The sequence below is a fragment of the Saccostrea echinata genome, unplaced genomic scaffold (assembly GCF_033153115.1).
Source record: "Saccostrea echinata isolate AGI-Se365-2 ecotype Australia unplaced genomic scaffold, CSIRO_AGI_Sech_v1 ptg000029l, whole genome shotgun sequence".
In the NCBI taxonomy this organism is placed as follows: domain Eukaryota; kingdom Metazoa; phylum Mollusca; class Bivalvia; order Ostreida; family Ostreidae; genus Saccostrea; species Saccostrea echinata.
This window is the reverse complement of record NW_026889778.1, coordinates 2,917,107-2,978,054: the sequence shown is the minus strand read 5'-3', so window position 1 is coordinate 2,978,054 and position 60,948 is coordinate 2,917,107. Positions and strand designations below refer to the sequence as shown.

General features: G+C 31.8%; 3 protein-coding genes across 6 annotated transcripts; all 3 read left to right on the top strand.

Annotated features, from left to right (window-relative positions):
- The first annotated feature begins 3,175 nt into the window (after positions 1–3,175).
- LOC133195473 (uncharacterized) lies at positions 3,176–13,095 on the top strand. Of its 2 annotated transcripts, none has more exons than XM_061331323.1 (7): positions 3,176–3,262; positions 5,524–5,662; positions 6,418–6,662; positions 9,054–9,213; positions 10,669–10,884; positions 11,209–11,353; positions 12,622–13,095. In XM_061331323.1, the coding sequence occupies exons 2-7, from the start codon at positions 5,593–5,595 to the stop codon at positions 12,893–12,895; spliced, it is 1,110 nt and encodes a 369-aa protein (XP_061187307.1). In that variant the 5' UTR covers positions 3,176–3,262; positions 5,524–5,592; the 3' UTR covers positions 12,896–13,095. The 2 variants fall into 2 exon arrangements, with proteins under 2 accessions (XP_061187307.1, XP_061187308.1); XM_061331324.1 differs by lacking the exon at positions 3,176–3,262 and adding an exon at positions 3,429–3,488.
- Positions 13,096–16,311: 3,216 nt separating this feature from the next.
- Positions 16,312–19,172, top strand: LOC133195475 (uncharacterized). 3 transcript variants are annotated; one of them, XM_061331325.1, is made up of 3 exons: positions 16,312–16,395; positions 17,317–17,549; positions 18,742–19,172. In XM_061331325.1, the coding sequence occupies exons 2-3, from the start codon at positions 17,338–17,340 to the stop codon at positions 18,929–18,931; spliced, it is 402 nt and encodes a 133-aa protein (XP_061187309.1). In that variant the 5' UTR covers positions 16,312–16,395; positions 17,317–17,337; the 3' UTR covers positions 18,932–19,172. The 3 variants fall into 3 exon arrangements, with proteins under 3 accessions (XP_061187309.1, XP_061187310.1, XP_061187311.1); XM_061331326.1 differs by having other exon boundaries at positions 16,336–16,395; positions 17,305–17,549; XM_061331327.1 differs by lacking the exon at positions 16,312–16,395 and adding an exon at positions 16,741–16,871.
- A 1,079-nt stretch (positions 19,173–20,251) lies between these two features.
- On the top strand, positions 20,252–41,973 carry LOC133195472 (ras-related protein Rab-43-like). The gene is made up of 4 exons (XM_061331322.1): positions 20,252–20,527; positions 23,016–23,199; positions 28,588–28,733; positions 38,292–41,973. Exons 1-4 carry the CDS (start codon positions 20,330–20,332, stop codon positions 38,400–38,402), a joined length of 639 nt encoding a protein of 212 aa, XP_061187306.1. The 5' UTR covers positions 20,252–20,329; the 3' UTR covers positions 38,403–41,973.
- Positions 41,974–60,948: the final 18,975 nt, after the last annotated feature.

Here is a 60,948-nt window from a genome sequence, read left to right as displayed (position 1 = left end):
CCAGAGGTGGGATCAGTGTCTAGGAGGAGTAAGCATCCCCTGTTGACCCGTCACACTCGCCGTGAGCCCTATGTCTGGATCAGGATGTTATGTCTACAAGCAGATGATGATTCCAGAACACCCCTTCCACCTCCCGTCATAACTCTGTCTCCAAAGAGTGGAATAACTAACTCAATTTGTTCTCATTTTTTTAAATACAATTTCAAAATGAGATTATTAGGACAAATTTTCAAAAGTAATAAATGAAACAAAGAAATAGATATTATCCTTTCCATCAGTCTTCTAAATTTATTTCAAATATAATGCATAACATTTTGCTCAGCATACCGGTTAAGTTGTGTTGTACAATCTCTCAAGTCCGAAACAATATGGGATCCTTGTCATCCTGAAAAAATAAGAAAAAAAGAAAGATGTGTCAAAGAGTAATGAATAACATCTAGTTTACATTTTTCAAGGAATATCTGATAAGGAATAGCAGATATACCTAATTTTTATGCTGTTATTTTTATTTTTCATTTTGACTCCGTCTGATTGCCACCACTGCTAAATTCTCTTAGATCCGTGCCTAACATATTTAAAGTATCAATACTGCATTAAGTAACGATGTTGTCAGCGTGTAATTTTAAATAAATGCTGAAGAAATATGCAGGATATAGTTTCCTTTACTATCAATGTCAAACAATCAATTTTACCAGTTTGGGGTCAGGATAGGGACCCACGGCCACACCAACCCCTCCCCCCCTCTCTAAATACAATGCAGTGCAATTCAAGTGAATAAAAAACTAAAATGCTGCATAAAAAATTGTCATGTTTTTCGAATGCCTGGATACCTGTAGTTTTTTTTTCTTCTAAAATTTGATTATTTCATTTTGAAAATACATATTTGGTGCTTTAATTTTTTTCTGAAAATACTAGTACAATGTATACATACATGTATGAGATCTGATGATTTTCCATATATAATATGCTTTTAAAATTATAATGATGAACTTTAAATTGAAGACAAAACGTGGGTAAAATTGTGATGTTGACAGTTTAAAGTGATTTCAAATAGGATTATATAGGAAACACCACCCTCTGGTATCTTTCACAAATGCCTGGTAAGGTACCTCAATTTTTTGTGAGGAAACTTGTTAAAGTTTTGCAGTACTTCACTGATAAATTCCTAGGGAAATTATATATTGTTATACGTTTAAAAAAATGGTTCTTATATAAATCTATACTAATATAAGTCTAAAATTTTCAATGTTTTACTGAGCGGTCATAAAAAATCGCTATTTGACCGCAGAGTGAGATATTGGACCTGTCAATGATTGAGATATTGGACCGCTTACGTCACACTGTGTGCGGGATCAGCTAAACCTTATTTGCATTCGTTGGTGTTCGACAGTGACAGGATTCATCACTGGCCGAGTTTTAGTGCAGGTAAAGGAAATTTACATGATGGAAGGCAACAAAAGATAAATTATGTCCAAAAAAATATATATATATATAAATAAATAAAAAAAAAATAAATAAAAGGAATTGAAAAAAAATCATTGACTGTGTTCTCGGGCAAAATGTCGACCACTCGAACCAAACTTTGCCTGCGACCTAACGGCCTCAAACAAACAGTTTAGTTCTTGGGTTTGACAAAACATGGGGAATGTGGCAATATTAATTAACGATTTGTTTCCCTTTCATGTGCACTACTGCGTGCATGGCTTGAAATTTTGTAAAAAAAAAAAAAAAATTCCCTTTAACATATGTATTTTCAACTAAACTGAGCATCGATTTCGTGTCTTTGACCAACCGTATCCCAGGGACTTCAATTTGAACAAACCTGAACCAACATAAAAAAACCAACATAAGAAAAAAACTGGATGATTGCATTGTTAAACATGCATTGCATTGTTAAACATTCATTGCATTGTTAAACATGCACTGCATTGTTAAACATGCATTGCATTGTTAAACATTCATTGCATTGTTAAATATGCATTGCATTGTTAAACATGCATTGCATTGTTAAACATTCATGCAGGTTGGTGTAGTTTGTGTATTCATCGTGCTGTTTTATGAAGATTTTCCACGCGCGGATCTAGGGTTGGTCGCGGGGAGGGGGATCCGAAATCTTCTCCTGGGATTTTTACAGTTATTAAATTTATATAGTAATTTAAGTACGCCCCCCCCCCCAAATATCTTAACACCCCCCCTCTCCCCGAAAAAATATGGACCCCGAGGAAAATGATAAGGAGATAAGGAGAGTCATCGCAAAAAAGGGAAAGCGACTTGTCCTATAACACGTACCCACCCCACCCCACCCATCCTACCCCTTACGAAATAGGGTGCTTAGGTTTGTAATTGATTATTTTTTTTTAATGACTTGAAAAATTTCTTGGGTCGGATTTTCAAACTTTTTTGGAATGGATATGTCCCCCCCCCCCTCCCCCCGAAAAAAATTCTTTGTTCCGCACACATGTATTCTTTTATTCTTAAAAAAAATTGAACAGTGTTAAACCCCCTCCTCTCCCGATCCCATTGTGATTTTAAAGGAGAATAAATAAAGAAGAAATTGAATACTTTTAGAGAAGTAAATATATTCACGTAAAGTAGTAAGCCATTTCAAGTTTTTTTCTCAGTCTGTTTAGCGTCCACCCATCTTTCAAAAACCTACCTACCTATTCGCTAAAAACAAACAAGCCCAAAATAATAATAATAATAATAATAATAATAATAATAATAATAATAATAATAATAATAATAATAATAATAATAATAATAATAATAATAATAATAATAAAATAATAATAATAATAATAAAACACAGACTTTATAGTCTTTATAAAGACGTAATTCAAAGCATTTGATTTCATTAATCTATTTTTTATGTATAGAAAGATCTATTCTTTAGCAAAATCAATGTTTTAAATGCTTAAGATATACCTAATATGACATATTGTAGGCAAATACTTTGAGATATTGACAGAATTTATTTAAGATTGTGACTAGAATAATCAATTTCAAGACTCCTGATTTTGTTTGTTTTTTTCTGATATGGGGTGTTAAAAACCAAGGCGCACACAGACGCTAAACGTAGAAAAATTTGGAATGGCCTATAGCAGAAAGAACGATAACTCTCTTTGAAAACATAGAGGGCGCGGCGATCTGTTGATGATGCAGGAAGTAGGTGAAGAAATGGAGAAAGTTGATCATGGTGATCAAAAAATAACTTTTGGCACTTTGAAACTTAAAGTTAGAAAACTGTGATGTTATTATTAAGGTAAAAGTTTCATTCTTGAAATTGATGCATCAAGAACCATTCAGGTTTACTTTTCAAAAGTATCTCATCACTGCTCATAGCGGCAGCCAAAACGATGCTCAGCAGGCTGTCTGTGTTTTTTGTGAGTCATTGTATGCGCCATACATTGTACCTAACCTGTTGAGATGTTTGGGCAGTGATCGTGAATGAAAAAACAGAATAATGCCAGATTTTGTCTTGCTTTGTTGTAAGTAAGCTTGATCCTTGCCATCAAATGAATTATTTGGTAATAAGTTAAAGTGAATAAGAAGGGGAAAAAAAATCGCTTTCAGTTTCATAAAAGTGTAACGTTACCTCTAGAATAATTAAGTGCACATTACCATGAAAGTTAGACACCTGTTTGCTTAATGTACATGCTTCAATAACATTGCAAAATACAATGTATTTTGTTTTATAAAATTTAGTTTGATTTAGAATGTTTAGTGAATATCAATATTAAGTTAGAATAATTAAACTTGAGGGAGCCGACTGGGGTTTTATTGTGTGAAAACTACTATAGAGAAACTCTTGAATTTTATACCATATGTACCTTACATTGACTTCAGTATATATGCCAAGTTCAGTGAAAATCTACCGTCTGGTTATTTTTTGGGACCATCTCAAAATTCAGGTACATTTCCTATACTAGGCTTATATAGGAAAATACAATTTTTTGCACTTCGGAGCAAATTGTACAAATGCTACTATAGACTTTTTGCTCAAATTATATTAATTATTTAATGGGTAATACTATATTGTACATTTTATGCAAGAAACACAAAATTCTACCGTCTGGTTTCCAGAGGGGGCGTCTCAAAATGTCAAAACTCATGATATTTTCCTGTTTTTATGGAGTACAACAAAACATGACAGATACCGCATATTTATGTTAAAAATAATAGAAATGATTGTGAGGTTCTCAATTTTCTATGTTTAAAATTTCAAGAGCATCTATTTTATACTTTTTATTTTATGACATAATTAATGACCCCGTTTAAAGAACTTCGTTTATTCATAACGTCAAAAATACAATTTACGACGTCTAACTACCCATCATTTGAAAAATCATTTAAAAATCAGTTATTTAAAAACGTAATTAGATTTTTTAACCTTTGATTTCCTAAATTTGTTAATTTTTATAAAATATATAAAACTAGTTGCTTTAAAAGAGTAAATACGCTTTATTTTACTGTGCTGCGCAAAGTATTGCGCAATGAAAACCCCAGTCGGCCCCCTTAAATGGAATGTTCTATCGTTAAAATTATAAATGTCCTACGGACCTGGTTTAGGGCCTGTCCCGAGACACAGTTAGATTATTTTAACTAAATTAAACTGTGTCTCTGGGCAGTATTTAGTATTTATAAACAAGATATAATTCAAGAATTTTGATTCTTTATTTTCAAAATCTTAAATGATATAAATATAGGCCGCAGATGAGATAAAAATTTTGCAAGCAGGTGGTCTCACATAATTTCAGAAAAAAAATAAAGTTTTCGTGAATAAAAAATCATGATTTACAGTAGACGCAATGTCACAAAAATGGAGCAGGTCAAATCTAGCACAATTATAAATATTATAAATAAAACTGCAAAAAAAAAATTAACCACCAAATTTTAAAATCATATTGTCCAACCTTTCTGAGATTACACGTGCCTTCCACCCCAAAATTTAATGCATGTACAGGAAAAACTTGTCACATTTTATCAATGCCTTTTCCTCGCTTCAAATTTATCCAACTTAACGACTTTCAGAGCTCTCTCTCTCTCTTAATTATTCATATGTATCGACTTTGATGAAAATTTTATACTTTGTTTAGTATGGTACATTTCTAACACATAGATTGAACCAATTCTATCATTAACTGGGTCTGTAGAACCATGTTATTTCAACAACGGGACATTCTATTTAATTCAGTTTTAAAGAAGGAAAGCCTGCCATGAGCCAGTAAAAATTTAAACTTTTTCTTCACTCTATCCATATTGACCAAAAAATAATTTCATATTATACAATTTTGGACTCTCTTGGTGGAGAATATGGTTTATTATTCACCAGAAAACTACTCAATATTGACCAAGGTAAAGACGAGGTCAATATTGATATTTTTCTGGTGAATAATGAACCATACAGCTGTATGCCATTGAAAGAGTCCATAATTTTTTGACTTTTATTGTATAGTCTGAATTTGAATAAATAATGCATATATACATGATATATAATAATATAATTTAATATATATTTTTTAGTGAACGGTGAACAGGATTATGTGTGTAGGGCTTGTAGAAGAAGTTTGAGTTGCTGCCAAGTGTTGAAGAATGATTGTGGCCCAGCTGATGGTTTTGGCCCTCTTCTCATCAGACTGTTTTGCTCAAACACAGCAGATTAGTAAGTATCGTAATTGTAGCAGTCAAACAGGTTATTTTAGCAGATTAGTAAGTACTTATATAGTTATTGTAGCAGTCAGACACCTTATTTTAGCAGAATAGCAAGTACAGTTATGATAGCAGTCAGATAGGATATTATCATTGTTGCCAGAGAGCTCAATTTGTATCAAGTTCAAATGGAATGGGAATGGTTCAAATTCAACTTCTTGTCACTATAGAAAATAAATTTAGCAAGTGCTTTTGAACTTTTGAACTCATCTTCCAAAAGTAATTATTAAATAGCAGTGAAGTGTTCATTGATTTTTTTTAACCAAAAAGTTATATTTTTATGGGAACTGTAGAATAATGCTCTTCAAAAATAGTCTGTTTTCAACTTACTTGATATTTTTCATACTTTTTTTTAGCATGCGTTACATCATTTTTATACATTGTCAAAAATCTGACATGATTCTAAATAATGCATTATAAACATGAACTTTTATCTTATTAAGTAATTAGTATGATTTCCAATTAAATCGGGTGTGTTAATCAACAATTGCAGAATGGCAGTAAAGCATAAACAATAACTTAATCACTGTTCAGCAAAATTAGGTCACTTTACTTGTATATGGACACTTTAATAGTATATATGGACACTGAAAATGGTTGTAGTTTTGTTACAAAATGAGAAAAGTTGCCTTTTTATGAAAATGGTGCCCTATATTTTATTTATTTATTCATTTAAACTAAAAATATTTTCTTGTTTTTTTCTTTCAGTTTTTACTCACAGAAGAAGTTGTCGGAGACCCCACTATTACCACGCCGAGAGTCACTACTTGATCCGGGCCAAGGGCCATCTACCGGGCAGGCACTGTAACATGACCTTCATCGAGTCGGACTCTGGGTGGACGTCACCTGATCATCAGTGCTTCTCACTCTGTGTCAGAATTGTCAATGCCTCCATGAGAAATTGTGATTTCAGAATCACGTATTATGATGGAATTGATGACCGTAATCCTAGGGTTTGTTACAGAATGTTATATAGAGTGTTATAATTATTATTAAAGACGTCTTTATGCATCCTTTAAACAGTCTTTAAACCATTTTTAAACCATCTTTAAGTTTCCTTTACGTTCACTTAGTCAAATCTTATGCATTTATTACTTTTATCTCACTAATTCTCACTTGTGGATGAGTATAAATGCAGGCACTTCTGCTCCTGCAATTTCCCTAGAAAAATTTGCTACCAAGAAAAAAAAATCAGTTTGTTTAAATGCATGTTTTTAAAGTATTCTTTTTTTTTTTTAATCTGTAAACACATGTTTTAATTTTTTTTTTACAAATTATTTCATGTATTTTCCTTTTGTGTGTGGAAAGCAGGTGTTTCAAATATGCTTCCACTAGGTATCTTTTATTTTTTGTAAAATTACCGCATGTTTCTAATCTTTTTGAAACCGTGGGAAAGCCGTGTTCTGCTCCTGAACTCATAATCCTTTTCTTCTTAAAAGTTAGATGAAGATTTAATATTCCATATATCAATTCTAGACATTAAATTTCACATACTCGGTTTAGACATAAATGCATACTATTATCTCTTTCAGTGGGATTAATTTTCTTACTGAACTGCAACTGCACTGGACTATTGTTCTAAAGAGTAAATTGCAGTAGATATCTTCAGTTTGATACACAAAGTATTTTAAGTTTTCTAAAAGTGGTAGTAAGCATATGAATATTACAGGCAGGATGTCATGCACTGAATTTTTAAACAGTTTTATAGAAATTTGCTAAAGACAGCTGTCATTTTCTGAATTCTCATATTTGATCCACTTTTTTTACATTATTGTAGCTCACCTGAGCTGAAGGCTCAAGTGAGCTTTTCTGATCACATTTTGTCTGTAGTCCGTCTGTCTGTCCGTCCGTCTGTAAACTTTTCACATTTTCGACTTCTTCTCAAGAACCACTGGGCCAATTTCAACCAAACTTGCCACAAAGTATCCTTGGGTGAAGGGGATTCAAGTTGGTTCAAATGAAGGGCCATGCCCTCTTTCAAGGGGAGATCATAAAGAATTAGTGAAAAATTAATGGCATCTTTTAAAAATCTTCTTCTCAAGAACCACAGAACCAGGGAAGATGAAACTCAAGTGGAAGCATCCTCAGGTAGTGTAGATTCAAATTTATTCAAATCATGACCCCTGGGGGTAGGGCGGGGCCACAATGGAGGATCAAATTTTACATAGAAATATATAGGAAAAATCTTTAAAAATCTTCTTCTCAAGAACAGCAAAGCCCTGATTGGTCATATTTATATGGAAGCATCATCAGGTAGTGTAGATTCAAGTTTGTTCAAATCATGACCCCTGGGGGTAGAGCGGGGCCACAATGGAGGATCAAAGTTTTACATAGGAATATATAGGAAAAATCTTTAAAAATCTTCTTCTCAAGAACAGCAAAGCCCTGATTGGTCATATTTATATGGAAGCATCCTCAGGTAGTGTAGATTCAAATTTATTCAAATCATGACCCGGGCGGGGCCACAATGGAGTATCAAAGTTTTACATAGAAATATATAGGAAATATTTTAAAAATCTTCTCAGGAACGGCAAAGCCCTGATTAATCATATTTATGTGGAAGTATCCTCAGGTAGTGTAAATTCAAGTTTGTTCAATTCATGACCCCCTGGGGTAGGGTGGGGCCACAATGGAGGATCAAAGTCTTAAATAGAAATATATAGGAAAATATATTCTGATGAAGAACAGCAAAGCCATGATTAGTCATTCTGATTTGGAAGCATCCTCAGGTAGTGTAGATTCAAGTTTTTTAAATGATGACCCCTGGGGATAGGGATGGGCCACAATGGGGGATCGAAAATTTTACATAGGAACATATGGGAAATTATCTTCTTCTCAAGAACTGAAAATCATGTTTAGTCATTTTGATATGGAAGCATCCTTAGATAGTGTAGATTCAAGTTTGTTCAAATGATGACCCTTGGGGGTAGGGTGGGGCCCAATGGGGGATTGAAAATTTTACATAAGAACATATAGAAAAAATATTTCTTCTGAAGAACTGCAAAGCTGTGTTTAGTCATATTGATATGGAAGCATCCTCAGGTAGTGTAGATTCAAGTTTGTTAAAATGATGACCTCTGGGATAGGGAGGAGCCACAGTGGGGGATCAAATTTTTACAAAGGAATATATGGGAAAACTTTCAAGTTCTTCTCAAGTACAACAAAGTCATTACAAAGCCATTTGTTATACTGACATGGAAGCATCATCAGGTAGTTTAAAATTCAAGCCCAAGCCCCCCTCCCCCCCCCCCCCCTAATCTTTTCAATACTGAACTGATTTGTGCTTTTGCCTTGCCAATGTGCTCAGGTGAGTGATGTGGCCCATGGGCCTCTTGTTTTTGCAGAGTTTTACTTGTAAGAGTTCTCCCCCTTCTCTGTGGTGCTCGAGCTACACTGAGATGACAGTAGAATTCCAGGAGATGGAGTCATATGACAGACGTAGTGGGGACGGGTATGATCTCACTCTAGAGATCAAACCTTACTGTCAGCAGCCAGCCAGCACAGGTATTAAATCCCTTCCCCCCCCCCCCCCACAATCTAACTAGAATTCTGGTAGATAGAGGCTTATGACAGACATAGTGGGGACGGGTATGACCTCACACTGGAGATGAAACTATACTGTCAGCAGCCAGCCAGCACAGGTATTAAATCCCCCCCCCCAATCTAATTAGAATTCTGGTAGATAGAGGCTTATGACAGACGTAGTGGGGGCGGGTATGACCTCACGCTGGAGATCAAACCTTACTGTCAGCAGCCAGCCAGCACAGGTATTAAGTACAAATGTAATCCCCCCTCACCCCCAACTAAACTAGAATTCCGGGAGTTAGAGATTTACGATAGACGTGGTGGACAGGGGTATGACCTCACGCTGGAGATCAAACCTTACTGTCAGCAGCCAGCCAGCACAGGTATTAAGTACAAATGTAATCCTCCCTCACCCTAAACTAACTAGAATTCCGGGAGGTGGAGACTTATGATAGACGTACTGGACAGGGGTATGACCTCACTCTGGAGATCAAACCTTGCTTTCATCAGCCAACCAGATCAATTACTAAATACCCAAACTAATCTAAACCTGTACCCCACTCCATCCCACCATCTGTAAAAGCTAATTGTAAACCTGTACCCTTACTCCACCCCACCATCTGTAAAAGCTAATGTAAACCTGTACCCTAGTCCCTTACTCCACCCCACTATCTGTAAAAGCTAATGTAAACCTGCACCCCACTCCATCCCACCATCTGTAAAAGCTAATGTAAACCTGCACCCCACTCCATCCCACCATCTGTAAAAGCTAATGTAAAGTTGCACCCCACTCCATCCCACCATCTGTAAAAGCTAATGTAAACCTGCACCTCACTCCACTTCACTATCTGTAAAAGCTAATGTGAACCTGCAACCCACTCCACCCCACTATCTGTAAAAGCTAATGTAAACCTAACCCCACTCCACCCCACTATCTGTGAAAGCTAATGTAAACCTGTACCCCACTCCACCCCACTATCTGTAAAAGCTAATGTAAACCTGTACCCTTACTCCACCCCACTATCTGTAAAAGCTAATGTAAACCTGCACCCCACTCCATCCCACCATCTGTAAAAGCTAATGTAAACCTGCACCCCAGTCCATCCCACTATCTGTGAAAGCTAATGTAAACCTGTACCCCACTCTACTATCTGTAAAAGCTAATGTAAACCTGCATCCCATTCCACCCCACTATCTGTAAAAGCTAATAGTGGAGACAGATATGATTACATTCAGAAGATTAAACCCTACTCTCATCAGCCAGTAAGCATAGGTATTCAAGTACTATTGTTAAACTCCCACCCCCTTTCACCCCCACCCTCCATCTAGAATGCTGGATTATGAAGTTTTTTGACAAAAATGTTCAAAAATGAGTAGGTTTAGATGTTGCAAAAATTTGAAAACTTTAGAATGTGGTATTTTTCTCTTTATCAGTGCCAGGTGATGCCTATCTAGATCACTATCTACGTAAGGAGAAGCGAGACAGAGACACGATAATTATTGCGGGGTCCCTGGTTAGCACAATCTGCTTCCTGTTCGTGATTTTCTGGCTTGTTTATTGCTGCTGGAAGAGAGAAGCTCCACAGGAGAGCCATCAAAGGCCCGCAACTCCAGTCTCCCATAGCAACAGCTTCAAGTCTTCTGGGTCAGGTAATCAGGGTCCAGAGAAATTCTCAAATAAAGTGGAAAGGATTTGCAATGCTACAAATCATTTAGTAAAATCCTTGCATGACTACAGTACATGTATTCTCATGTTATGTGTACAAAGGTCTTCAAAAGAGATCAGAGTTTTATGAGACATTTTACTCACCTATTTAATATGTAGATTTTCTTCATATTGATCAGCAATTTTTCACTGATTTTTTTTTAAGATAATTAAGTTGTATACTACCGCTAGTTAACTTCAAAGAGGTGACTAAATGATATACCAGGTGTTTGGGGAAGTAATACATTGTAGCTTTATGTACACTACAGGAAGAAAAGGCCCAGGAACATCCCAATCTTCAAACAGTGACAGGGCAGATGGCAAAAATTGGTTTCCAATGGCAACCAGATCTCCCCCTAAATACCAGCCCCCAGTATACAGACCTCAGGGGTGGGATGCACAAACCAATGCCAGGTAATCAGTGAGCATCAAAAACTTTTTTTAGCACTAGCCCAGTCAGGCTGGTAATTGCAAAACATTACTAGTCCAAATCACTTTGACTAGCCCCTTACCCTCCAATGTTTGGAAAATAAAATGACTCAGTTTTATTTCACACGTATTTTAATGTAAACTGTTTCTCTGTTTCTAAACGTCATTGACAGTCCCTGTATCAAATACTTTTTTAAACATTTCCTTACTTTAGCCATTTAAAAACAACTTTAATGATAATTTGTCATATCCTTGTTAAATATTTTATGGGTTTTTTTATGTATTTTAACAAAACAGATATAAAAAATTGATATATGTCACTGAAAATGCTACTAGTCTGATAGGGCTAGTGTCAACTTACATTTTAATAACCTGACCAAATTTTTACTAGTATTTGGGAATCTGGCTAGTCTTTTTGACACACACTGGGTAATAGTGAAATTCAACATACATTTTCTGTCCAAACCACAGTTTAGATACAATTGACTTCTAGGTAAGCCTGGAAAATAAGAGTTTTTTATGAAATATAATCTTGATCCCTTTGTGTTGTGTTTCGTATCCTTGGACAATGTACTTAGTCAAACCTCGTTATCTCGAACTGAATGGGACCGAGAAAAAACTTCGAGATATCAGAGGATTCAAGATATCAGTAGTAAAATACTTAAAGAATAAGTGGGTGGGACTTCAAAATCACTTCGACATATCCATGGTATTTGAGATATTGGTGTTTGAGATACCGAAGTTCAGCTGTATTTGCCTGGTCTCAGTATCCTTTTTCCACTAGACATACAACATAGTTTTGTACCTTTCTATATCCAATTATCCATAATGAACTGTCATCCCAGACCAGGTTAGTCTACATATACTCATCTGCTAGGCACCACTATGTGGGTAGCTTTGTACTTCTATAAGAACTGACCTTATTTTCACTCAGGACTAGGAAGAATTTATTTTAGTTTGCTCTGATTCAAATTTTTCCAAAACCAATTTGCTACTTTATAATTGCATGTATGTGCCCATCATTGTAAAACTAACCCTGTTTTAAATTTGACTATTAATGATGAAAACAAATAGGGCCAAACTAAAACATGTAAGAAAATGTGTGTAAAATTTATTTTAAAAAAGATTCAATTTCCACCATCAGATATACAGAGCTTCCTGGGACTTCCTATTCTCCTCAAAGGGGAATAACTCCACATGTAAGAAAATGTGTGTAAAATTTATTTTAAAAAAGATTCAATTTCCACCATCAGATATACAGAGCTTCCTGGGACTTCCTATTCTCCTCAAAGGGGAATAACTCCAGGCTTCCACTTAAGACAGTTTTCACAAGGAGAACCCTACAACCCACTGGCTCCAATCAGGGAACAGCCTCCCACCTACAGACTGACCTTTGAAGTCAGCGAGAGACCACATGACCTGGGAATGCCATTCCGAGGACCACCCCCTCTCCCTCCCCGTCCAAATATAGAACACCCTTCCCGTCCAAATATAGATCACCCGCCATCAAAGCAGTATTACATTTAATGATATGTGTATGTTAAGAACAACACCCATTTTAAGCAATGACTTTATGACATGTTACATTTATCACCTATACAAAGATCTACAGAATAACAATCTACATGTAATGTCAAATATTCAACAATCTCCATAAATAAACATTTATTCATTGTTTTTGTCCAAATTTAGAACATCTCTCATCAGAACAGTATTATTTATTTATTGCGAATGATATATATTTTTAAAATTTTTGATGTAATTAACAATTATCAATTAAGAAATTACTTGTTTTATAATAAAGATTGAAAGCTAGTGATTGAATATTGAAAGTCTTTCTCAGGAAGAAGGGTTGATTTTTTTCATACCTAAGTTTTAAAGATTCCAGTCGTGTGAACAAGATCTCAATGAACTTGAAAGGACTCTTGTCACATATTTGATCAATCAGTTCTATATGGCATTGTTAAATGATTCCTCATTTTAAAGCCATGCATCAAATTTTATTCAATTTTGAAAAGTTTCAATATGCAATAAAATCTAATGTGTTCATTCATACATTGATTCTCATTAGGAAAGCTTGGCATGGTGCTAATGTTGTATTGCAGATTTCATTCTGTATTTCACAATCTTTTTAAATGAAATATTATTATTTTACTAACTGCCTTCATTAAATATACATTACTGTTGTACATGCATGAATAAGTATTGCGAATTTATGATTGTGATACTTATATATAAGTAATTTTTGAATATTTTGTTTTTAATATTGGTCAACACCATGTTCACTGTTTTACAAAACTAGTAACATGGATACCCTTTGACAGTGTGTAATCAACTTTGATTTTAATTTTGAATTTCAGATACATGTACTTAGGTAACTAAATATAAATTGTATATAGCATATTACATGTGTGATACATTTAGAACTATTTATATATGGATATTTATCTACGGGTTTGTTTTTTTTTTTCCATTGAGTCACTTTATATATATATTTAGCTGATCCCTTGTTTATTTTTGTTTGTTTTACTGTTAAGATTGCAGAAGTTTTTGTTTGAAATATTTGTAGAATGATGATATTATACACAAATAGATATATTCTACAGTTTACATGAACTTACTTATATTGATTTAAAGAGACTCTTTCTTTTTGTTTACTTTCATCTACAATTTATATTCATTGTACAAAATTCACAACCTGTAGTCATGTCCAAAAATGTTGATTTTCTATCTAGGTCAGAAAAAGTCTATTTTAATAAACAGTATAGAGAGGTTTAGTTCAGTTTCTGTAAATTTCAGTCTTATCTCAAGGTAGCTAGATGGTAGAAAATATTTTTGTATTTGTATCTTTTATGTGTTTTTGTTAAGGAGGAATGCTACACCAGAATTTTATTTAATGCATCTATTGAAATATGGTTTCATCATAGGAAGATTGATATTAGCTCTTAGTTATTTTATAATATGATTTTTTTTTCTATTTTTCCATAGAAAATGTCAAAATTGTTTTAAATGCAATAAAAAATTATTTATGAAAATAAAACAGTATTTGTTAATGTTTTTTTAAATCTATGGATAAAATCTTCAAGAAAGAAGTCACAGATAAGAAAAGTATACATGTAATATTCAATCATATTTTAAAAAGAAATTGAAGAGAAAATGTGAAACTTTGGAAAATTGCTAATTTTTTCAAATTTGAACCAATCCCTATTGAAGTTTAACTGATCCCGATCAATATTGGTGCTAAATTAGTGATTACTAAATTATTGCACATCTCTAGCAGTTAATTTCTTCTGAGAAATCCATATGAGTGATAAATTCCATTATTTTGTAAACAATGTTACACCCAGGGAACCTAGTATTTTGTGAAATTAATTGTTAAATATATTTTCAATTTCTATAATTCTGGTTGGGATTGGTTTAATTTTGATCAGGATTGGTCCAAATTAGAAAAGTAGCTATTTTACTGAAATTCCGCAATTTCGTTTCAATTTCTTTTTAAAATACAATTCCCAGATATTTCTTTTCTATAGGTAACTTGTTTCTTGATGATTTTAACCATAGGTTTAAAAGTATTGACAAATAATATTTTCCGTATGCTATCTGACTCTTATTTATAAATAAAAAAATTTAAACTCTAAAGCATCTTTTTTGCAGAAAAACCCCCAATTTTTTCTCTGGAAAAATGGAAAAAAAAAATCCTATAAAATAATTAAGAGCTAATATCAATCGTTCCTTGCTGAAAAAGATGTCTTAAAGATCTATTAAATAAAATGTTGGTGTAGCATTCCTCCTTATATAAGCATACATAAGTCTACCTGTTCTAAAACAATGGAAATTCATTGTCTATTATGTACATGTAAAATTAAAATATTTGCCATGGATATTTCTTTAGACAAATTAAGATAAACCCATTGCAAAATTTCAGAAGTTTTACAGTGTATGTTTCACATTTTCCAATAACAGACCATTTATTAGTGTATTTATTTAGTTGAATCCTATAATATGAGAAATATTTGTAAACCCTGAAAAAAGAATATGCAGGGACCATAACATTGTTCATGGTTTTCAAACTGTTAAATATGCAATATTCATTTGTCATACATGTATTTATAGTTTTAAGAAGTTGACAGATTTTGTGTTGTCAGTGTTTATTCTAATTCAACTAAATAATCATGTGTGAGGTATTAATTTATTAATGTATGTGTGCCAAACCTGCTTTTTGACAATTTAAATACATAAATAATAAATGTATAAATTTTTTATGTCTTGTGTAAAGATCTTGTAAGATCACAGGACTTTGGGAACCTGTGAATTTATTGATAATTTCAGTAAAATGTACACCAACTCCTGGTACATGTGTATGACCCAGGGTCTCTGGCTCTGCAAGTTACTGTAGTCACAAAAAGGCTCACTGGGGAAGGAATTAATTGTAAAAGTACATTGGTATTATCATATCAATGTTTAGTTATAAATCCTATATCGTACAGGATCAACTCTCACAGTGTCATGGTATTTTGATAATTATCAATTTTTAGCAGCTTAAGGCAAACTTCTGGTCTATTTTCACCACATTCTATATATGAAAGTTACAGATCCAGTTTTATTAGAGAAGTTAGTTGAAAGAAATTAAGAAAGTCTTTTTTGTGTATTTTTTTGTGTTTTAAACTAACGAAGGGATGTTACATGATGAGAACTCATCTACCTGTTTCAATGTAAATGCAAAAACAGCATTCGAACAAGTCGTTAGAGAGGCCGACTTCATACGAAGTTCATTGCGTTTTAAGTTATTATTGTCAAAAAAAAATGGATTATGAATAAATCTTTAATTATTGCAATTTATACTTTTTTACGTATCAATCAAACGGTCCGTATGTCTGTTTCTGTTCCGCCCCTAATCTACTTATGATCCGCCTCCTAACAGCCGTGGGCTAGAGAGGAATTTCCCTCCGCGTCAATGTTTACATAGTGTACAAATTGGAGGGTGTGCACAGAAGTCTGTCACGCCATCAGATACTCGCCGTTAACAGGTAACAATTAAGTCTTCCTAATATATTATCTACACAAGGAATAGGTCATAAAAATGATGACTTTTCTTCGGGTCTAATTGTAATTTTCAGTCAAGTATAAGTTTTAGAACATCGGTGTTGGGCTATAAACAGACCAGATAAAAGCGCGCGAAAATTATATAAAGTATGTCACTGGTTCTAAACGAATCGAGTGTATTTCCTGCATGCATTCCTTATGCACATCTTAATATTGTTATTAATAATGCTTAATGTTACAAAAGCATGTTAATTTTTACGCATTTTAAGGAGGCAGGAGCCTCAGCTAAGATAGCTAGGTTCATCAAACTTTCTACATACTAAGTATTCCTTGGAAGCAATATCTCGGTCAAGCATGCAGTTTATAACATTTAGTCAATAGGCCACGCACATATTTATCAGAGCACAAGTATCACCGGGGTAGCACAACGGGACGTTTATACATGGTGTAGAATGTTAAAGTACGTACTTTATTTATAAGTTTATATAGCCTTTGAAAGTAAAGGGAAAAAAGTTTATTAATTCTGGGAGGGAAGGGAAGTACAAAATACAGAGTGTGTGACTCTTTCTCATAGATTCGAATTTTTCCCAGAAATCCGATAAAATCCTTTGAAATTCTTATACTTTAAAGAGAATCTCGGTCAAAAATGAAAAGTCCTATTATTTTTTTAAATGGCCCGGGCCCTTCCTCCGGCCTAATATACACGAAACTCCTCCAATTTAGCCAAGTTTTTTTCAAACAAAGTATAGTTTCACATAATAAATTCTACATAGTGTTCCTATAGATACAATGTATATCAAACAGTTTTGATGCCAAATACATCTCTGTGTGTAGTTCTTTTTTCATTTTTTTTTCATTTGACGTATCTTTAAACAGCCTTTCGCTATTTATAGTTTGAATTTCAGTGCCTTATTTTTCGGAAGACCATGGTTTACGGAGCGATAGTGGGAATGGTTTGCTCTGAGATCCTCGGGGCGCTTTGGTACCACCCCAGGGTTTTCGGCAGTGCCTGGATGAGGACCGCCTACCCCGGTAGGACAGAGCCGGAGATACAAGCAGCCGTAGGAGCGAGCAAGGCGATGACTCTCGTCGTTCTGACCAACGGTCTGCTGTGCTTCCTCATCAATTTTGCGCTGGGGTAAGAGCTTCACATGAGAAAGTTTGAATGTTTTAGGAATTTACTTCTTTTCCCCTTCTAAATTTCATTTATTTTTTTTAGTGATTTCAAAATTTGAAATGAAATATAGAGATGACGAACAGTATTCAAGCTCAAAAGTCCTTTGAAACAATACAAATCGCGAGCAGAGCAACGCGGGCCTCTAAAAAACATCAGAGGTGCATGGGATCAGGTGCCAGGGAGGAGTAAGTATCTCCTGTCGACGATATGCTTCTTGTCATGATCGGGCAAACGACCAAACTCATAAATTGGGAGAAAATATATGCAAAGTTTTAAAAATAAAATTTGATTTTTATATATCTATTGTTGCACATGTGTGAAAGTAGAGATTACAGAAATCATATATGCTTACACGGACTACAAAAGAATTCTATATGATAGGTTACCTTTGCCTTAATTAGGGTACTTATTTTCTCCTAGAAGATTGACGCTGAAATCAGGCCTGTAGAACGCGGGTGGAGGGCAGTCCCCCCCCCCCACACTTTTTTCTGAGTATAGATTTTGCTATAGTAAATTTTCCTTTAGATGCTGGTTGCCACCCCCCTTTTTGGTGTTGAAAGGCCGAGCACAGGCAAATTTCAGGATTTGGACAGTAAATTGCATGTAGTTTTTTTTTTTTTTTTTCTTTTTTTTTTTTGCTTGTCAGATAATTTTGGGAAGTTGCCCCCCCCCTTTTGGTCAGGTTTTTTTGGTCAGATTTTTTTGGGAAGTCCTTCCCCCCCCCCCCCCCCCTTTGAAACCGTTGCTACTGGCCTGGAAATTGATGACATGAGATAATACAAGATTTGTGGGAATTTTTTTTCAGAAATCGCACTGCAATTCTTAAGGTGAAAATAAAAAGTTCACATTTAATTGTTGCAAGTATTCTGAGATTCAGGAGTGTTGATAGTTTAGTGGGTTAAAGCTTGCTTTGGTGCATGAACCGTGGTCGATCGCGGCAGGGTTTTTTTTTCTTCTTTTTTTTCAGTGATTTTACATTAAAATGCCATTGTTTTTCGCTAAGATACGTAAACTTTAAAATTCATAATACCAACTGATTATCAGATTTATCTGACATTTTTTGTCTTTTATGATTAAATGTACCTTAATTTCCCGTGGTGTTTCACTTCTATAATTAGACAAGTTTCTATAATTAGACGACTTTCTATTGCAGTCCATTACTGAGATCTGGATCTTGTGTGGATGCCATCGTAAGAGGCGTTTTAATCTCCATGGTGGTCATCCTGATTGACATATCACATTGCCTGTTTTCTGCTCGTTCATTGGTGGGATTTGTAATTGACCGTGCTTACGATACCTGCATGATCATTTTGATCTGCGTCTGCATTGCAGCCATTGGTTGAAACTAACGTTATGAAGGTCTGCAGATTTCACAGAACCGAATGTCTTTATTTTCTTTGAGTGGGACTGAGTATTGAAGCAGGAAGCCTACAGTTGAGAATAAAAGTGCCATATATTAAACTGTTTAGATATTTTCAGAATTTAGTTCAGTGTTTTGTTTTTTTTGGTATGTAGCATCATATGCAAATACTCATGTATATTTTCAGTTCAAAAGAATTTTGATTAAATAATTTTTAAAGTTAATTGTGTTATTTCCTTAAAGTTGTATAGTCTCCATTTTCCGTTTTACTGGATTTCTGTAGCTCACCTGAGCTACAGATAGACTCACCTGAGCGACACTTACGTGAGCACCTCTGATCAACAGAATATATGTATATGTCAGAGCTATTGACGCAATCTTGATCAAAAAAACGAGAGAGGTAAACGCACTAGGACCCACGGGTTTTTAATTCTCTATAATGTCGTCGATCTAAAGTTGCATTGTATGTTTCATAACACACATCATGTATGTTAATTATTGAAAAGAATCGGGCCTGTTACTTGGGGGGGGGATTGGATGGGGGAGGTATTTCATCTCCAGTTCTTGAAAAATCCATTAGAGCATAAATATTTTCCTAAACATGCTAAAATTGCTGTCTCCTGTTGTGCAGGGAGGGGAATGGATCGAGGTTGCCAAATTAAAAAAAAAATCGATTTTTTTTTATCAGTTAACATAAAATTCAATGTATCATAGAAAGAAAGGAGTACTAAAAATTCCTATAGAGTATTCATTTTAATATCAGAGCTGTGCTGATCAAAACACAGGTGTTTGGGATAGGACCCTCTCCCCCACCCCATCCAGCCCACTATATATTTTTTCATTTTTCATTCCCAAGTAAATTTACAATATGCTCAATATGAAAAATCGTAAGAACAACGTAGAATAAACGTGTTAACTGCTCGAGGTACATGTATATACCTTTCAAAAGGTTTTGATCCGCCCATAAAGAACGGGATTGCTGAAATTAATATAGACTGGTATTGCCTGTCTCTATCGTTCGTGTATATCGCGCATATCAGACAGGCAAGCCAGTCTAAAATTAATACGAAACAAAGCAGACTAAAAATGAATTTTAAAAATACGAATTATCATAATATTCGGTGTTATTTATGCTACGTTTTGTATATTTAATAAAACGTTCAAATAGATCTATTTAATCACGTTTATAAAAAGAAAACATACGAAAATGAAAACTACTATCATGCAACACTCTTCATCGGATTTCCTCGCCCTTTTCCGTTGCAGATGAAGGAAAGCTGAGAGGTTATCCGATCGAGAGCACTGTGTGTGCACTTCCGCTTTTCTTTTCACAACAAAAACACGACACAGATGATCTCATAGAGTGCCGTCAGCTGACCAAATGGGACCATATCCAGGATCAGAATCAGACGACACGTTTGACTATTTATTTAAGATTGTGTTGATAGGGGACGCAGGGGTCGGGAAGACGTGTGTTGTCCAGAGGTTCAAATCAGGCACATACGTGGAGAAACATGGCTCGACTATCGGTGTCGACTTTACCATGAAAACTTTACAAATAGATGGAAAGCTGATAAAGGTATCAACACAGAACATACATATTGTATATATATACTTTTTAATGATTTTCCTGAGGGATCTATTTTGAACGAATGCGGGTGGTTACGTTCCGATGACTTGTTCGACCCGCGTGGTTTCGACACAATCCATGTTCGACCCGAGTGGTTTCGCCCCGAAGCATTTAATTAACAATTAATTGCTTCGGAACGAAATTAATTGACACTTTCAAAAGTTTTACATTTTATTTTTTCTCTACATTTTTTTTTATATTGACCATGTATATTTGTGTTAATTATCGTATGTAATTAAATTTGGAGAAACGTACATTGTTCAGACAGTGCATATGTGATCACGGTACATTTGAAGAAGTATTTGATTAATTTTTATGGAAAACTGTTCAAATATAATTCATTACTAAATCAAATTTATCAACATTCATGTTCCGCGATAGTAGAAAAAAATGTTAGGAAACCTGCATGTTGACTACACATACGGAAACAACTACATGTACCTTTTGACACGCACATCACTGAAGCCATACAATATACAGTATACCGGATATCCATTTGTTTACCGCACAGTGTATACCCCTGTACTCAGGTATTGACATGTAGGATATATATTAGAGTAGGTCGAAACCACTTGGGTCGTAACCACGCGGGTCGAACACGGAATCGGAACGTAACCACCCTACACCTTTTGAACAGGTCCAGCACAATCTCTTGATTAAGCTATATAGCTTGAAATAGCTATATAGCTTTATTAAGCTATTCAATATAGCTTGATAAAGCTATTTATATGCAGGTTTTCACAAAATTTGTTATTTGTACAAAATAGACAAAAAGTCGCAAGTATTTGACTATTCATATATGTAATATGGGTTATCAAATCAACAACCCAAATCAAAGATAGTTCTAACATTGCAGCATTTGAATACTTTTAAGCAAAAGATGAATTTCCATTGTTTGGGTAACTGTACACTACCTTGTGTGCATTGAGGCATGGATAAGTATGATTGCTTCTCATTGTACTGAATTATTACCAATCAATTATCCTGTTGACCATAATTGGCTTCCTTTATAATTTTATTGAAGAAGTAACTGTATCAATTGCTTTTTGTAGCCCCAAAACTTTAAGAACTTTGAGTACAAAGTCTCTTAAGGAGAGGCAATTTGATGAGTGATTTTTACATGCATTATTTTCATAAGAGTTCAAGGTTGAATATCATCACTGCACCAAGGTGCGACTTTTTGTGCATACTTGGAAAATAACACATTTGAGAAAAAAGTGTGATAAAATAGCTAAATCAAGCTATTCTGAATAGCTTAATAAAGCTATATAGCTAAATCAAGCTATATAGCCTAATCAAGAGATTGTGCCGGACCTGTTGAATATAATGGCTGCTTAGGACATTTAATTCATCAAATACGAGGGTTGTCCTGTAAAATCCTTGGGCCACAGTTGTTAAAAGTGATTAAAAATCTGGGATGTTTCTCTCGAGATTTAAGAGAGGGGGATTCATGCTGTGTTCAATTGGGCCACAGAAGAGTGTCACTGGTACTCGTGCAGTTTTGCTGGAAATGTAGTCCGAAATATCTGACATTTTCCAGGCTTTTTTTACGATTTTGATATTTGACGTTCCAGGCATGTCAAATATCAAAATCGTAAAAAAAAGCCTGGAAAACGTCAGATATTTCGGACTACTGGAAATGTTACCTTAGTGAAAGGTCTCATTATCAAGCTTGGAAGCCTAATCAAGATTTATATTCTATTAACAGATCATCTAGAGGGATTAGGCAGACATTTATATACTTCTGATATATTTGTTTCAGTCTGCTTTCTCTTATGTTTGACTTTGTTCCTGTGTTATCCTTTGTTATGTCAGGTGATAAACAGTTTAGATAACTTGTACATATATTATTTTTGTAGCTTTGTTAATGAGTAGTAAATAAATGTTTAAATATTAATGACTGTTATATTAAATTAACATTGGAGTATTTTAAATGTCTGTTATATCCATCCTCACAATGTCAAGGTTTTGTGATTTCGGAACTCCATACAAACCCTTGACATAAGTCGTTATTTAAAACTTGGGCTTATGGTTACACATGACATAATGGGAAATTATAAACTACCCAATGAGAATATATTTCTCAAATCCGTCGTTATCATATTGCCCAACTCCAGAGTATATTTTTTGTGATTGTAAGGAGGATGATCTTCAAAAAATTAATCCCTGATGTTTCATTTAAAGTAACTAATCACAAATCCTACAATATTGACACTTTCCATTTTAAAAACGAGTGACAGTCATATTTGTTTACAAAACTTACCCACAATAAAAACTGTTTTCTGATTGGTTCCAGTCCTAGACCAGGAACAAATCAAATAGTAGCTTTCTAGCCCAACTTTTAAATAACGACATATCAAGGGTTTGTGTGGAGTTCTGAAATCACAAAACCTTGACATTGTGAGGATGGTTATATCAATACTTTCCAAAATTTCAGCTCCAAATTTGGGATACAGCTGGACAAGAAAGGTTTAGAACCATCACTCAGAGTTATTACCGCAGTGCCAATGGTGTAATTATAGCTTATGACATCACAAAGAAGGGGACATTTGAGAGTGTGCCCCGGTGGATTGAGGATGTGAAGAGATATGCAGGACCAAACATTGTACAGTGTATCATCGGTAGGTAATACCAGACATTGTACGGTGTATCATAGATAGGTAATACCAAACATTGTACAGTGTATCATAGATAGGTAGTACCAGACATTGTACAGTGTATCATAGATAGGTAATACCAAACATTGTACGGTGTATCATAGATAGGTAATACCAAACATTGTACAGTGTATCATAGATAGGTAGTACCAGACATTGTACAGTGTATCATAGATAGGTAATACCAAACATTGTCCGGTATATCATAGATAGGTAATACCAAACATTGTACGGTGTATCATAGATAGGTAATACCAGACATTGTACGATGTATCATAGATAGGTAATACCAGACATTGTACAGTGTATCATAGATAGGTAATACCAGACATTGTACAGTTTATCATAGATAGATAATACCAGACATTGTACAGTGTATCATAGATAGGTAATACCAGACATTGTACAGTGTATCAGAGATAGGTAATACCAGACATTGTACATGTATCAGAGATAGGTAATACCAGGCATTGTACAGTGTATCAGAGATAGGTAATACCAGACATTGTACAGTGTATCAGAGATAGGTAATACCAGACATTGTACATGTATCAGAGATAGGTAATACCAGACATTGTACAGTGTATCAAAGATAGGTAATACCAGATATTGTACAGTGTATCATAGATATGTATTACCAAACATTGTACAGTGTATCATAGATAGGTAATACCAGACATTGTACAGTGTATCATAGGTAGGTAATACCAAACATTGTACAGTGTATCATAGGTAGGTAATACCAAACATTGTACAGTGTATCATCGGTAGGTAATACCAGACATTGTACGGTGTATCATAGATAGGTAATACCAGACATTTACGATGTATCAAAGGTAGGTAATACCAGACATTGTACAGTTATCATAGATAGGTGATACCAGACATTGTACAGTTTATCATAGATAGATAATACCAGACATTGTACAGTGTATCATAGATAGGTAATACCAGACATTGTACAGTGTATCAGAGATAGGTAATACCAGACATTGTACATGTATCAGAGATAGGTAATACCAGGCATTGTACAGTGTATCAGAGATAGGCAATACCAGACATTGTACAGTGTATCAGAGATAGGTAATACCAGACATTGTACATGTATCAGAGATAGGTAATACCAGACATTGTACAGTGTATCAAAGATAGGTAATACCAGATATTGTACAGTGTATCATAGATATGTATTACCAAACATTGTATAGTGTATCATAGGTAGGTAATACCAGACATTGTACAGTGTATCATAGGTAGGTAATACCAAACATTGTACAGTGTATCATAGGTAGGTAATACCAAACATTGTACAGTGTATCATCGGTAGGTAATACCAGACATTGTACAGTGTATCATAGATAGGTAATACCAGACATTGTACAGTGTATCATAGATAGGTAGTACCAGACATTGTACAGTGTATCATAGATAGGTAATACCAAACATTGTACGGTGTATCATAGATAGGTAATACCAAACCTTGTACGGTGTATCATAGATAGGTAATACAAGACATTGTACGGTGTATCATAGGTAGGTAATACCAGACATTGTACAGTGTATCATAGATAGGTAATACCAGACATTGTACAGTTTATCATAGATAGATAATACCAGACATTGTACAGTGTATCATAGATAGGTAATACCAGACATTGTACAGTGTATCAGAGATAGGTAATACCAGACATTGTACATGTATCAGAGATAGGTAATACCAGGCATTGTACAGTGTATCAGAGATAGGTAATACCAGATATTGTACAGTGTATCATAGATATGTATTACCAAACATTGTACAGTGTATCATAGGTAGGTAATACCAGACATTGTACAGTGTATCATAGGTAGGTAATACCAAACATTGTACAGTGTATCATAGGTAGGTAATACCAAACATTGTACAGTGTATCATAGGTAGGTAATACCAGACATTGTACAGTGTATCATAGATAGGTAATACCAGACATTGTACAATGTAAATGTTCATCATTGGTTTAGAGTATTGTCAAAACTCAAAGATCTACCCAACAATCAAATTCAAGTTAACAAAATTTTATTCTAATTATTATTAAAAAAAATATGAACATTTTATATTACCCTGTCAAGATTAAAAAAAATATGATGACAAACTTGAAAGACTTTTTAACCTTGTATCGTGATACGTATCGTATCATGAACTGAATACCATGATACGTATCGTACCGTGAGGTTAGTGTATCGTTGCACCCCTAGTACAGTGTATCATTGATAGGTAATACCAAACGTTGTACAGTGTATCATAGATAGGTAATACCAAACATTGTACAGTGTATCATAGATAGGTAATACCAGACATTGTACAGTGTATCGTAGATAGGCACTAAAAGAGCATTATGTGCTTTACCAAGTAAGTGACTGGGCAACTAGAGGGTATGTGTAAAAGCCCATATATTGTTAATAATACATATATATTTACATTTGCAAATGTTTTCCATTATATATCATTATTTGAACAAGGCATTTTTACACCCGTGTAAAACAAGTTCGTCATGTGACCATTAATTAATTGTTTAGTCACAAACGATCTATGTAATTTCATAGTGACGTCATAAGAGATCAACGTGTTTAACATGTTCAATTTATACCGTTGAGTTTTGAAAAAAAATAAATCATTTATGGGTTTAAAACTTTAGTACCTTACTATTTGTAATAAATCAGTCACAAATGTAAATATAAGTAATAAGGTATCGGGCTTTATGGGATTTGATCACATGACCAACCCGTATTTACATCCCTATAAAACTTTTAAAATCATACCTTATTTCTTAAACATGTACTGAAGTCAGGGGGAGAGGAAAAGAGAGAGAGAGAGACATCACATATTTTTTTATGTATATGTTACATTGTTAAGCTAGTTTAATTTTAGACCCATATTTACGAATTTGCTCCACCTTTCATGCATATTTATCATCCTATTCAAGGGCAGGTAAATGTTAATTCTCGGTGTTAATTCTCGATATTTGCAAAGCAGTAGACATGATGATGAAAACACCCCTTTATTTTAAATAGCATTACAGTCTAAAACTATGTTGACATTAAATAGCATTACAGTCTAAAACTATGTTGACATTAAATAGCATTACAGTCTAAAACTATGTTCACATTAAATAGCATTACAGTCTAAAACTATGTTGACATTAAATAGCATGTCTAAAACTATGTTGACATTAAATAGCATTACAGTCTTAAACTATGTTGACATTAAATAGCATTACAGTCTAAAACTATGTTGACATTAAATAGCATTACACTCTAAAACTATGTTGACATTTAAAAATTCTGTTGGAAATTTAGCAGATTCATTAACAAATGAATTAACAGAAGTGAAATTAAGTAAGATATGAAAGTAACAAATGTGCCCCCTCCCAAAAAAAAAAAAAAAAAAAAAAAAAAAAAAAAAAAAAATCCACACCCAGCATTTAGTGCATTCATCCTTTTTATGCATATACTGATCAAGTTTTACTAAGGGGGACTTAACTTCCCAAATAATGGTAGAATTGTATGCATTGTAAGAGTTATTGGTCTTTGTTCTACCACCACAAATGTATGAAAATTATTTAAAAATCTATACAATAATTTATGTCTCCCCTGACAACAGAAGATATATTTATTCTTTTTATATCTGAACTCTAGGAGACATACTGTACATGTAGATTGGGAAATTAACACATGAAGATTGGCATTTTAAAAAAAAAATGCTTACTTTATTCTGTCTCAAATACACATTGAATTATAATTTTTCAGTGATTGTTAATAAAAAAAATGCATTATTAAAAACATGTTTATTTTTTATAACTGCCTTATGTAAATATAAGGATATTATTTTTTTTAAATACTACCTTATGTAAATACATGGATATTAATTTTTTATTACTGCCTTATGTAAATACAAGGATATTAATTTTTCATTACTGCCTTATGTAAATATAAGGATTTGACTACTGAATATGTCAGGGAAGTAAGTCAAACAAAACTTACCTTGATCAAATTACTAAAGTTCTCTGATAAATTGAATTTCAAATATAATTACTAAGTTAAGCGAAAGATTTTGTCCATTCAAAATTTTTAAGCTAGGAGATCTTTAAAAATTCTTCATAGAAATGTAAATTTTGTCATTCTTATTGTTTAGGGGACACAAAATCCATAAATTCATTGTAACAGAGTTTGTTATAACCATGGAATTTTTCAAGGAACTTTTAAGAATTTTGTATAGAGAAATACCTGAAAATAGGGTGTATTTTAAAGTATTTGATATTGAATTCAGGTATTTAATGAACCTCTATTTTGTTATGAAATCTTGGACATCAGTTTCTCAACTGTGATATTTCAACACCCTGAATACTAATACCTTCACATTTTCCAAATAAATTCCACCTTATGTCATGATATTAAGGTTTTTAACTCCTGTAATTTTTTGTTTCACACCATGATAATATAATATTTATAATATTGAGGCCATTTAAATGTCTTGTGAACTTTCTGGAATTATATAAAACCATCAGGTAGGGAATTACAGAAATAAACCTTAATGTCACTAAATATCACAAGAACAGAAGTGTTAATTACACTAATTATGTACATGTACTTACTATGTGTTTATACCCTCTGTGTACTGGCTGATGTAAATGTAGGATACCTTGAAATGACTGTCTTATTAAAAGACTTGTATTAGAATGTTTTATCAATATTCCATCAAAATAAACTTGCAAACTCGTGTGTCCCAGCTTTGACATCTCTTTGTATATACAATGTATGTACATTTATTTTAATTTCTATTTAAATTTATTGGAGTAAGTGCTGAGAGTATAAAATGTTCCATCCTTGAGGAGAAATTGAATTAAGCTTTTAACCAGAAGACGTACAAAAAGGTTTTTTTTTAATACAAGTTAAACACAAAATAATAAAATACAGGGTTAACTGATACTTCAAATGTGAAAGTATTTATTTTACTGATGGATCATACATACATGTACACAAAACATTTACTTTTTATAACTTACCTCAGTCAAAATCTTAAAAAGAAATTTGTTCAAGGCATGACTGTGATCTTATAGTCAATGTAAATTCACAAAAAATCATGCTCAGATTTGGAGTATTGTTCAATATGAGGCCTAGTATTATTGAGGCAGAGTTGTTATTTGGGGACATATCTTGGAGCCTCAGAGTAAATTCTGGAATTTTAAGAATTAACAGAATTTTGTGACAAATTTACACATGAACAGACTCTATCAAGTAAATATTGAAATACATACACTTTGAGTATTAAATAAATCTTTTATTTGATTGTTTTTTTTTTTTTTTTGATTACAGGAAACAAAAAAGACATGGAACATTTACGAGAAGTGAATTTGTCAGAAGCAAAGGCCTTTGCTCAACATCATGGCATGATTGATGCCATAGAAACAAGTGCCAAAGAGAACACTAATATAGAAGAACTGTTTACAGAAATGGCAAAGGTAAACCATAGAAACAAGTGCCAGAGAAATGGCAAAAGTTAGCTTGTACGCTGAGAAGGTGACTCAATAAAGTACAACTAATTTAAAAAGACATTTTATCAATTTTATTACATTAATTATTATTTTATTACAGTTGTTTGAAAATGAATTTGAAAACATGTCATTGATTGGTTGGTGGAGAAAACCCCTCACATATCAAGTATTCAAAGTCCTAGATTTCAAATATAGAAAATAGAGTACTTTTATATTATCTTTAGAGGGCAATGATAAGGTACAACTGTACTCTGAAAACATGTCGACGTCTGCTTCACATTTTCTGTCTTCAGATTTTTGAGGTTTATATTGACAAATGTGACAATGACACCTTGATCTTTGAGGTATCATAATTCCATTTTTGAAATTTTATAAGTGGGGGCATATTGTTATATTCAGATCACACAAAACTGCCACTGATTTCTGCTGTATATTTGGGATCAGTCCAAGTGTTAGCAAAGGAAAAACTGGGAAAAATTTCCTTGGGTTTACGTTCATCATCCTTCTTTCACTCATAAAATTTTGTTGTAACCATGGTAACAATAATGATTTTCTAAATGAAATGTAATTTATAATCAGGCTACAAACAATTCAAGCAAACCATGAGGTGCAAAATTTTACAAAAATTGCAATTTTAAGGAAATAATGGTCATTAATCTCAATGAGAGTTACCTCTCTTATCAGAGGATGAATGAGCCTTAATGTTTGCATTCATTTTCTATGATCAAAAGGTTAGGCTTTAATCATCTCCTTTGTCAGCATCAGTGGGAATTTAAATTTTGACATTATGCATTTACAAAAAAAATATGTGCAAAGCCTGATTTTCCTTATAACTACACATCTACAAATCTAGAGGATATAGCTTAGATTTGACCTGGAAGAGGAAAAAATCAGAAACAATTAAGCTTTAATTTTCATATGAAGGTAAAAAAAACTTTAAAGATGTGGAATCTATTCAGTATTGCTGATTTACTTCCAGTGTTCCTGCAATAATTAAGCCTCTATATGTAATTCTCATCTTATTATAGTGTCTAGTCTGTGTTGATGACGGTTGTTCATGGCTGAGTGAACACATTGCTCATCTCGTGAAGATTTCTATAACATAAATGAAGGAAGTTTAAGACTTGTTTTATGTAGTTTCTTGTGCAAGTTTGGATATCAACATTTATTTCCTAATTTGAGAGAACATTTCACTTAATCAAATAGAAACATTTCCTACATAAATCACTCCTAATAGAAATAAGACATTCTCCATACAAAAATAACAAGATTTGGTTAATTTTGCAACCCACAAAATCATTCATATTATACATGAAAAAATGTATCTCTTCTGCATGAATGCTCAATCATCATCCTTTCACACCATTTATTTAGCGTACAATGTTTCGTGCTTATTTTCTGTTTGTGAATTTTAGGAAAAATGTAAAGTTTTCAAACAGTTTATTTCCCTCTGTGTTTTTGTAAATAAGCTAAAGAGGGGGCTAAGGCATGAAACAAGAATGCATAGGATCACAGATACTCATACCAATTCTCAGAATCAGAGCATTTTGTGTAAGGCATTGGTACCCTTGAAATAGAACCCTATGCCTCTAACACAGTTAGTTACAAATTAACTGATTGCTTTTGTACATCAAAATTAATTATAAAAGGAATGCTCCTGACACAGCTGGTTATATCAAAGATTTTTTAGAAGGATATTTTATATATCTGCTCATACAGAATAACTCAAAATTGAAAAGAAAAATTACAGAGCAACAGTACAATAAACTTGACTTTTGGACTTCATAACTTTTATTGTAATCACTTTTATCTCATTCATATTTTATCAGATCTATGGTTGTTATAATGACCTTATTAACAAATATAACGTATCATTGGATCGTATTTTGACTGACATGTTTCATACCAATTGTTAGGTCTTTGTTTTTAAACTGAAGTTCCATTTACCTGATCAATACATAGGGCTTACGGCAGGTGTGACCAGTCAACAGGGGATGCTTACTCCTCTTAAGCACTGATCCCACCTCTGGAATTTTCTGGGGCCTGTGTTTAATACCCTGTTCAAAGATTTGTATTGTTTTTAGATTTTTTGAGATCTGTCACAGTTCATTATTTTCACCTTTCGCATGTAAGCATGACTTAAGGACATACGCAACGTAGTTTGAATTTTATTGTCTTTTTCCCTGGAGTTGAAGAGTTCCAATACTTAAAGGAACTGTGTGCTACATTTTATTGTCTATATATGCTGTTCTACATTTCTTCTAAAACAAGTTTGGATAAACAAAACATCTAGAATATATGTTTAGTATTTTTGTATATTTTTCTTTGAATTATACAAAAATTTTCATTAATTGATATCTTTTCAAAACCCCTGGAAAAGCATGCTAATTTTTTGTCTATGAACATCTGATGACACAATAATCTTAAATTAAGAATATCTTGAAAAAAATATCAGTAGGTAAGGTACGTTGCATATGTCCTTAATGTAGTTTTATTTAATTTAAAATAGTTTAAATTAAAAAAAAAATGCCAATTAACGAGCATATATTATTATGCATGTGACCTTTTTGCACCGATAAAATAATAATATTTTTTGGGTATTAAAATTCTAAACACTCATTATAATGTTTTCTTGTATCAAACTTTTTATTAAGTGTTTAGGCATAAGGAGTATGGTGTACTTTAAAAGAAAAATGAAATAAAAAGTTGGGGCCAGTGGTGTAGATGTTTAGAAATATGTCAAATTATGCAAATTTCAGTCCATAAAAGAAAGTAAATTTTATGTTGACTTTTTTTTAGTATATCTGCAATTTTTGGCAAATTATGAAGAAAAAATTGTTTCAAAGCCTACATTGAATATTCCTAGCATATAATATTGTGAAAATTTCTGCGAGTAAAAATATGCATGGCCAAAGTTCCAACATATTGATTTAATCAAATCTGTATATTTTGAGAATTTTTTTATATTCTTCCACCCAAGAAATATACCCCACAATACTTATCTCTTGCCAATTTTGAGAGCATGTTTTCAATTGAATGCTGTACAATTTGCAATGCTGAATTCAAATATGTTATAAAATTATAATGAATAATTTTGATATTATAGGTTCTAGGGATGATATTACTTTTTCTATATCGATACGGATCACGATACAGTATGTATCACGACATGTTGAATTGGTTTTAAAATCTTTTTTTCTTATTGAAATGAACAAATTAAACATTTCTTCACAAATAAGAATAATTTATTCAAAGAAGTTGTATATCTGTTCTAAAACAAAATTATTTTACACAAGTGGTGTTAATTATTATGTACTCCATATTTAAATTTTTATTTAACATTTAATCTATATATTTAACCCAAAATGTTAAGTAAACAAAGAAAAACATAAGTCAGAACTTTCTGGACGATATTTCTATATTTCTTCATACGTATCGATATGCCTATCGTCCTCAGCCCTAATAGGATTTGACTAAACTTTTCTCAAAAACTGACAAGTGACATTCGAGGGATTCTTTTCTGGTTTCTAACTAAATTAAATATTCAAAATATGTTTGCTTAAATGTCTTTTATATTTAGATATTAGGGATTTAAAAGATCATATTTTTCTTTCCTTCTCATAATTGTACAACTTTAAATAAAAATTGTAAAATGAGTTTGAAATCTAGTAGGGACTATATTTTTGGTGGAACGATGGCATATGAAAGCATCTTTTCTGCTTCTAAGAATTAGTAAAGAATAATAAATTCAGTTCACATTTTTAAACAAACAAAGGCTAAAAAGATTTTTTCTGAAGTCACTGAAATTAATCATAATGGACTAAAGTTTTACATTTTATCAAATAAATATAGTTTTCCAAACAAACTACAATCTTGCTAGCTTTAGAAAACTTTCAAACGTAGAACCAATTTGAGAAAAAAATCAGTTCTGTTTCTCTCTTATTAAATTGTCAAAACTTTTTTGGGGGTATCATTTGTATCTTCATATGACTACTTCACCAGATGTGAAAATTAAAAAAAAATGATATAGGAAGCATATAAAAATAACCAGTATTCCCTAAAAATTAAGAAAAATGGAGGAAATTCAGATTAACTAATATGATTTCAGTTTCAATTAGTTCATCTCAGTTTGGAAGTATCCTATATGGTAAGATCTTTTTATTTAAAAAGAAAAAAACAATCTAATCTGATTGACAGTAGTTATTTTTGATTCCTTATATCAAAGACGCCTCCTGAGTCAATATGGCCCTGTTTTTTCTTCAGCAGATTTTTTCCTTTTTATTCTTATGCGAAAATTTGACACCCCCCCCCCCTTCAATGTGGCGTCATTTTACCCCCAGGGGTCATGATTTAAACAAACTTGAATCTACACTACGTAAGGATGCTTTCATATCAGTGTGACTAGTTATGGCTTTGCTGTTCTTGAGATTTTTTTTCTTCTAAATTCTAAATATTTCTATGTAAAACTTTGATTCTCCATTGTGGCTCCATCCTACCCCTGGGGGTCATGATTGAAGAAAATTGAATCTACACTACCTGAGGATGATTCCATATAATCATGACTAATCATGGCTTTACTGTTCTTGTCAAGAAGATTTTTAAAGATTTCTCCTATATATGCCTATGTAAAACTTTGATCCCCCATTGTGTCACCAGCCTACCTCGGGGCATGGTTTGAACAAACTTGAATCTACACTACCTGAGGATGCTCCCATATCATTATGACTAATCATGGCTTTGCTGTTCTTGACAAGAAGATTTGATAAGATTTGATTTTTTTCCTTATATATTCCTATATAGAATTTTGATCCCCCATTGTGGCCCCACCCTACCCCGGGGTCATGATTTGAACAAACTTGAATCTTCACTACGTAAGGAATATGACTAATCATGGTACTGCTGTTCTTGAGATTTTGAAAGATTTTTCTATGTAAAACTTTCATCCCCCATTCTGGACCCATCCTACCCCCGTGGGATCATTATTTGCACAAATTTGAATCTACGATATGTAATGAAGGTTTCACATAAGTTTCATCTATTTTTGCGCAATGGTTTTTGAAACATACCAACAATTTTTCATTAATTCTTGATTATCTGTCTTTAAAAGAGGACTGGCTCTTCATTTGAACAAAATTAAATCCCCTTCACCCACGGATGCTTTGTGGCATCTAGCCCTTGAGAAGAAGTCGAAAATTTGAAAAGTTTACAGACAGACAAACGACAGACAAAATGTGATCAGACAAGCTCACGAGAGCTTTCAGCTCAGGTGAGCTAAAAAGATAATGACCTTGACCTCACATTCCTCCTCAAATGAAATGGTCAATTTTAATCTAATTGATACGTTGTCTTCTTGAATCTGTGAATTCATTAATTATTAATTACAATGAATACGAGAAGAATCCCTCCTTAATATATCCCTGCAAAACGTACTAAACATAAGAAATATAAGAGAAATATTCATATTAAATCAGTTGAAAAGTTTCTTATAGTACAAAACATTTTTGAGAACTCTGGGATGTCATAAACTGTGTTCATCGAAAATTCCATCTTGTTTTTGTTTAAAAATGTGATAATTAAAAAATTAATTCCAAAGTAAAACATAAATGTCATGATGCTGGAGTTGTGCCAATTGTTACTACGTATTGAACTTTCAAATTCTGCATCAAGTAATCAAAAAGACTATAGACTATGCAGTATTAGTATTTATCTGCCCTATAACAATGGTAACAATGAAATTGAAAAATTAATGACCAGACCATATTCTGAACTACTGTAAGACAAGTATTGTTCGGGCCCCGCAAGAAATTCCAGAGATTGGATCAGGTATCTTGGAGGAGTAAGCATCTGTCGACTGGTCATATGTACCCGTTGTGAGCTCATGCATTGAACAGGTAGACGGAATATTCCGCAATCAAATTTAACAAAGGCCTAACAATTCGTATGAAATACGAGGGTTGTTCCAAAAGTAAGGTCAAAGCTGCTATAAAATCTTAATAATCAAATGTTATCAACAAAATCTGAAATATTTAATAACCCTATCTATTTTGATATTTCCTTTAAAATTTCATCGATTATATAAAACACTTAAAATAGTAAGATAAACACAACGTAAGGTTTTTAGCTCACCTGAGCTGAAAGCTCAAGTGAGCTTTTCTGATCACATTTTGTCCGTAGTCCGTGTGTCCGTCCGTCCGTCCGTCTGTAAACTTTTCACATTTTCCACTTCTTCTCCAGACCACTGGGCCAATTTCAACCAAACTTACCACAAAGCATTCTTGGGTGAAGGACATTCAAGTTTGTTCAAATGAAGGACCATGCCCTCTTCCAAGGGGAGATAATTAAGAATGAGTGAAAATTTGGTGTCTTCTTTTAAAAATCTTCTTCTCAAGAACCATTGGGCCAGAAAAGTTGAAACTTATGGGAAACCTTCATTACATAGTGTAGATTCAAGTTTCTTCAAATCATGACCCCCGGGGGTAGGGTGGGGCCACTATGGTGGATCAAAGTTTTAGATAGGAATACATAGGAAAATTCTTTTAAACCTTCTTCTCAAGAACAACAAAGCCACAATTAGTCATATTGATATGAAATCATCCTCAGGTATTGTAGATTTAAGTTTGTTCAAATCATGACCCCCAAGGGTAGGGTGGGGCCACAATGGGGGATCAAAGTTTTACATAGGAATATATAGGAAAATTCTTTAAAAATCTTCTTCTCAAGAACAACAAAGCCACAATTAGTAATTTTGATATGGAATCATCCTCAGGTGATGTAGATTCAAGTTTGTTCAAAATATGACCCCCGGGGGTAGGGTGGAGCCACAATGGGGGATCAAAGTTTTACATAGGAATATATAGGAAAATTCTTTAAAAATCTTCTTCTCAAGAACAACAAAGCCACAATTAGTCATTTTGATATGAAATCATCCTCAGGTAGTGTAGATTTTAATTTGTTCAAATCATGACCCCCGGAGGTAGGGTGGAGCCACAATGGGGAACAAAGTTTTACATAGGAATATATAGGAAAATTCTTTAAAAATCTTCTTCTCAAGAACAACAAAGCCACAATTAGTCATTTTAATATGGAATCATCCTCAGGTAATGTAGATTCAAGTTTGTTCAAATCATGACCCCCAGGGGTAGGGTGGGGCCACAATGGGGGATCAAAGTTTTACATAGGAATACATAGGAAAATTCTTTAAAAATCTTCTTCTCAAGAACAGCAAAGCCATGATTTGTCATATTGATATGGAATCATCCTCAGGTAGTGTAGATTTAAGTTTGTTCAAATCATGACCCTCGGGGGTAGGGTGGGTCCACAATGGGGGATCAAAGTTTTACATAGGAATAAATAGGAAAATTCTTTAAAAATCTTCTTCTCAAGAACAACAAAGCCACAATTAGTCATATTGATATGGAATCATCCTTAGGTAGTGTAGATTCAAATTTGTCGAAATCAAAACCCCCGGGGGTAGGGTGGGTCCACAATGGGGGATCAAAGTTTTATATAGGAATAAATAGGAAAAATCTTTTAAAATCTTCTCACGAACAGGAAAGCAGTGATTAGTCATTTTGATATTGAAGCATCCCCAAGTATTGTGGATTCAAGTTTGTTCAAGGCATCCTCCAGTAGTAGGGTGGGGCCATAATTGGGGATCAAAGTTTAACAAAAGAATATATAAGAAATATCTTTAAAAATCTTCTTCTCAAGAACAACAAAGCCATAATTAGTCATATTGATATGGAAGCATCCTTAGGTAGTGTATATTCAAGTTTGTTCAAATCTTGAACCTCCCTCCCGTCCTACCCCCCAGGGTAGGATGGCAGACATCTTTAAAATTCCGTTTCAAGAACAGCAAAACCATGATTAGTTATATGAATATAGAAGCATCCTCAGAAAGTTTAGATTCAATTTCATTCAAAACATGGTAATTGGGGATAGGTTATGCCTAGAACAGTTGATCAAAGCTTTACATATGAATATATAGAAGAAGAAATCTGCTGACAAAGAACAACAGGGCCATATTGACTCAGGTGAGCGTTGTGGCCCATGGGCCTCTTGTTTCATGGCCGCACGGCGAGACTGTTACCAACGTCGTTATGACGTTACTTTTTGGCACTCATTTTCATTTCATCCGCATACATTTTTAACCTCTCACGTACTTCTTTTAATAACCCTTACTGTCATTTTGCTATACACCATCTTCTTTTGAGTTGTAGTATTAAAATTATCTGAACTTTGTCCAAATGTTATTTCTAAACTCATTTCTTTTTGCGTAAATCTATGTATTATCAGATTCAAAATGAGTGTCGAAGAGAAATATCATAATGACGTTGGCACACTCTTGTCGTGCGGCGATGAACGAGACCCAGCATGGTGTTTATTCTAATATTTTATAAAGTATGGTATATATCTGAATGACATTTTAGAGCAAAAGTCAAAGTAGATCGAGATATTAGTACATACAGGTTTGATGAAAACTTTCGATTATTAAAGAATTTATAGCATTTGCGATATAACTTTTGGATTAACCCACGTATATCAGTCAAAATACGATCCAATGATAGGTTATATTTGCTAACAGTTCATTGTATCGACCATAGAACTTATGAAATGCTGAGCTTCAACGAGGTGGTTGTAACATCAACCTCAAATCTGAAGCCTGCCTCGCTTAAAAATTTGATCGTACTCGGGGCATGCTTTTGAGTATTGTATAAGTTAGGAGACATAAACACCATATGCAGGTCATAGCGGAATATTGCTATATGACGACGGAGAAGCTGATGTTATGTCTTTTGTCATACAATTTAGTTGTTAGTTTACTCATTTCGTCTATAGTCAATGAAACATTCAGATATGAAATACATGTGGCAGACTCTTTGGTGTCTTTTATTTTTGTCTTTTAATTATTGAAGGCCATAGGAAGTGTTTTCTTCCTTTGTAGAAGTTTTTTTAACGAATTCTGCTATACAGGAATATAAAAATATGTCGGCAAACAAAGAAGCACACTTTTTGCCTAATTTTGGCACTATTAGCAACGGACTTTACAACACTAAAATTAAATGCTTCTATTTAATTTAATCACAAATATTTTCTGATTAAAACAAAGTATTCCTAAATCATTGGAATTTGATAATGCTGATAATTAATGTCCACTTTTTGGGGGTAAAATGCAAATTTACTGGTCGCTAAAATAACCAAATATTCATATGGTTTAAATATAGATTTTAGTATATTTGAATTTTGGGGCAAAAAATGGTTATTATTCCGTAACAAATGACTATTTTTTCTTTTTCTTTTTTTAATTTTGATTTTTCTTGTTCTGATGTAATAGGAACTGCTTTTAGAAGTCAAGTGAAATGGCTATACCTCAGACATTTAGCCCTGCAAGTATGCAGAAATTGTGTGCATTTTAATTGTGAATTAGATTTCTTTTGGAAAGCCATTAGCATTAAACACACTTTTATATGAGTGAGTAGAAGGGCCTACCTTTAACCTTTAAGTGAATTTTAATTTTATTTGCAGGAACTAAAGAAAAAATATGGTGGAGATACCTCTATAGAGAATTCTTCCTCAAGTAAAATACAACTGAACTCTAGGACTGTTGGTGGGGGATTTAGCTGCTGTGGTAGTTAGACTTCTGTCTGTCTGTATGTGTCCTAATTATTGGACAGGATTCTGCTTCTTGGCTGTGTAAAAGTTTAAATAATATACATAGGGTAGATCATGTGAAAGAAAGTGAGATCCTTCAAGAGCAAAAACTTAATACGTTTTGCAAAAATGCTTTCAAATTTGATCAAATGCATTCCAACCCTTAGATTCTCTTGAAAACAATTCAATTTCCTCCCATAGATAGGCTTGTATGTGATTTATATATATTGGATAAAATTTCACAAATACTGGCAAGGTAATATACAAAATTTAAAATTTTAAATTGAGAAGATTTTGGGAATGTTTGACTATACATGAAATTGGTGTTGCACCCAGTGATTCTGTATCTGGTATGTATAATGTAGATAAAGCACCATTTATCAGGAAGGTATGTTATTTATTTGAATGTATAATATAACTAATAAAAATGATATCAGATTTTTTTTCTATTGTTTATTGTGATGTGTTGTCAGATCATTGTTTTTGGATCCTGGTATGCTCTGTTTTACATCTTCGTTGTACATAAAAGTTGTTTCTTTTAAAGTTTAGAAGAGTGTACATTATATTTGTAAAAATTGGTTGTTGTAAATTGGAAAACTGAGTAAAATGTGCAATACCTTATTATAAAGTTTACTTTAGATTTTAAGATTTATTTATAATATGTGATAAAAATTTTCTGAATGCATTAAACCTTTTGATTGACTCTACTTATTGTAAGAAGACAGCAAATTCAGCTTTTATATATGTTAATCATGATAATTAAATGTGTGAAAAATAGTTCTTAACATGCTCTGAAACAGAATTTTTCCATTGTATGATAAAAAAGGCTGAAGAAAAGACATTTTGTTTTATGCTAAGGACTGATGCTATTAACATATTATCAAAAAATCATGAAAATAACTAAGTATATGTTTATATAAGTAAAATGAATAAGTTAAGCTACATAAAGTTTCATTTTTATTCCATGTTATGAAGTAATAAAACTATGAATTTATAAGGATGATGACAAAAAGGTAGAAATTTGAGTATCGTAGAAAGTCTACAAGATCTGAATACTTTAGAGAATTAAGATATGCATCATTAAAAAATGAAGTCCAAAAATATCTACCGATCCATTCATCCAATGTTTTGTTTGTAGCATGTGTCCTTAATTTGAATTGAATTTATTTGGAGAAAAAAAAATAGTTCAGAGTAGATATTTTGTAAATAATACTAATTTACTATGTTTAAAATATTAACATCATTATTTTAATCCAAACTCTCTAAATAGGAACTGATCTCTAAAATTGCCTTTACAACTCAGGGGTTTTAACTAAAATGTTCATTGAATGTCACTATTATGAAAATTATGTGAATTTCGAAATTTTATTTATCAAACTAGTTAATGATATACCTGAGATTGTGAATTGTGAGCTGCCACACTTGGGAAATATTTAAAAATATTAAAAACAATCTGTTGCTTGCTTTTTCTGTTATTTGATGCTGATTTGAAGAATATTAAGATAAAATACCTTTAAGTAGCGTATTTTTCTGACGTGGTTCCAAACGTATTTTCTCGAATTTTCAAAAAGTAGGTGCATTCTAGTGCTTTTGATATATTTATGGTAATGAGATGTCATATGCTTAAGTCGTTTCAATATTTCCAAATCAAAGATTTCTGAAAATTGTGAAGAATGATACAATTTATTTTCTTTCACCATAATAAGGAAATAACACAAAGTTAAATATGAATCATTGAATACGTCAGATGAGAGAGGTGATGAATTTTCAAAAATAAAAATTCGCAAGTGTGAAACTTTTTATAATTATACAAAGATAAGGGTAAGTATTAATATATGTTTAATAAAGAAAATGATATCACATTTTAATTAGGAGAGAAATTAATTTGAAAACAAAGCTCTATTAAACCTTTATCAGGTGCATGGTTGGATTTTTTTTATGTTATATAGCATGTACATGTATATATCTTTCAATGATTCAATTTATTTGTTGATTTGAATGTCTAAGTATTGTTTCTTAGTAAATTTTAATTCTGCTCTTTTACTGTTGCTGGCCAGTTAGTTACAAATTTATATTTTTGTTGCTTTTATGTCCCTTTAATATGATTATGCTATGAAGGAGATTTACCTGTAATTTTTTTTCTGGATTAATTTAGCAAATAGAGTTAAAATAAACTCAATAATAGTGCTTAGGACTAAGGTGAATTATGATTTAGCATAATTAGTACATTTTTTATTCAGTCATTACGTATATTTAGATTGATTAAGGAAGGACAGGGACATAGATTTATTGTTTGTATTAGAAATTCGCAAGTTCATTCATGTTAAGGTGATTTATAAGCTGTACACATCAAAGCTTAATAATATTAAGTAACGCCAGTTGTTTGAGTGAATTATTGCCTATTTATCTTTTTTATAATTGGTTTCTCTGCTGTTGAGCATAATATAATATTCCATATTAAATGTTTAACATTTTAACTGTAGTAGTAGAAGTGATTTACATAGTTGCCCGTTATTTTCACTTCACATTAATTATAAGAGTGTTTTCTGTAAAATTTAACATTTTAAAGATTTTGTGTTTTACCTATTTCCTTAGTCGACTGTTATTTGTTTTCCCCAAGAATGCCCTTCTTTAGTATACTCAAATATTTTTGAAACATTTGTATAGTCAGAAATAAAAAGGAAGCTTAATCCGACTAATTTATAAGACCTTAGATATAAATTATTGATTTTTCAAAAAGTGTTTAAAGCATCCCCCCCCCCCCCAATATACTTAATTTATAATAAAATGCATAATTTTGGAAAGATCTTTTGAGGATACTTTGGAGTATATTGTACCTTTCGGATTTACAAAATAAAATTAATTGTCAACATTAGAATAGGTTCCGTAGATAAGGAAAAAACAGCAAAAATTTGTTATTTGTGTCTGTGTTCTTTAAAGCAGAGTTAATTGTGTATTGTGACATTTCGTTTTGTTTGGTAGTCATTTATTGTAAAAAAAAAAAATATTATGTTGCGAATTATAACATTCCATTGTTATATATTTGCAAATTTCATTTTGACAATTCAGTTTTCTGATGATAGTAAAAAAAAAAGAATGGGCAATCCAAATAAACGTTTCAAGATAAGTAGCTTAATCCATTGATTAAGTAAAAGTATTGTTCAGTGTTTTAGCAAAGCACACATTAAAGTATTTTTGCCAGAATAAACATTTAGGAATACCTTTACTTGTATGAATTTTTCATTCTCTTCAGACAGTAATTGTTATTTTCAGCCTGTGTATTTTTATCTTTTTATCGTATTTTTTGCTTGTTTATTGGAGATTCATATATTTTAGACATAAGCTAACCAAACTGGATTTTTATTTACTTTTCTCCTTAAGGAAATCGTTGTCTTTCATGGCTTTTGTTGAAGATAAATCATTATTGTATGTAATAATGTGTTTTCAGTTCATATGTCATTCGTTCTGCACTGGAATATTAAAACATTGAAAATGTTTATGTGATGTATGGATTCCAGTTTTTCTTGCCGAAATAAAAAAAAACCATAAAAAGAAATCGGAATTTATTTTACTCTTAAGATTGCAAATTTCGTTTTGGGTTTTTCATTTGAATTAGTAGATGATATCAAATGCTGATTGATGTTTTTTTCCCATACTTATTGTTAGGCCATTTTCTCAAACACTGAATCGTCTACGGATTTTTGTTTGCCCGATCATGACAATGGACACGGCGAGTGTGACCGGTTGACAAGGGATGCTTACTCCTCCATGGTACCTGATCCAACCTCTGAGGTCCGAGTTTGCTCTGCTCCCGATTTGTATTGTTTCAATAGACTTTTGAGCTTGATTACAGTTCCTTATCTCCTTATTTCGTTGATACAACTCTTACAGTTCTGAAAAAGAATGGTCAATTTTAATAGGAATTCTATGATTTTGAAATATATTATTTTAGATCACTGAACTTGCAATATAATAGCATATATATATATATATATATATATATATATATATATATATATATATATATATATATATATATATATATATATATATATATATATATATAATTTACATATTTAAAAAAGATAAACAACTTGAAATCTTTAAACAAGCTTTAAATGTCATCTCCTTGATGACTTTCTAGCTAACAAGCTCTCAGATCAAGGCAATAAACATATATCTGTAAGCAGAAGATGGTCTAGCTTTTTGGTTATGGCAGTTAACAAATATCTGTAAACAGAAGATGGTCTAGCTAAGTATCAGATCAAGGCAGTAAACACATATCTAGAATCAGAAGATGATCTAGCCATCTTGTTAAGACAGAAAGCACATATGCTTAATAAGAGAATGATCTAGCTATCAAATCAAGACAATAAACACATATCTGTAAACAGAATATTGTGTAGCTATCAGATCAATACACTAAAGACATAGAATGGTCTATCCATCTGGTCAGGATAGGAAACACATAGAATGGTCTATCCATCTGGTCAGGATAGGAAACACATAGAATGGTCTATCCATCTGGTCAAGATAGGAAACACATATCAATAAACAGAAGATTGTCTAGCTACCAGATCAAGACAGTAAACACATATCTGTAAACAGAAGATGGTTTAGCTATCAGATAAAGACAGTAAAACATATCCGAAACTAGAATGGTCTAGCCATCTGGTCAAGATAGAAAACACATATCTATAAACAGAAGATGGTCTAGCTATCAGATAAAGACAGTAAAACATATCCGAAACTAGAATGGTCTAGCCATCTGGTCAAGATAGAAAACACATATCCATAATCAGAAATGGTCTTGCTATCTGGTTAAGACAGTAAACAGATAAGTATCCGTACTGAAAAGATAATCCTTTAGTCAAGACATTGACATACTCAGAAACGTTGATTATTTGCTTCAGGGAAAACAGATTTGTAGTTTTAAGCTATTGGTATGAACCATTAATCTTTGATGTAGAAGATGTCTCTGTTGTTCATGTCTCGCTACCACTACCCCCCACACAGTAAAACTGGCGGCTAAGAGAAAGGCAAATTTATTCCAGTAAGAAGTTTTACAGAAAATCTTTCTTTAATTTTATCATTTTCACAATGCAAAAATCTTTTAAAAAGTTTTTAAGGATATTAAAAAAGTTTTCCTACATTTTCAATTGCAAAAAATTAGTTAAAAATATGGATTCTTAAGTTTGAAACACTATTTCCTGAATGTTTTTTTTTTTTTACTTCTAAATACGCCAAGCTTGAGTAGCAATTCAGCTTGAAATCCTCCAGCATAAAAGGGACCTTGTTTTGTTAATATGTTTATTTGTTGTGTTGCCTGCAAGTAGAGCGATACTTTGGGAACACTTTGCTCGTCTCCTGTCTGTCTGTGTCATCTGTCGTACCATATGTCTTGAAAACTGTTAGAGATGACTTTATTTCAGGTATTTCTTGACAGAATTTTTTTTAATATAAAATAAAAGGATTAGTTACATCGAAATCTTCTGCTTGACCTTTGACCTGCTTTCCAAAGCAGTTAATAATTCTGATGTTAACTAAATTCTTTGAAAGGTGAAAGGTAATTCTGAAATATTTAGTAATTGTCCTACTTGTCATAAAACCTTGTAAAAAATATCAGAATTACATTTTTGTTTTAACCTTTCACCTACTTTTCAAGAATGCTCCAAATCGGTAACACATCTTTAGAATTCTCTTACGTAGGGACAGGATAATTAGCATATATATTGTATGTTTTTAACCTTATGACATTGTAATTCGAACAATATGAGTAAATCTCTTTTTATTTGAGAGAAATTTATTTTAGCGTTATAACGAGACTGCTCACGAAAATTTCATTCTTTTTCAATATTTCAAGATTATATACAACAATGACTAACATTCGTGAAAATTTTGACTCGCTTATAAATCCTAAATGAAGAAAAGGTGGAGATAACGAACAGTGATCAATCTAAAGAAAAATACGTGTACAATACAAATTTGTGAAGAGGGCATAAAACACAGACCTCTGGAAATTCCAGTTGGATTAGGTGCTTAGGAGGAGCATAGAACGTATAAATACTGAGGATAACACATAGTGCTGTTATGACGTATGTTAAACTGCTCTGTAGGGAAGACACAATGCTGCTCACTTAGTGTGTGCAAACACATTAAAAGAAATGCATTCAAATGTCATTATGATCAGAGATCCCAATAGTGTGTTCCTGGTAGATGTTACACGCTTTCTTTTAATTCATGCTCAAAACGGCAACATTGAGTAAAGAAATCATCTTTATAGATAAGGACTTTAAAAAAAGAGAGAAAAAACTCCAGAAATTAAATTAATATTATTTAGAGTCTTTTCCCGTGCATATGTTAATAAATTATTGCATCTTCAATACTGAAATATTGCAAATTTATCCCAGTGATATTTTCACAAAATATATTTTTACAGTGAAAATATAAAAAAGTGGTTAATTTACTAGTGAAAATATAAAAATCACGGCAAATCTAGAGATTTCCCAGCCCCTCACGAAAAGTGTCTTTGCTAAAATACTCTATGTAGATATTTGTAGCGAACTAAGAATAAAAACTACCCTGACATCGAACAAAACTGCCAGAGTTTCTCCAATTATATTACTCTTGGAACTTTTAGTTTTTGTGCCAATGGTGAATAATATGATTTTAAGCTTTCATTTTGTTTGTTCAACTTTTATTTTCAGTTTAAATTTAAATGAGTTATTAACACCTTAGTGTACATCAAGTTACAAAAGTGCAAGTTCAGATACAGTTCAACACAAGTAATGTAAAAGTTTATTCAAAACTATTTGAAATGTGCATATTTAGAGCATATTTAGTGTATATTTAGAGCATATTTAGTGTATATTTAGCGCAAATCAAGTGCATATCTAGTGTATATTTACTGCAAATTTAGTGTATATTTAGTGCATATTTAGTGTATATTAGGTGCATATTTAGTGCATATTTAGTAAAGTTTTATTTCCAATGATTGCTCTGTTCTCGATTTGTATTTTTCCAATGGACTTTTGGGCTTGATTTCTGTTCGCTATCTTCATGTGAAATACGGAGATAACGAACAGTATTCAAGCTCATTGTCTATTCAAACAATACAAATCGGGAGCAGAGCAAACACCGACCTCCAAAAACATCAGAGGCCGATCAGGTGCAGTGGAGAAGTAAGCATCCCCTGTCGACCGGTCACATCCGCCGTGTGCTGCTTGTCATGATCGGGTAAACGGAAAAATCCGTAGAAATTTCAGTGTTTAAATAATGGCCTAACAATTATGACCTAATACCATTCTAAACTGTTCATTTTAGCCTTGAGAGTTGTGGAATTTAACTATCCAAAGATATGTGTGAAAGGATGGTGAAAGCTTAAAAAATCCAATTCCATTTATTTATTGTCACTTTACGTTTAATGGAAAATGTAAATTAAAATAAGCAATCCAAGGATTTCTTTTCTGGCATATTCATGAACTAATATGTAAATGATTAAACGTACAAAGTTGACTTAAATTAACGTGTATGATGTCGTGTTTTTAATTGGTTACTTCTTGGTTTTTAAAATAATACGAAAGAACTTAATACTTTTGCAAATATATTTGTGTTTAAAATACAAAAAATTGAATGTATAGATGAAATCCATTTTAAATTCTTTTCCCCCTGTTTTTTCATTTCATAAAATATAAATTTAGAAAAGAAGTCCTTGAGAATAACATAAATTTAGCTGAGTAATACTAAATCATAGTTTAGACTAAGTAATGTCAATTGGATCAAGGATAATAATAAATAATACCACCAACTTTTAATTAAACTTCCTCATTTGATTATGTACGTTAAAAGATGTCTCCCTTAAGGTTTATTTGGTCTGGGTTTTTTTTTTAATCTATTCCAGGTTCTTTTAAACATAACCAACCAGAGGTCATTGACACTTCTTTTGTACATTGACCCTACCGTTCTCTGCCATTTTTCAATCATTTTTCTCCCAAAGACCATTAATAAGTTCGTCTTTGGAATAATATTCAGAAATTCAATCTTAATATTTCTTTGTACTGTCTTCATTTAAATTTGATTTTTCCTGTGATATCTTATAACGGAAAAAAGAAAATAATTTTAATGAAAGATTTCCTTATAAGTAAAAAAAATCTAATCCCTCTCTACTCGCTTTCCATTATTTAATTTTGCATTTCAGATACTGGTAGGAAGGATATCTAACAATACTGAAAATGTTGGTTGCTCTAAAAAAGATCATTATGTTTGAATGTGGGTATCTTGGAATGCATACCAATCCATATACACATGAATGCATAACAATAGGGTTAATTCTTGTGGACAATAGTGTATTTGTTTATCCTTGGATTCTATCGATATTCATTTTGTTATCTAAGATGCCTAGTCAATAGGATAATACTTACAGAATGTATGCCTAGTCATTAGAGTAATGTATGCGGTCCAAATACCCACCAAATTAGTAAAATAAAATTTATTAAATTGTTTATAATTATTATTTTCATTTATAATAATAATAATAATAATATTATTATTATTATTATTATTATTATTATTATTATTATAGATAATATAGTGTCTCCTCCTAGACACCTGGTCCACCTGGTGTTCCACTGGTCCACATTTTTAAAAGATTCTTTTTTTAACTGGATTTATGAGATTGTACATTGCTCGTTATCTTCATATTTTACATTTAACAGTAAAATAGTTAAATGGTATGTTTGTTGCATTTTTTAATATAAAAATTTTAATACATATCTTTTTAACAAAAAGAAATCTGAAGTACAAAAAATTGGTGATTTTACAGTCGTATTATTATTTAAGTACCAATGAATAAATGTATTTCATTCATTCAGAATTTCCTATCACTCAAACATAAAACTAATCTGTACCATGGTTCCTGGATATTGATATATAATTTTCATTAATCTCTGATTAATTACTAATTGATATTCATTGATAAAAATAAACTTTTAATTATAGTTACATCATCACTTCATTATACTCAGAAAGGTTCGGCTGTGGTTTGTTTGTGTAGCAGGGTCGAGGTTGTAACATCAAATATACCAGGGATCAAGGAGACGAATATAATAAATGTCATTTGCTATCTATTGTTGGAAATCATGATTTGAAGGTGACCGGTTGTCTAATTATATTCCTAATGATAAGGACGGCTAACATATAATTTTCTGGCTGCAAAAACGATATAAACTTTTCAGATATTCCTTTATACACAAACACATATTTGATAACATAATTAACATAAACAATTTGAAAAATCAATTCAAGAATAATTTGATGAATTAAATGTTTAAAATAGACTAGATAGGGTTACAGAATTAACTTTCTTTAAAACATTAGAACATTAATAAAATTTATGTTTTTTTTTTAAAGATTGCAATGGAGTATTAGAATACTTGTTTGTAGTTTCGCTTATAAAGGATAGAAAAGAGACACAAAGTTTAAAAGCTTTACATTCTCATTTAGAGATTTCTTACTGTTTACTTCTCTTTGTTTTTTGTTTTGTTTGTTTGTTTGCTTTTTTTTTTTTTTGGTTTTGTTTTTTATGTTTTAAGTACCTGCGTATTAAGTCTTTTAATCTGATACCGTTTTAAAAAAATAAATATGTTTCAGAACTACAAACTTCATTAGAAGCAATGTCATATATCAATGTCAAATATACCACTTGGAACTGTTCCTCTTTCCTACCTTTGGCAACAGTAGTCAATTTGAAAAATGGATGCACATCTTCACTTTATGATTATTTTTGAGAGGTTTAGTTAAAACTATCCGAGTCATCTACGAGAACTTAGATAGAACATTGACAATATGTATATCTCCGACTTCTTTGGTGGTAACATAATACATAAAAAGAAAATAAGAAACAAGTATTCATTTCAAAAGAAGTAACCAGAAAATGTGATATTCAGACATCAACAAAGTGGCCTAGGTAATTGCAGGAAATGAACAGAACAGTCAATTACCAAATAAATAATAATTGGACTTACTCTAAACACCAATGTGTATTAACGCTTCAGAAGTCAATGAAATTCTTGCACATATAAAGAAAACACAAGTTTATTCAACATGTACTTTTTATAAATGTTTGTATCTCAAAGAAAATGCATTAAAACAAACTCATAATGAAAACATGATAGATTCACATGAGGCTGTCAGTGCAAAGCAAATAAAGGAGTCCGTCGTGTCATATGTGTGCTCAAATGGTCGTCACGTTTGCTGGATGCCTTTCCGTCAACTGTGATGGCCAAAAAAGTGGATGGTACAACAACCCTGCTTTATTTCAAGATTTTTTTTTCAAATTTAATTGCACGTTGGATCTAATTAATATCTTTGTTGTTGTTTCTAATACAAACCTGAAGATTGTTTATTTAGTCATCCTAGCGTTTAATTCAAGGGGGAAGTCAACATATCTTCAATTCATTTGTTAACAGGAATAGATATGGGTTACCCCATATCCAAGATATTCGACTTTTAATTTACTCGAATTTTCACGTACTGTGCTCAGCTGATCTATAAAAGGAAACAAATGCACTTGCTGTGAAACTAGTTCTTCAATCCGTAGCAAATACTGTCACCAGTATTGCGTCACTAGCAAACAGTGCTCATATCTGTGATTGCAAGACCAAATAGCCTAGGTCTACACACATGCGATCAGAAGGTCAATCGCATCTAAACTTGTTGTTTTTTCCGCTTGTCGGGAACTCCTGAAAAGTTGCGATTGCAGCTGTTGTATAAAAATTCCGTCAGTAAACAGTTAAAAAAAAGAAAGAAAACACACACACTTAAATAATAATTATCATTGTCTATCACAAGAAATTTTATGTTAATTAACAAACAGTAATCATGAAAGATTTTCGGAAAAAAAGGCTGAGGAGGCAGCTGGCGTAGGAATATGAATACTTCTTATTTACATTTCTGGGGATAAAATGATTTTCTTAAAATCATTTTACGTTAATGTTGTTGTCTTCCATGTATAACATACACATCGATATTCTAAACATTTGTTGTAATGTTGTATCTGCTGATCATGAATGGAACTATATTTTTTCAGAGCAACTGTGTGAAGAGTACCTGACTTTAGCAATATATCTTGAATAGATAGTCAGCACTGATCGAATACATTAAAAATTTAGCGATTTCTGGCTTCGTTTACAACATTGTACATGTAACAATTTAGTATAAAAGAAAATAAGGGAATGAAATATTTACAAATCAAGAATCTACAAATAGAAAATCATTTATTTGTTTCTTACGACAAAGGTGAAACAATTAGAGAATATAACTAGAAAAAAATAAGTAGAATTTTTTGCTATGGTTGCAAGCAACAGCATATGTCATCCGAACTGATCCAAACTCTGCAATATTGGAATTGAAAGCAGAGTCAGCAAGTAGGCAAAATAGTTGAATTTTTTGCTAGACGGCCTACCCGAACAATGTGAATATACAACTGCCGCCTGAAATAAATTTGTAATGTACATTTGTCATCGATGGTTCTAAATATAAATTTACAATTTCTGTCTTCATTTATAATATTTATCCCTCACGTTTTACCCTTTCATTTTTGTTCATTTCGTTATTTCGATAAATTGATTATGTTACATTATGGTCTAATAACCATGTCATTTAAACAAATAAATGCGTTTAATAATGTTTAATTTTAGTAAAATTGCTAAGATGGATTCCTTGTATTTTAAATGAAAAACCAGATAAAAGATAATTGATTGATTGATTGTATATTGTTTTACGTCCCATTCGAGAATTTTTCACTCATATAGAGACGTCACCATATACCGGTGAAGGGCTTCAAATTTTGACCTTTACTCGGCACTCAGGGCCATTGAGCAGTGAGGGATCTTTATCGTGCCAACGCCTGCCGTGACACGGGGCCTCGGTTTTTAAAGTCTCATCCGAAGGACCCGCAACTTTCACTTCAAAGTGCCGAGCGCATGGCGAAGGAACAGTTGCTACCTATTTTTTATCGACTTAGGTCTGTCGCGGCCGAGATTCGAACTCACGACCTCCCGATCACGTAAAAGATAATTAGATTGATATACATTTTATCTAGGAAGTTGAAATCTAGGAAACAGATTGCTTTAGCTGCTTTCAACGAACAAAAAATATAGCTAGAAACTTTTAGCAAATCATTCTGATCACTTATTTAAAAATATCCAGTTGATAAATAATCATATATTTTTTGTGTAAATGATGATCAAAACTTTGACTTCTGAATAGCAGGAAATTAAATCCGCATTACTTTCACTTTGACTCAACTACAATATTCGAACAGAAACTTGACACAATCGCAATATTGAAACAGAGAAAAAAGTATAAAAACGCATCGAGCAGTGAAAGCCCCAAAAATGACAATTGTAAAACAACAACATTTTAAACATTTTGACTGAAACGTGCCGGGTGGCAAGATCAACACTACGGATTATTCCGTCTCCCTGGGAAATATATAGGACTCACGGCGGGTGTGACGTACACAGGGGATGCTTTCTCTTTCTAGGCACCTGATCCCAGTTTTGGTATTTTCAGGGGTCCGTGTTTTGTGCCCTGTTTACAGATTTGTATCGTTTGTAGTTTTTTTTTTTGTTAGATCGATCAATATTGATTATCTTGACCTTTTTTTTTAATGTAAATAAATACTTTAGGATACATATATTTTTTAAATGAAAGTACGAGTTTTAGCAATGCTCTTTTTGTTTAATTTTATTTGTAATGCAACAACATGCTTGATATTGATGACACATCTGCTGAAGACAACCAACGAAAAAATTATATTATTATGAAAATGTGATAAAAACATGTGATTCATACATAAACATGTGATGAAATGATTTTATAGTCCTTTATGTGATTGGAAATCTTGCAATTGATAATAAGCAATCTAAGTGAACAAAAAATTATGCTTATTAACATAACAGCAAACACGCAATCCCTTTCGTTAATTAAACAAATAATACCTGAGATCACTTTATAGTAAAAAAAATATTATTCACATGAGTTATGAGTTACATGTTGAAATAAAAAATATTATATAAAAATCTTTTGAAAAGCTTATATTTTTCAGATAAAAATGAAAATACTTCAGAAGGTTTATGAAACTGGGCTGTCATTATCGAATTAAAACATTCAAAGCTTGTATAACAAAATCACAAATTTTTTTAATAAGAAGAGATATGTCAGGCGTTTCTTAATCTAGGTATTAAAAGAAAAAATAGAACTAAAATGAATGTAAACTGACAGAATGAATAATGGATTAACTTACCTTCTCCAAGATTTTATATTAAACTATAAAGCAATGGTTGTAATATTTGGTTTTGGCTGGTTATTTGATGTTTCTCGTTACAGTTTTATGTTAAAAATAATTCATACTTTTTTTTAAATTCTAATTTTTTGTGCAAACAATTGTGTATGATTTTAATTTTTAACGATTTTTTTCCAAGTTCGTTAAAAAATAATCTTAATTGACATCGTTGAAAGGGATTATTGCTCTTCCTGTGTACTTAAACACATCCGTGGTGTTTCCAGTAGGTCCATATTTCTATCTTTTCAAGATTTCCATTGACTAAAGGATTTCTGAAAATTATTTTCAATCATTACCTTGACTTTTTTCTACTAAAAAGGTGTGGTCATATAGGAAATGGCGACTTTGTTTTCGGTTGTGGGAAAAAATAGTGGTGAAAATATATCCAATAATATAATGCATTTATGTTTAAAATTATTCCATTTAGTAATAGGGTATTACAAAGGATGTCTGATTCTAAAAATATATGATTTTATATTTTGGGCAACTGTCGCTAGTCTTTATCATTCAAACATTGTTCTCTTGTAAGCCGGAGTGTAAGTTGTTGCTGCATTAAACCTACAATATGCCAAATACATGGCTATTGAACGAATAAATTAAAGAAATTGGAAAGAAACATTAAAGTGGCCTGGACAAAGATTTGAAGTTAATATTTTCTCAAGTTTTCGGTATAATATCATGACTTATATTTTGCTATAGGATTTCACGCGGAAATATAATTAAAGCGTGTTCAGAAACTTCTTTTATCTGGAAATTATTGAAACTACTAATTTCGGGACGCGTTTGATTGACAAATCCTTGCACTTTCACAGCGTTAACTTTATTCTTAATACTTAAGAAAAGTAGAAATTTTGTTGTGTATTAATGAAAAATATTAAAACTGTAATTCAGAAAATTCAGAGTAGAAATGTGAGAAAGCAAAACTCACTCACAAGTATTGTCAGTCCGTGCTCAGTGATGTGTGCAGAGTTTAACAAATTGAACATACCCGTTGAAACGTTAACATTAACAATAACAATGTTCTTATCCCTGTTTACAAAAACAGATGCTTGACGTGATGTAAAGAAGAATGTCGCTGTCATTGAATTCTAAGAATATTCATGTAAGTTCAATTTATTTAAATGGTTTAATTTTTTGAATAAGCATAGAAATTTTAAATGTAAACAATGCAACTGTGTCCAGGCCCCTTTAAAGTTTTTATGCATATTGCTTTAATAATTTGTGTATAGTTTTAAGAAAATAAGGCATCTCTTCCATGTCCATGATCACGCCTCTCACAATTAAATTTCAAAATACAAAGGAAGCTATTTTTTCTCAAAAACTTTTAAAGAAAATATTTATATTTCTTTAAATGAATTTTCTTTAGAAGAAATATATTTTAAATTTTATTTTGTCGGCGTATCTAGTGCATCTGTCTTTGTAGAAAAGGTTTGAAAAATAAATATGATATGTTATAAAAAATAAAATAAATAAAAGTATTCTAACATAATCTCTTATTTAGCATAAAAATGATCAACAAATTCAAAATATAAATACTGTTTAAAAATTCAATCAATTTTAATGTAAAAACGAAAAGGCAATGGATCTTATTTATCATTTGACAATACGGTGTGTAGTTATTTACAATAAACATGTAATATCTACTTGTAAAGTACAGAGTTCCTCAGCTGGTCACAGAATATCTCTTGTTTCACAGGTGCAAGCACATTACAGTAAATTCTATACAAAAATATAGAGTCATACATTTGTCAAATAATACTTGGTATGTACCTTATGAAATAAACAACAGGCTGTCCATTTACAAACTTGATTTGATAATTAAGCGACTTAATTTGTACAGGGATTCTGCCCTTTTTGATCTTAGCTCGAGACCTCAACGAAATATTTGTAAACACCTATTTTAACACGGCATTTAATTAATTATATATTTATTAGCACTCAGTTAAGAGTAAATACTATTTCAGCGAATTACGTCCAATCTGCGCACCAGGGGGTTAATCTAGTATTAGTTAATTTACTTTAATAACAATCTTTTTTTTCATTTCAGCAATTTATAGATTTTTTTTAACATCAGTTATTTTTCATTAAGATGCAGTTTCTTTAATTCTTGAATTTTTGCAATGTGTATTAGTTGAAATCCTGTTTAAAACATGTAATCTGATTTATAGTAGTATTTTAATTAATAAAGTGTCAGAATTCATAATTAAGAGAGATGAAGGTGCGTTACGGAAACGTCAAAATGAATGCTTGATAAAGCACGTCTTGTTGACAGCGCTATGTACATGCCATGTAGATAAACCATAATATCGGATATATTGGTCACTTATATAAAAGTATATATAAAAGTGCAAAGAGGTAAAGACAGTAGTCCGCATCAAAACAGATTTGCAAAACATGGTATAAAAGAATGGTGTACAAAGTAAGTATATGTTAAGAAAAGATGTTTGTGACTAGTTTGTAATTATAAGACAGGGAATGCATATTGTAAAGCAGCTTGTAATTGTGAATTGTGCTACTTTTGATAAAACATTGTTTGAAGTAACATAATATAAACATTATAATGCTCACATTGTACTTATTTTCTTTTGGTTATCGTTTTTCCTCATTCAAATTCTGAATCTCAACATAAAGTTGCTATAAGGTTTCACATTTACACAATATGTGCACTTATATGAAATGACAAATGCATGTCACATTCCTTTCATCCATATTTTTTTTCGAAATAAATGGTTATCTTCATTTTTAAAGACATAAAATACTGTATCATCCATAAAAAAATTTACATTCTCTTTTCTCATAATAAAACTAAAATTTATACATTTAAACAAACGCTTTTTGAGTGAAATATGTAAATTAAACGAACAGTAATCAAGCTCAAATATCCATTGAAATATTAAGATGACACATAGAAAAAAATCCAAAAAGTACATACCAAAAGTAATTTTAAAAATTTTTAATCATTCTTCCATTGCACTGAATTCATTCATTTTTTTTCTTTAAAATACAGGGATACAACGTTTCCAAGCGAGAATTTCGTAACTATTACTTTAATTCATGAATAAATTGCTGAAAAATAGGGTTCTAATTGTACTTTAATCATGTTTCAGGATTAAGTGTAATCATTATTTTTAATCCCTAAGTCATAAAGTGAAATCATTTGATCGATTTTGAGCACAAAGATGCAAGAAATAAATTATATTCATACAATGACTTTATTCAACAATCAACTGAATCAAATATTATCTATTTTCAAATAAAAAATAAACACTTCTCGTATTTAGATCTAGGACAAATTTTGTAAAGAAGTCTTATTAGAAGATACTTAAATGAATTACAGAAGGTTTGTACAGGGGCAGTCATTCGTAGGGTTGTAGAAAAGAATGAAAATTCACTAATAATCTTTCATGGACTATTCTACTAATATAAGCTTCTGACTGAGTTTTCCATAGCAAAATACTGTGATAAATTTTGACTTCAAGAGATATTCTACTAATCATTTTCAGTAAAATTTATGTTCCACACATATCCTTATTTAATTTCCGTTGTAAAAGGAAAACAAAAAATTCTAGGTTACCTTGATCACGTTTTAGGGCCAAAGGGAATTTCATTAATCATTTTATTTCAGACTGCAAATTAACTTATATCATTCCTCATAATGACCTTGATAGTACATATCCTCTAAGAATTACCCTGGCCCTCTAATTGTGTTTCTAATCTCACCCCAATGAAGTAAAAATGCTCGACAAAATTATCATATATATTAATTTTTGAAAAAAAGATCGAATTCTTTTCGAAATATCATTTAGGAATTGCGCAATGCAATTTCCTCCTGAAATATTAAAAAAAAAACAACTAAAGTTTAAGCAATTTTGTATTATCATGTACAAGTCTTCTCCCGAGTTTTTATGAGAGCTTCAATTATTCGAATTGTTAATTAATAATGCAGTGATCAAATTATCTTCAATTGGCTTTAATATACTTTATGTTTGGAATACCTTTACTTTGACTTTTAGCATGGCAAATGAATATATCATTTACTTAATTTACATCAATATTGAGAAATAGCTTTTCATTTTTTTTAATTCTTTACTATGAAATAATCCGTAAGCATGTGCATTTTTGACTATGTGATCTTTTAAGATTTTTTGAGAGATTTCAATCAATAATTTCTTTACCCAAATGCGATCTTTTGAAAAGATGTTAATATTAAAGCAAAAATGGAATACTATAAAGTTCAAAATTCAAAACTAAAGATATATATGTTGTATTAATGCAAATACCACTCTTAAAAATAGAATAGACACCACCTGCACACAGATGTGGAGCAAACAGCAAACGTCCATACTAAGTCGAACCTACGGCAATATGGCGCCTATATACATACAATGAAGGATGCAGTTATTAATCTAAATGATTAGCATAACATGTGACGATAACGAACAGTTTTAATACTCAAAATTCCAATTGAACAATATAAATTGTGAGCAGAACAAACACGTACATCTGAAAAACGGAGTTGGGATCAGGTATCATGGGGGGAGTGAGCATCCCCTGTCGACCCGGTGTGTGCCCCTTGTCATGTTGGTTAAAGGGGAAAATCCGTAAAAACGTTCAGTGTGAAAAAATGGCCCAACAATTTGTATGAAAGACCGTAGAGAACATTCGAATTAATGATAGATTATATTTGCAAATAAGGTCATTGCAATGCCCATAAAATTTGCGAAATGTTGACTTTAAACGACATTATTGATTTCGATGTATCATCAACTTTGTTTTAGTAACCCTCCACATTTTCGTACATGGAATATGCAATTGTTTATCGAATCAACTTGGAGACATAAACCCCTCAATAAATGTAGGATCTCCCATGGTTTGTGGTTGGGTAAATTTTTTTATCCAAAGATCTAGAGTTGTTTGTGTTTATCCCCTAGTCTTGGCGAGGGGATAAAAATGCAAAGCGGGTTGGATAAAAACTGCAAACCATGGAAGATTCTTTTTATCACATGTTTTACACTTAACTATTTCATGTTTGCATGTTCTATATATCTAAGTCCACAATATTTAACTTGATCAATTTCACACAAAAATCATTGTGACGTCACATGCATGGATATGAAAACGATATCCTCTGAGCTTTATCCTCTGTATAAAGGAGTAAACATATAATAAATAAGGGGAGATGACGAGAGAAAAGTTTAAGTCATTTCGTTTATATTAAAGTTTAGCTATTAATATAGATCAGTGCTATGACATTCTGTCAGATAACAGAAAATGAAATAAAGTAACGTGTACATTGTTAATTCAACAGTTTACTCCAACAATGACTAACGAAAAAGCTAAGTTTTATTAAATAAACATTTAGAATTAAATAAATTAATTAAAAAACTGGTGACCGATGCTTACTATCAATGTTATTGTTACAGTATTTGTTTATCAATACTGCTTATGCAAATCCTCCATGTGGTTGTTCAAATATTAACAAAGTGACACAACAAAAATTTATACAACAAAGGGCTTAACATGAATTGCCTTCTGAAGCTTTGTCTATCACTGATTACACCCTCTAATTCTAAATGCATTAATTGAATTTAGGTTTGTAAAGAACCGGCAGAAGTCAACAGTGGATACATATTGAGAGTCATTTTTAGACAGGTATTTGTTCAATATATAAATTAAAAGAAACAAAAACAATTCAGTGACTCCATTTTCTTTATCAACTAACAATTTAGTTAGTTCATTGTTCTTTAGGTGTGGGTGAGAATTTTTATATTCGTTTGTGTTAAAATCCATTCTTCTACTATATCAATAAAATCCTATTTACGAGGAATTCTTTTAATTTTTTCCGTTCATGCAGTCTATCTAGACAGAATTAAACATTATTAATAAAGGAAACACCTGAATAGAATTTAAAATTATTATTTTTCAGGTCAATCAAATAAGAATCATTCAGCTTTAACCCCTAAGGAAATTCAAGGAAATTCATCTACACACAAAAATCTTTGAGAAAGTCTAGTGCATTTACAAGAATATGAGTCTTATGCAATTAACAAATAAAAAGAAAGAAAGAAATTAACACAAAATTCTGGAATTAGAACTTACAGACGATATACATTTGAGTTTTCATGCCTAAATTAAGAAATTACTTACAAAATTTTATTTATAATGCCTACCATTTATCATTAGTTATAATTCGTCAGCGGAATCGCATTATTGCATCGTTTTCATGAAGCTTCGGCCAAATTGTAATTTAAAAAAAAAATGAAAATACCTTTCTAAAAATGTATTTAAAAAAATTACAAAAAATATATTATCCAATAACTCAAATAATTGTACAGGCAATGAAATAGTTATACTAACAGTGAAATAAAAAAAAATATCTATTTATGAATATGTTTGGGAAATTAAAAATGAAATGTTTTATATCTTTAATTACAACTAAATCGCGTTTCAATAATTATTTTGATATACACGAATCATTTTAAAGTGCATACATACACTTAAGAGTAATTTATATCCTTAAGTACATCTTATAAAACAGTCTACAATTTAGATGTGATAAAAGGATCATAATGAAAATTTACACTTCTACTTAAAATTTGAGTTTTAAAAATCCATTTCATAAAGCTATAAAATTTGACTTCTAATATTTTGATAGCTAGATAACTAGCTAGATTAGATTAGATTAATTTAAATAAGATGGATAGATGGATGGATGGATGGATTTATTTTTCAATAACTTTCTACTTATATTTCAAATTTAAACATTATTTTATTCACAAAAATGAATTTGATTGGGCAGAAGACACTGCCTGTTTAGCCCTCTCCTTACAGTCTATTCAAATGCATTTTATTTTCTAAAAAATAAGCTCGAATATGTTCAAGTCTCTACGTATAGTGTATCAGTCAAAGGAAAAAACCTAGTAATTGAATTAGATCTGCTGTCTTGTGTTAGGTAAAAAAGGCACGCACACTATGTTTAAAATGAAGTAGAATTTTAATTCTAAAAGCCTAAAAAATTTATTTTTGTCATCAGTGTATAGAGGATATTTAACACAAAGTATGTAATTTTCACTGTATATTTTTCCTCTGAAAAATACCAAAGAAGTAAAAACAAACTACATGTATGTATAGAAAATGATTTTTCCTTAAAATGCATAAAACAATTTTTTTTTTTGAACAATTGACATATGAAATAAGTAAAGATGAAGAAAATGCTAAAATAAAAATGAGGGTTATTATTTTTTTAATTACAATGGTATTTAAGAAAGAAGAGAAAAATAACTTACGTTGCAAATTCATATGTACCAATGAATACAGCAATAATAATGATGATAATTTAGTTATGAAATACCATATAAGTTACAAAAATGTATTAATGTTGGTTGTAACGACGAAAAGGAAGTAGCCTTGTTCTAAACTAACTATACTAAATATTTATCACAGTCATTTTAATTTTGATTAGTCTATATGCTTATAATATGTTCATTCATGAGTTATAACAGAATCGAGTTCAATGCAGTGACCAAAGTTAGAACTAACATATAAAATCTCTTCTATAGATAGTTTCAATTCATCAATAGTCTTGTAATTTTTCAAATGAATGAATTGAAGGACGAATTCCATTCTTTGCTTAAATACAATTTATATAAGAATTCAAAAGATCTTTATTAAAATGTAGAAATTTCAATAGTATTTAGATTACTGTTTGACAATAATCTATTTCATAATTGATTAACTTTCGTAGAGAAATTGCAACTTATACGATTTCGAATTACTACAAAGTCTAACGGGCTGGTTGTTTATTTCATTTTTGTATCAGTAGAAATGAATACAATAATATATGATATAAATGTAATTTAACAATGTTCACTAAAATAAATAATTTATTTACTTAATTACCTATGGAACAGTTTCAGTTTCACTTAGAAATTTACTCATATAAATAAATAAATAGAGATAGATAGTAAAACAATATAGGTAAAAAAATAATATATATTCTTGAGAAATTATGGAAGGCTTTAGAAAATCAATAAATTGTAAAAATTAAAAAACACATCTCATATCAAAAGAATTAATTGTAAAGAGAAAAATGGAAATTTTAAACATTAATTTTTTAGTCGAAAGTATATGTTAAATTTTATAAGTGAAGCAAAGTTTTATCATATGAACCATAGTAAACTAAAGTTTCCAAGCCATTACCAATTTGAAGCAAAGTATAGTTATTGAATGTAAATATATTTAATTCACCCTTTTTCTTTGTTGCCTTTATTTTTATTTTAAAGGGAAATAAGATGTATATCCTTAATATTAAAATTTACGAAAAAATGTTCTTTTTCGCCGAAAAATATCACAGATTAAAGAATCATAGCAATTGTTACCTATAATTCATTTAGCACTTCCCACCCCCTCCTATCGCTCCCCCAACCCCCATCTCCACCCCTGCCCCCGTGAATGTTGACCGTTAACAAGAAATTTTAGCAACTGCGCGCTACTTAAGAGATATGTAGAGAGTAAAATATGCAAGAAACTAAATATAAAAGCTTGTTACATATCTCTTGACTTAATTGACTATTTATAATAATCTAATTGAAAATAACATTCAAATTTACATCTTCAAAATGGCATAAAGTGTTTACATTTACAAGGATTATGTAAATACTTGTACGTGTAAACTAGTTTGAACCTTATTTAAATTAACACTTAGTGCAGAAAAGTTAAATGATTGTCATTGGTCCGCTAGGAGAGATAAAAGGCCAAGAGATGTGAAAATAAAATATAGTCGATCAGCTACACACAGGGTTATCATGATCAGGAGTAGAGGTGTAAAACATATTATAAATACACATTCTTAAATATTGCAAGGTAAGAGACAAATTTTTATATTTTACCTTTAAAAACTAAATTTCAATCGTAAAGAAGTATTTCAGTGATATCTTTATGCCTTTTATTCATATGCTTTAAGGTTAGGTGATCTTTTTAATCAAGTCAGGTAAATAAACATTTCTTTAGATGCTTTCATTTTACTTTTTAGATTTTGAAAAGAGACAGAAATTTTCAAGCTTATTAATATACTTGACATGATGTTGGCGAGACTATTTCCAATTTTATTGTGCATTTCGTCCCACTGTCTCACAGTTAGTTTAGGTAGGTGCAGAAAACGTCCAGTTCGGGAAATCATACAACAGA

What these genes read in the sequence shown, in the direction of transcription:
- LOC133195475 (XM_061331325.1), top strand. Translation starts at nt 17,338, where the DNA reads ATGGTTTACGGAGCGATAGTGGGAATGGTTTGCTCTGAGATCCTCGGG. An exon ending in CTCATCAATTTTGCGCTGGG is followed by an intron (nt 17,550 to 18,741) that starts GTAAGAGCTTCA and finishes TTTCTATTGCAG; the next exon opens with TCCATTACTGAGATCTGGAT.
- LOC133195472 (XM_061331322.1), top strand. Translation starts at nt 20,330, where the DNA reads ATGGGACCATATCCAGGATCAGAATCAGACGACACGTTTGACTATTTA. An exon ending in TAGATGGAAAGCTGATAAAG is followed by an intron (nt 20,528 to 23,015) that starts GTATCAACACAG and finishes CCAAAATTTCAG; the next exon opens with CTCCAAATTTGGGATACAGC. An exon ending in TGTTTACAGAAATGGCAAAG is followed by an intron (nt 28,734 to 38,291) that starts GTAAACCATAGA and finishes TTTTATTTGCAG; the next exon opens with GAACTAAAGAAAAAATATGG.
- LOC133195473 (XM_061331323.1), top strand. Translation starts at nt 5,593, where the DNA reads ATGATTGTGGCCCAGCTGATGGTTTTGGCCCTCTTCTCATCAGACTGT. An exon ending in TGCTCAAACACAGCAGATTA is followed by an intron (nt 5,663 to 6,417) that starts GTAAGTATCGTA and finishes TTTTTCTTTCAG; the next exon opens with TTTTTACTCACAGAAGAAGT. An exon ending in TTGATGACCGTAATCCTAGG is followed by an intron (nt 6,663 to 9,053) that starts GTTTGTTACAGA and finishes TTGTTTTTGCAG; the next exon opens with AGTTTTACTTGTAAGAGTTC.